Consider the following 72,089-nt stretch of genomic DNA (forward strand, 5'->3'; position numbering starts at 1 on the left):
TCTTGTCATTTTTCACCTTTATTGCAAGTGCATAAGGAGAGTGCATAGCTTATGCAACTCTGCATAGCCTAATTTTGTCAAATTTCACATCTTTAGAAACTTGCATAAGCAGAGTGCATGACCTATGCACTTCTGCATAACTTCAAATTCTTCATTTTCTCTCTCTGCCGAAGTTTGCATAAGGGGAGTGCATAACTTATGCACTCCCGCATGACCAAAAACTCTGAATCTCCAAAGTTGTCGAGGGGTGCATAAGCAATGTGCATGACTTATGCACTTCTGCATAACCAAAAACCCAAAAATTCCAAACTTGCCGAGGGTTGCATAAGCAATGTGCATGACTTATGCACCTCTGCATGACCAGAAACCCAGAAAAACCAAACTTGCCGAGGGGTGCATAAGCAGAGTGCATGACTTATGCACTCCTGCATAACCAAAGACTCTGAATTCCAAAAGCTGCCGAGACATGCATAAGCAGAGTGCATAGCTTATGCACTTCTGCATGACCTCATACTCTGAATCTCAAAACCCACCGAAGAGTGCATAAGCAGAGTGCATAGCTTATGCACATCTGCATGACCACCAACCAAAAATCAAAAAAAAATTGCCGAAGAGTGCATGAGCAGAGTGCATGACCTATGCACTTCTGCATGACCCGATTTCCTGAAAAATCAATTCTGTCGAGAGGTGCATAAGGGGAGTGCATAACTTATGCACTCCCGCATGACTTTGCTTCCCAAATTTCAAAAGTTGCCGAGACCTGCATAAGCAGCATGCATGGCCTATGCACTTCTGCATGACATATTTTTCTGACCTTCAAAACCGAGGAACACTTGCATAAGCTGGTGCATAAGCTATGCACATGCACTTTCCCCTTATGCAGTCTTTTACAAAACCCATTTAAATCAAATTTTTTTTTTCCCTTTTCTTTCCCACCTTCACCCCGATAAACCCTGTTCACTGTACTTCTTCTCTCAAAATCCTCATTCCGGCATAACTCCTCCTCATAACTTCTTCTTCTCCATTTCGATTCTCACTACATTTGCCCTAATTCTCATTCTTCTTCGATTCTCTTCTTTCACCCTTATCTCTCCCATCTTCTCCATCGGCAATGGAGTCCCCTCCACATTCCCGCCCCGCTTCCCCTCTCGAAGTCTCTCCATTGTCATCGATACCCCCTAATCCCAATTCTCCTCTACAAGCGACACCCCCACCACCTCCCCCAACCACATACAAACGTAAAATCCGGTCCAAATCTGTGCGACCCATGTCCTCTGCCCCTCCTCTGTCCAAACGCAAAGACCCACCCACCCCAGTGTCGGAACTGCCACCCAAAAAGCTAAAAGCTCCAGCCTCTACACCCTCTTCCACCAAAAAGACAATTTCGGCAGCCTCTCATGTATCAAAGCTACCCTGGCCTCTTCCGGATACGATTCAAAAAGCAGCTTTTAAGCGACTTAAGGATAGGAAGGTACAACCCACTAGGTATATATCTGCTGATGCTTTACAATCTCTTGGTTTATTTAACAATGTAGTTACATATCTTGATGGTATGGGTTGGACAGAATTTGTGCATAAGCAGGAGATAGTTTATCCAATTCTAGTTTTGGAGTTTATTTCTTCATTCTCTGCTACCCTCAACTTGTATGATGTAGACCATAAGCCAATTATGAAATTTAGATGCTTGGGGCAAAATAGAAAACTGTCATTGGACCAATTTCATAGCATTTTTGGCTTTGCAATTGATGGGTTATTTAGAGTACCACATACTGGAGTAGAGGTAGCCAACAGGGGCATTTGGAATGCTGCCCAATTTTGGAGAATCATCACAAACCAACCTCAAACTTTCTCTGCTGGAAGATAAAAAACATCCCAAATACTTGACCCTGCACTTAGGTTTATTCATAGGCTGATAGCTAGCACCATATTGGGCAGAGGGACTAGTTCTGGTGCTGTAGGAAAATCTGAACTTTTTATGTTATGGTGTGCATTTCACAAAGTTAAAGTTTCTCCTGGTTATTTCTTTTGTGAGCATGTGCTGCATATTGCCACCAAATCCATAGGTGACATTGTTTTGGGTGGGCTTATCACTGTCATAGCCAAGCATTTTGGTTTTAATCCTGCAGAGCACTCAATACCAGCACTTGAGGACACTTCATATTTTGATACTGCACACTTAACCAAAACAGGGTTCAATTTGTCATATTTTGATACTGCCCACCCTGCAGCAGAAACTGAGCCCCTTGCACAACCAGAAACCCAAGCTTTCCCATCCGTCCCACAGCATCCTACTACACCTCCCCCACCCCCTCAGCCTGCTCAGGACATCCCAGCAGCCTCTGCTCAACCCATACCTCCTACAGCTGAACCTTCCTCTTCCACAGCCCCTCCTGCATTCAACACTAAAGCCTTATTCACCTATCTTGAAAGGCTTAGTGATGATATATACTTTGTGGATAGGAAGCTTGACACTGGTCTTGATACACTGAAGGATCGTCATGATCAGCTATTTGACCTTGTCATGGAAACCAGGGACAAGCAGAAAGAATTGAAGGAGATGGTGAAACAACTCATGATCTTTTTGGGTATGCCACCCCCACCTCCATCACCTCCTCCAGCACCATCCTTTCGACAGCCAGCAGCAGCCACCAGCCCCTTAGCAACATCCTTGGACAAGGGCAAGACAATAGAACTAGATTAGTGTTTGTTTTACTTTTGTTCCAACTTGTAGGACTTTTCCTTTGTAAATATGTTCAAACATTTATAGTTTGTTTTGAATTATGTTTGTTTGTTTTGAATTAGTTTGTTTTAAATTCTGTTTTTCTTGAAGTTTTATTGAATAGCTATTACATTAGTCTTCTTTAATTTTCATTGCACTTATTGCCCTTTTGTACATATTTGTCCATACTCTGCATATACTTTAATGCTTTTACTGCTGGTTATACATTTCCCCTTGCCAATTCCCATGCAACAGCTTTTGTATACACTGCACAGGCTATGAATTTCCTCATGCAACTGTTTTGCATAGCCTGTGCAACCCTTTCTGCCTCTTATGTAGCACTGCACAGGTTGTATTCCCCTTATGCAACTGTCCTGCATAGCCTATGCAACATAAATTGCCTCTTATGCAGCACCGCACGGCTTATGCACCTTACTTATGCACATGCTCTGGACAGCACTTAACTCTGCATACCCTGTGCAGTGTCTTATGCATCCCTTTATCTTGAATTCTCATCTACTATATACCAGGTAACTCTTTCTTTTTGCTCTTAATCTTTACAATTCCTGGTAATTACCATTTACTTTGATTTTTGATAACACATTGCATGAGACATTCAGGACAATGTCCAATTTTGAGTTTGGGGGTGCACATTCTGATTTTTGCTTAATTTTTGCTTCATTTTTCACATTTTGAGTATAGGAACATCTCATCCCATTTCATTTTCATATATTGTAAATATTTTACATATACATCCATACATACATATACATAACACATTTACACACACATTATACATCACTTAGAAATTGTACACATTGCATACAAATAGACTTCCTCCATTTAGTTAATGCATTACTCATTTTTAGGAATCATGCATCATGCATTAAATTCTTTTGCCAAATCCCTTGAGTATTGAAAATGTGCCTATGAGAGTGATTTGACTCACCTTTTAGTTGGGTTTGTGGATTGAAAGTTTCCTAAAAGGTGCAAGGTTTTGAAGTGTCTATCCCTTGCCTATATCTTCTTAGCCAAAAAGCCACCCAACTAGTCATTTGGAGGTGGAAGTGTTTAGAGGGAGTTACTGGATATAAGGTAGTCAAATGATGTCTCACCAATCCTAGAACAAATTTTCTAAACCTTTCAAGGCGAAATACCAGCTTGTACTTGAAAAAGAGAGATGATTAGGCATTCTTTGATTTAAACTTTCTCATTTTAAACCTTTGGCCTTTTTCCTAATTAAAATTAACCCTTGCAAACCCCTTTGAGCCTTTTTATCCCTAATTTTTCATGAAACCCTTATTACTACCTAGCCAATGAACCAAACACTCCAATCCTTTTCATGAGAATAATATTGAATATTAGGTACACTTTCTAAAAATAATAAAAAAATAAAATAAAATAAAATAAAAAAAAAGAAAAAAAAATATATATATACAATAAAAGGGAGAAGAAATACTTGTCATCTTGTAAAAAGTGCTAGTATATGTGCTTTTCACCATTGTCATTCAAAATGAAAGAGATCCACCCAAAATATTAAAAGAAATGAGTTTGGGGGTGGCAAAATTTTAGGGACAAGCATCAAAAGAAAATGCCAAATACGAGTCTAAAGTATCAAAATGTCCCTCCATTTTATGTGTTTTGTAAAATATGCTAGCACTTGACAATCCTCATTGTGTATTTCTTTCTCCTATATAAAAAAGAGAAAAAGATATAATAAAGTGTACCTTATGTTTCAAAATTGAAAATATTCTCATGCTTTGAATACTTTTTACCCATCTTTCTTCTTAGCCTCATTTTGAACCCCAGAGCCCCATTATATCCCTAAAAAGACCTTTGATCTCTTGATAGTACTTGCTACATTAGTGGAGATAGGAGTAGGGAATTTGCCTATGGGATTGGAAAACTATCCATTCATTCATTCAATTCCATCACTCTATATAGAGACACTTTGACTATTGATTGTTCTAGAATTCCTTTTGAGCATGACTCTCTCTCTTTTGATTGGTTGGTTTGGGGATTTTGAATGATAATTGACTTGATGGCTAAGCGGTGGAAGCTTGGATAAGCATTAAGTTCTTTGCATTTCGAAGGATGGGTATATGGATTGTTGGTATGGCTAAAGGTGTGTTTAGTTACTTTAATAGGTAATTTTCATAGCTCTTTGGATAAGGCACCCCTAAAAATTTTGCATTACATTTTAAAGTTTGCTTGAGGACAAGCAAAAGCTTGAGTTTGGGGGTATTTGATGCATACATTTTGCATAGTCATTTAGGTCTAATTTTATAACCCTTTTTATTTGATTATTAGTCATTTTTTAGCTAATTTCATTAGTTAATTAGTTAGTTTTTCATAGTTGTCAATTTTGCATTAATTTGTAATTTTTACTTTGTTTTGTAGGAAAAATGGTGTTTTTGAAGGACTGAAGAGAATTTTGCCATTGAGGAGTGTCTTCTACAGCCAAAGATGCCAAAAACAAGTTTTCAAGCTGAAATATGCATTAACCAAACTGTGCATAACTTGCCACATAAGCTATGCAGATCTGCATAAGGAGAAAGATCACTGTTCCAGAACCAGCCGAAATGTGCATAAGGAGACTACATAGCTTATGCACATTCTCGCCTCCCTTATGCACATTCACGAAATTGTGCATAACCTATGCACTAAGTCATGCAGCTTCGCATAAGTGACCCAGAATCAGTAAAATCGCATAAGGGACTGCATAACTTATGCAGTCCACTTATGCAGTCCCATGAATAGTTCATTAATGAGCTGGCAGGAGATTCCCTCAAATAATTCTTCCTAGAACATACCATTTTAGGGCTCCATGTCAGAAAAATGTTATATATAGTCCCATTTTCCCATTTTAAAAAGGGGAGACAAGGAGCAGAAAAGGAAAGGAGGGGCTGAGCAGAATTTGAAGAGTCACCTTCACCTTCCACACCATTTTCAACCAAGATTTGCAGATTTCTTTCTTTCCTTACACTTTTCTACATTTCTAGTGTTTAATTTCTTACTTCTTAGCTTGGATTAAAGCTTTATTTCCATTTAAACTCATCATATCTTGTAAGCATTATGGATAGTGAGTAGTTTACTTTTGATTCTGGAGTAATGGTTGTAATATTTGAGATATTTTGTGGATTTTGATTGGGTAATACATATTTTGTGGTCTTAATGAGTTTTATTCATTTCTTGTATGCTTAATGACATGCTTAGTGTAGGATCCCATTAAGTGATATTCTTAATCCATGGTTGAAGCACCGAAAGGAGAAGGCCTTGTGATAGATAATCAATAAATTGGACTTAATTAACTTAGACCTAGAAATAGGCTAAGGATTAAGAGGATTAACAGATTAATTAAAGAACTTAATGGGTCTTAATTAATTCTAACTCCACGAAAGTAGGATTAGTTTGATTAAGGCACTCTTTGTCTCACTCGAAAGGGAATTCAAAGGATTTAAGAATTAATCTCCTTAAAACCCATAAGTTTCATAAAATTGGATAACCGATTTAAATCCCAAAATAGCTCGAATATGAAATCCCGAACTCCGGAATCACCTTTTTACCATTGTTAATTTTCAATTAAATTTAATTGTTTGCCATTTTCAATATCGCCATATTTGAACTTGCTTATTTCAATTTGATGCAATTTTAGCTTAATGCAATACAATGTTGAATAGAATATTGATTTTGCACATATAGATTTCACGCTCCATTACTCATCAATTCACTTCTTTAATTTCATAGATACTTCAATTTAGTCAACTTTTATATCAAAAATTCAATCATTAACACAACTCCTCGTGGGATCGATATCTTTTCTATACTACTTGTACGACCCGTGCACTTGCGGTTGGGACGCATCAAATGTCCTATAAAAATAGATGACTATAAGATTTAGAAAATTACACAGATGCTAATTATCTGCTATTGTCAGCAATTACATGGGATATATATACAATTAATTATGCACTAAATAATAAGTTGACCGTCCATTAATTGAACTTTTTATATGTGAAGTTAAATGCATAAATATAAAAGATAATAAAATTTCTAAACTTCTTATATATATATAAAATAAAATGCCCAAATATGTGCAAACGATTGCCGATAAGGTGCTATTATATGTGTAATTATCACCCTGAGCTCAAAATCGTCATCAAGAAAAAATTTGTCCTTCCAATGCGCTGACATATGCCACGACAGAAAATTTTCTGAAAATACATAAATCAGGAATCAGATACAAACACCTTAAATCTGGAAACAGGTAAGGATTAGTAGCCAATGCCTAAATTACTTACCTTTCGCAAGTTCATTTTCACCTTTCGCAAGTTTATTTTCCAAATCATCCAATGTTCTTGCCAATCGTATTAAATCGTCACTTACTCTCCGGCAACCGTCCTTACCTGTATTTTGTGCATACATTTAATTGTTAGGACGACAAATCGCAAACTGAAATGTCCAAGTAAATATTCCAAAGGCCCAAAAGGAATAGAATATGGGCTTTGTATTCAGATTTTGGATTAATAATATAGACCTACAGCTAGAAACCTAATAGCTTACAGATTGTTTTTGGATTAGTAATATGGGCTATTGTCTTCAGATTTTGGGATAGACATGGTCTTTGGATATGACACCACAAGCATAGTTTCCCGCAAAGCCATAGTACAAGTTCGTTAGGGGCATACCATCAAAATAATTTCTCAAGGATTTGCCCAGTGGAACAAACTCATAAACAAGCAGTCTATTGGCTCCTTCTTCGCAGTATCCAATAAGGTTAACAAGACCTCTGAGACGGAAACCACTGGCAACAGCTTTCATCTTCGTGTATTCTTCTTCTTGCTTCTTAGGATTATTAAATTTCTTAACTTTCACCTTTTCACCATTTAGGTCTCCCTTATAGACTTGACCCCAAGGACCTTCGTCAAGACGGTTGTCCTCGGAGAAACCTCCAGTTGCCATTGTTAGTTCTTGATAAGTAAATCTTCTCGGCTGATAATCTTCTTGAAAATTAATTTTCCTCTGCCGATAATCTTGAAACCTCTCAGTGACATTAGTGGCATTAGAGGAACCATTAATTGCCACCAAGGGTTCTCGATGAGTAAATTCCTTCTGTTCAATGCCATTATTAGCTTCTGAACTGACCAGAGACTTCAGTTTCTGAGATCCATTGAACTCAATATTATGAGATCCATTAGCTTCTGAACTGATAAGAGGTTTCGATTTATGAGATCCATTGGGCTCAACATTATGAGATCCATTAGACTTAGGATTATCTGGTCAAGGAAGAGAATAGTAAATTAGAGTAGTGATATAATTAAAGATAGGACTATGGTAAAGGAAAATCACTAATAAGTTTATCAAAAGAAAAGAGGAAATTTAATATATGAATTTTTTTTATGGCAATCGTGAGTTTAGCATATTAAATTTCCCTAAGAAATGGAAATTAACATGTAGTACCTTTCAGGAATATGTTGTCATTCTTCTCGTTCCATATTTCCTCTATACACATATATCCTTCAAGTGCTCGAACTATCTGCATGGCATAGCAATAGTGAAAAGGTTATACATGAATATAATAATTTTATTTTTTATTTGTTATTTTTTAAATTTTTAATGTTGATCTAATGGTATCTCTTCACTTTTTACCTCTTTTAAAGGTGAAAAAAGACCAATCAATCTATCTTCTTACATATTTTTTGAATACTCTAATAGATAATTAATAATGAAAATAAATGAAATATGTCTATGCCAAATAATTATGCAATCGAATTTTAACCTGATTCATTTTTGGACGAGAATTTGAAGGTTTATACATGCAAGCCGCAGCACAAGAAATCATTGCTTTCATTTCCTTTTCGTTGTAGTTCATTTGCAATATTTTGGAATCAACAAGATTTGTATAGTCTCCACTGCGCAAAGCATATTGAATCTGAGGTTTTGCCTGAAAATCAATAAATACAAGTAGTTATTATTTTTTTTATCAAAATTTAATTTTCTAACCATCATTTCCCCTTTATTTGATAGTACAACAGAAAAGCAGTATTTAGTTTGGGAAATTTGAAAGAATCCATAAATTTCTAAAGACATTAACTATTATAGATGAGTGTCATACCCAAGCAACAATATTAGTGTCTTCAAACTTAGTTTTTTTTCCAGATATTAGCTCTAGAAGAACCACACCATAGGAATAAACATCTGACTTTTCAGAAACCTTTTGAGGATAATGCTCTGGATCTGCATAACTGCATTGAACAAGCAACCATATTAGCACCTTCAAGCTAAGTTTGCCCCCCCAATTGTTAGTTCTAAATGAACCACATCATAGGAATAAACATCCGACATTTTAGAGACGTTTTCAAAAGGATAATGTTCTATTTCTGCAAACAAACGGTATTGAATAACCAAATTAAAAACTTTTATCCAAAAAAAAGAAAATATTTGATGGAGATTTCAACATTCTTATTTTATTTTAAGTATTCTAAATCAAACTATAATATTAATGTATTCAACCACTTAAATAGAGAGAGAGAGAGAGAGAGAAATCATCTTACACTTGAGTTCCCTTGTTTGATCTAGTGATGTGAGTGAGGTTACCAGTTTCCGGAAAAAGAAGAGCAAGTCCAAAATCTGCGACCTGAACAAAAATAATCTAAGCAGATTTAACAGATTTATTGTGGTAATTTTTTTTTTCTTACAATTGTGGCATGTAATTTATTAAAATGACTAAAAAGCATTAAATTATTTGTTAAAATTATAAATTATATTAATTTAATATTTTATTATAATATTATTAAAATATATTTCAATCATATTAAAATATAATTTAATTTTTAATTAAATAAAAATATTTTATAGACAAATATTTATTAAAATTAATATAAACAATTTATTTAATTATTACAGGAAAATATATGTTTTTAATATGAATATAACAATAAATAAAATAAGGATATGTAGTGAGATTATGAAATTAAATGTGTTATAAGTATTAAAATGAAAAATTTCTCACCCCAACTTATTTTTTTAGGCTCAAAAAATATTTTAAACAAATAAGTCAACTTTAAATTATGGCTTATAATTGATTTAACCAACTTATGAGCTCCATGGAATATCATCTTAATATGAAAAATAATCAAATATAATAAACAAATTTATATCCAAATATGAAATTAATATCTTCTAAGAAAAATCTTGGCACGTATACTCTACCTTTGGCTCATACTTTTCGTCAATAAGTGTATTATCGGCCTTAACATCACGATGAATGATTTTGGGTGTACCTATATGGACACAATAAATACTTTTAGCTATAATTAACAACACAAAATCAATTAAAAAAAAAAAGAATAAGCCTACTCACAGTTTTCATGTAAATATTCTAACCCTTTAGCTGTTCCTACGGCGATTTTCATTCTTTTTGTCCACTCCAAAATCATCTCTCCTGCGATGTCATTTCATGTGAGCAAGATCGATCTTAACATCATATTATTATTTGTATATGTCTCAGAGCACAAAAGGACTTACCGTGTAAATGATGTCTCAAAGATTTTTTTGGAACGTACTCTAAAACAAGCAATATATCGTCTCCTTCAATGCAGTATCCAAACAGCTTAACCAGATTTTTGTGACTCACTTGGCTAACAACCTTAATCTCCTTCTCCGATTCTTCTTTCGACTGCGACCGTTCATCCCGACCAATTTTAAGTTTCTTAATGGCAACTATTTTGCCACCTAGTGTTGCCTCATAGACTAGACCAAAACCACCCTCGCCCAGGAGTTTGCTGTTGGAAAACTTATCAGTTGCTTCTGCTAGTTCATTATAGCTATATTGCTTCAGCCCAAATCCTTCTCGTGAGGTAGATCCAACATTAGACCAAACTATAACACGCCTCAAAGTGGAAGGAAACAAAACGCTAGAATTAGAACATAAGAGTATATATTTTCCCTATCCATCAAGCATCTAGGCAACTTCTAAGAACTAAGAAATGGAACCCATAAAAGTAAAATAAAATAAAGGAGTGGATTTGTTTTGTCATGATCTCGTAAATAAAAGCATGGTTCAAGAACGGAACCATACCTCTAGTTTCAGATCGGCGATCTGCCTCGGTGATTCTGAAACAATTCCTCACGAAAGCCATCAAGATCACAAGTCGATACAGTAGTATGATATGGTTGTATGGTTATAAACTTCAGGGCTGAGGACTTCAGAGAAAAAGAGAGGGTAAGGTTCAGATTTTATAGAGAAAGATCAAGAGAGAGAGCGAGAGAGAACAAGCGGAGAAATTATGATCGTGTGAAGCCTTGATAATGTATCTTCCTACATTTTTCTCGGTCATTACATGGACAAATGTGTTAGGTTAAATTTGTTGGTTAATTAGGTGAGGCAGTCTCCTTATCAAGATTTCATTTGTTTAATAGAAATTATTTTTTTTAGAAAATATTTTTTTCAAAAGAGAAAATTATTTTTTATTTTTTAGATTTTGATAATTTTATTAAAATATGAAAATATTTATACATACATGATATAAACACATCAATTATTTAGCATCACAAGCAAATAACAGAAAATATTATCATGAAAATAAAAAATATTTTCTATATATAAACTATTTTCCATAAAATAAATGTAGTCCTAATATTGGATACAATATCATTTATAATGATAAAATTAGCAAAATGAAAGGCTATTGAATCATGAATATTCTACATCTGCTTGATTAAATTTATTCCAACTACTTCTTTATACTCAATATTATAATAACAAACAAATAATTAATTAAACGAGTTTTCTTCGACCACTTCCAAGACAAATTCAGAGATGATACTGCCAATTCAGCATTCCTTGGTTCTTTGTCTTTAATTAACAACTCTGGATGAAGAAGATGCTATGAAGCTTGAATTGTCATTTTCGACTGAGGAGATCAGAACTGTAGTATAAAGCTGTGATAACCTTAAGGCCCCAGGTCCGGAGGATTTAATTTTTATTTCTACAACGTCGTCTAGAGGACATTTTCTCTGTGAATGGCTTGCTACCTCTTGGTTATGATGGATTTCTTCTGTTTCTATCTTTCCAGGTTTTCCCACTTAATATGTCACATATTAGATAGAATGTACTGAAGAGGCCTATTGACCAGATTTAATTCATGTGTTCATATTAAGTTTTTCTTGATTTATTTAAAAATATTTTAATAATATTATCTTACATTGTTGATTAAAAAAAAACAAATAAATAATGACAACGTATGATAAGTATTTTATATTTAATAAATAAATAAATAATATATATATTTAAATGTTTTATACTTATGACACGCAACACTTATTCATTTAATATGATAACTAAAGGGAACAAAATTTCTCCTTAATAATTACATATCTTAGATTAATATTTAATTGACCGTGTCCAAGCTATGCAGCTGTGTAAAATTTACTTCAAATGTTCCTAGAGTTGAGATTTCAAAAGGACAGATATATATATATATATATATATATATATATATAATCATGCAAAATTTTATCGGAAGAAGTAAAACTTAGGTAGATGCACAAAACAATTATTTTTTCAGCTAGAAGTTTTCTATGCACAAATTGGCATTCCATCAAGCTTAACTCAGTAATATAACAAGTTCATTTTCTTTTCATGATAAGGTTTATTACCCTTACTTACCTAAGGTTGCATTTGAATTTTAGAATTTGGATTTAAAATGCTTGATTTAAATTTTAGAATTTTTGATACTACCTCTGTTCACAAATAAGTGTGCTTTAGGAAGAAAATTTTGTTCATTTTTAGAAAAACAAGATAACATTTTAACTTTTGTTCTAACTCTATCATTGCTTCAATAAATGACTTTTTCTAATGTTGTGTGGGAGATTAATTTTGTGTGACAAAGAATTAATGGATTTATTAATGAATTAAATATTCTTATAAATTTAGACTATTAAATATTTTCCTTAATTCTAGTATCAAAACCTTAAACGACACTTATTACACTTATTTGCGAACTAAGGGAGTATTATATAGAGCTTACCCATTTAATAAGATAAAAGTAGTTATTTTTAATTTTTAATTTTTTATTGTGAATATATGGGATTTAGACTAAATTCAAATTCATTTTCATTTAAAATATCTAAACAATATATTTAGTCCAAATTCTAATTCAACTAGGTCAAATCCTTCAATCCAAATATAACATAAAGTTATTTGATTTCCGAATGATAGAATCTTATAGTTACATATGGTTACATTTAAATTATCCTATCATTTAGATTAATTGATATTTTTTTTAATTATGTCAACCATCAATTAATAGTGAATATACTTGTCAAATTTTTGTTAATAATTTGGGAGTCTTTAGTTTTTATATTAAATATATTAGATTATGTTATTTATCATGTTTATTGATTTACATTTGTAATGATATTTAGCACTGACGGAGCTAGAATGATAGAGGTTGCTATGACCCCTAAATTTATTAAAAAAAAAATACACATAATTTTTTGAAAATTTGGAATATGTAATAAATATAGTTTTTATTCATATTAATTATATCTTATATGTATTATCTATAAAATATATTATTAATTTCTTTTTAAAAATACATAATTCTTAAATTTTAATATATATATATATATATATATATATAAACAGAAATTACATTTATATTAAATATTTCCCTTTCATTTTATGTTATTTTTCAAATTTAAATAATTATACTTTTTAATATAAAATTATTAAGTTAAGCATTATCTAATACCAATAATTAAATTTATAGTTTAGAAAAGTAAATTAAAATAATTTTTTAAAAAATATTATTTTTAATTGTGTCAAGTGTTTTGATTAATAGTTTTTGAATATTTAGCTTTTATATTTATTTATTTATTTAATATTATGTTAACTCGTATTTTATACGTATTTATATATATTAAAAAATAAAAATTGAAATCTTTTGAAAAATGTAGCATATATTAGGTTTTGTAAATTCTATACACTAATAAAATAAGATGATAAACTAAATTGAAATTTTTAAATATTTTAAAATTTGTAAATTTTAAGTAAATTGTCACCTTTTCACCATTTAGGTCACCCTTGTCAATTAGACCGCAAAGGACCCTCGTCAAGACTGTAGTCGTCGGAGAAATCTCGAGTTGCCATTGTTAGTTCTTGATAAGTAAATCTTCTCTGCTGTAATATTCTTGATGAGTAAATTCCCTTTGTTCAAAGTCATTATTAACTTTTAAACTGACAAAAGACTTCAGTTTTTAAGATCTGTTGGACTCAACATTACGCAATCCATTAAGCTTAGGATTATCTAATCAAGAAAGAGAATGGTAAATTAGAGTAGTTAACTGATAATATTCAGTTTTTTGATATATGAATTTTAATAAATTAAATAAATGTTAACTTTCAATTAATGCTCTACACTCCAAGGCCAGCTTCATACGTTTTGCGTACCAGTGATTCTTGGAAAATGCTTGGGGACAACTAAATGAAACTGTGAAAAGAGCCGCATCTGAACTGCCCAGCCCCAGGAAGAAAAGTCTATCCCTTGCACTCAACCGAAAAGGAAAATTGCACTGTAGGGAACATGCATGTGGGGAAAGGTGGGAAATTTGAGAAGTGAGGGGGGTGGGAAACCAAAGAACAAAACCTTTCTTGCTCGAATTATCTCACAATTAATATACGTACACTACGATAAAAACAGATTTCCTGAAGGGCAGATATCCAAGAAATTAAATGGAAGAAAGAAAATAAATTATGGAGGGAAGGGTGAGAACATCAAACCGAAAAACAGATGTTAGTTCAGATTCATTTTGCTTAACCTTAAAAACCCAGTGGTCGAAGTTCCAAAATGTGTTGAGATAGGAACTTCCCATCCTCCCATTGTTGCTAAGATTGGGAGGAGGATGACATGGCTCCCTTGGATCTGCAAGAATGTTGTACTTTTCATACATCTTTTCACAATTCTTACACCACCAAGTTTATGTTTGTTGCTCACTAAATCTTCTCCTGCTGAAACGCACTCGTTTAAGATCTCTAGTTCCATCACGCAAGGCCACTACAGTTAGATACACACCAGGTTCATACTTTTCAATACTCAACCTCAACTTCATTACTACTGGCAACTAATGTTGAATCCCTTGATGTCACACCATTACTGCTGGCAACTAATGTTGAATCCCTTGATGTCACACCATTCTCACCATCATTAAGAGATCTAGATACCTTCCCATCAACAGACTCTGATTCAGTACTAATCGACTGAACCTGTCCACCACCATTGGGCAGTCTTGAATCCGGGGGGTCATCTCTTCCATTGGTTGGGGTTGAATCCCGGAATGAAGGATCTGGACCCTGAGCTCCATTTGACAAAGTAGAGTCAATTCCCGTGGGGAAGGCCAAGGAAGTTCCACTGATGGGGGAGATCACTAAAAAGTTGATCAAAAGAAAAGAGTAAATTTAATATACGAATTTCGTATAGCAATCGTGTGTATAACATACTAAATTTCCATAAGAAAAGGAAATTCACATGTAGTACCTTTCAGGAATATGTTGTCATTCTTCTCATTCCATATTTCTTCTATACACATATATCCTTCAAGAGCTCGAACTATCTGCATGGCTAGCTGTATGTGAATGTAACTATCTCTATTTTCTTTTTATTTTTTTAATATTTAATTTAGGTCTAATGGTATCTCTTCACTTTTTGCATCTTTCAAAAGTAGAGATAAACTAATTAAGCTATCCTCTTACAAATTTTTTTGAATACTTTAATAGATAGTTAATAGTGAAAATGAATAAAATATGCCAATTAATAATGCAATTGAATTTTGACCTGATTCATTTTTGGACGAGAGCTTGAAGGTTTATATACACAAGCCGCAGCACAAGAAATCATTGTTTTCATTTCTTTTTCGTTATACTTCGTTTGCAATAATTTAGAATCGACAAGATTTGTGTGGTCTCCACTGTGCAAAGCAGATTCAATTTGAGGTTTTGCCTGAAATCGATAAATACAAGTAGTTATTTTTTTGCCGAGGTTTAATTTTCTACCATCATTTTCCCCTTTATTTTGATAGTACAATAGAAAAGCAGTATTTGATTTGAGAGATTTGAAAGAATCCATAAATTTCAAAAGATATTAGCTATTATAGATGAGTATCGTACCCAAGCAACAATATCAGTGCCTTCTAATATAGTTTTTCTCCCAGATATTAGCTCTAAAAGAACCACACCATAGGAATAAACATCTGACTTTTCAGAGACTTTTTGAGGATAATACTCTGGATCTGCATAACTACATTGAACAATTAATAATATAAGAGCCTTAAAGCTTAGCTTTTCTCCAAATTTTTAGCTCTAGATGAACCACACCATAACAATAAACATTTGACTTTTTAGATAAGTTTTGAGAAGGATAATATTCTACTTCTACATAACTGCAATTTTTTTTTTGTTAACATCTGCATAATTGCATTGACTAACCAAATTGAAAATCTTTGATGGAGAAGCCTAAAAAGGGGTTCTTTTTTTATTCTTATTTTATTATAAGCATTCCAAATCAGACTGTAATATTAATGTATTCAACCACTCAAATAAAAGGCTTATTGGCTAAATAAATGCAAACCTTGCTCATTTTATCCAAATTTATTAATTTTGGACAATTTTATCAAAAGTTTTGATATTGGAAAAAATTTATCCAATTAGCAAAATCTAACTGGGGATTTTGAATTTTACCACATGGGATGCAAAGTGGCTTGACAAGTCAAAAGTTTTAATTTTTTTAATTTGATTCATCTCTCTTCCCCCCTTTCTCATCCTCTCTCTCTCTCACCACACACACACGCAGAGAGAGAATTTTGTAGTAAATTTATGTGACCGTAGTATAATACGTAAGCACTTGTTTTTTTTTTTTTTTTCTTTTTCTTTATAAGCAACAAGAATTTTATTAATAAAAGGGGTGAACGACAGAATGATGAGGAAGGCCCAAGCAAAGGATGCTGCAAAATTTGAAAAAAAAAAAAAACAAAACCCAATAACAACTGCAAACTAAAAGAAAAAGCACAAGAAGAAGTTGAATCAGCAGACCCAAAATGATGAAGACTAGCGATAGAACCAAAAAAGATAACAGCAGCAAGATGGAGCCCCATGCAAAAGAAAACTAACAAGCTTTACACTCCCTCCAAAAGATGAGCCCCTACTACAATCTCTTTAAGAATGACTATGGGCAGAAGCAAAGCGACTTTTCAAGATATGAACACCCACCAGAAAATGATAAACTAATAATAAAAAATTTACTAGCAGATGCACACCCTATTCTAAAAATCTATGATGACTGTTATTCCGACAAAGAGCCCAAGCGGATCCATAACTTCAAACACACTTTTATTGATTGATTTATGGCACTCAACACTTGATCAATATTAAATCCACACTGGATGAAAATTTCAAAAACTCAATAAGAGAAATAAGCTAGGACTTTACAACATGCCATCTCCAGCTACCCCAAAACTAGACTCAATTTGCAACAACTTAGGGAAAAATAGTAGCACTCTGAGTCAACAAATTATGGAAGCACTCCATAATTACAAAATTTTGAAGGTTAGAAAAAAATGGAGAGCATAACACCCTTGAAATTAAGGGATCCAACTTCAAAAGAGTCCTGATATGTAAAAGTGAAGATATGCAACTAGATTGGCTAGGTATGTGATCTCAAACAAATGGAAGATTGACTAACACACACCACATAGGCTACTGGTATTACTAGCGATACCGATAATCTACTAGAACCCCAACAAATCAAAAGCTTTAAAATCAATAGAATTCAAATAATCAAAAACAGAGGGAAGATTAACACCTTAGCAATAACTATTAAAACCGATTGAAAATTATTCTAAAAGATTTGAACTCAACAGGCAATGCATGAGACATAGGCAAACTCTAATTTTTATATGAAGATCCCCATAAAGCAAAAACCATCTGGAGAAAATCAAGAACTGAGCAATAACAACTAAATCTCTATTCCATACAATATAATATCTTTGGAATATCCAACAGCATCAGAGGAAACCCATTACAGAACACCGAAGGCCCAAACACTCTTAATCATCGGGAAAGCAGCATTGGGACATTTAAATCCATAATGGAAGCAACAACCTAAACAAAATAGCAGGTACCCTAGCAACTATAAACCAAAAATGGATAAGAAACGGAGTTATAGAGTAGTAACATACTTCTTTCGATCCTCAATAATTTGTTGTGCTAGTTGATTCAAGATAATTGATTCATCTGCTTTGAAAGTTAGGCCAAGATTCTTGCCTAGCTAGAGCATTAGTGTCGCTTCTTTATGGGGAGAAAGTGGCAAAGGATCTGGCAAAGCTTATCGGTGATGAGTTCATCCACCTAATCATACTGTTAGTCATTATAGAGGCCTTCTTGGATCTACATTTGAAGGTTGTTTTTTCCCATCCTTTGATAACTAAGGGTATAACCCTAATAGGTTAGCAATAGCTTTAGTTCTTCTCTATCGTTTAAGAACTCTGTTTACTTTGAGTTTGAGGTGTGACAAAGGGACATCATTTGCTAGGCTTGAGCAAGGTAGGGGTAGTTTACTGATGGGCACCATATTGAGGATAGTTGGGCTTCCAATTTCTTATTGCATGAAATCACCTGCACAAGCCCATGAAGTGGGCTTAAAGGAAACTAACTAAAGCTTATTGATAGATCCATTCTCATTCACAGGTTCAACTCATGCTCTTCCTTCAAGGACATCTAGGTCAAGAGAAAGTGAGGAATGTAGTGAATCTTGCCTATCTAGCAATTGAAGTACAAAAAAAGGATCCATTGTAACCTGGACTGTAACGCCCTAACCAAAAGTAATCCGTACATTTTTCTGTTCTAATGACTAATGTCTGTTCGGATAGTTAAAATGTCTGAAACTACACCTAGACTATAGTGAGGAGGCATAAATTGAAGAAATAAATATTAAGAAAATATAGGAAAAATGTAGAGAAAAAAATAAATTAAAGTTTAGAGAATTTATAAATTGATATAAAAATAATAAAAATAACCCAATATGCACTACTAAGGGCATTTTGATCATTTCACCCCCAAAGGTAAATTTTGACCTAAATGTCAAAATAAAAAAAAATTTAGAGAATAAAATAATTAACATTAATTAAAATTTATGAAATAGATTAGGAAAATGAGAAGAGAAAAGAAAAGAAAAGAAAGGAAAAGAAAAGAAAAGAAAAGAAAAAGCTTAGGAAAATTCAAACAAAAAAATTATAAATAGGCACTAGAGGACAAACTCCCACCCACTTCCATCTTCTTCCTCCATTTCTTCTCTCTCTCTTTCCCTCATTTCCTCCATTGTTGTCAAGCTTCCAAGCTTGATTTCCCAAGCTTCTACACACCAAAACCCATAGCCCACTTCACAAAAAATACTCCCCACACCCTAAGGAAGCTATAGACACCCATTGGAAGCAAGAAATTTGAAGTTAGGGAAGCTCAAGTAAGGTTAGTGCACTAATCCCTCTTCTTCTCTTTATTAAACATGAAAAGCATGTTTAGCCAAGTATAAATACCATGGAAATAAAAAGAAAATCTTGAGCAAAGAACCCTTGAATTTTTTGCAGCCATGAAACTTGAGGTTTATTGCTTTTAAGTGATGAAAAATGATTCCATGAGAATGTGTGATGAGTTAAAATGGTTGGGAGTTTGATTGTGTAGTGTTTGTGTAAATTTGAAACTTTGAAAACTAGGGTTTGTGTAAATATTGAGGACTTTGTGTAAAATGTTGAAATTGACCTATTGAGTTGAGATTGTTGCTTATAGAAGTGTATTGCATACAAATTGAAGTAAGAAAGTTGGAGGAATTGAGATATTGAGAGTGTTCAATTTTCTGTAGGTTTGGACTCAATGAGTCCAATGGGTTTATTGACCCATAACTGAAAATGTGTGACTCCAATTGGTATGAGGCCAATTGGAGGTGAAATTAGACTCAACATAGCCCATTTTCCATGAAGAAACCATGCCCAAATACTGTCCAAAACTTTACCTAAATACTATCCAAATCCGGATTACCCTGCACCAAACCCAGAAAATGACCAAATGAACAGTACGTGTTCATTTGGTCATAACACTCTCTATACTGGTCCAAATGACCTAAAATTTACATCAATGGAAAGCTTAGACATAGGGCTACACTTTTCATGAAGACCACTTGACCCAGTTTTGCCTTTAATTAATTCAAATTGTTAGCACAAATTGGGTCACTAAAACTGCCAACCCAGAAATTGTCCAAAATACTGTTCCGTTGGTATGCTTGACTAGTTTTGGCAAAAATGCCATAACTTGGTCTCTAAAGCTTCAAATTGAGTGAAACTAGTGCCAAAAGTTTTATAATACATAGCACAACAATTTTTATGTTTTGACCAAGATCTAGAAACCATTGCATCCTAGGGAAAATATTAGCCAAAGTTAGGAATTGAAATCTAAAAAATGTTAAGTTGAACCCAGAATGCCATTTGATACCTGTGTGTTCATTTAGCCATAACTCCCACTAGGAAATTCCATTTGAGATGTGCCAATATGATATGGAAACATGATACTTAGGGCTACAATATTGATTTAGACACCTTTGCTAAATTCTAAGTGTACAGACCCTAAAAAGAGGGTCAAACATACTGCCCTGAAGTTGGTTATTGCCCTTATAGGACTGAGAGTCCAGGTTAACACACTGACTATAACTCACTATACCAAGCTTGAAAAATTATGAAATTGTACCTGAGAGTCCCTAAGACATAAAGGAACATATCTTGTGAAGGAACCTAAGTCTAAAAATGACCATAAAATGATCAAATGACTGGTCAAAGTTTATTGACCATAAATTGTAAATTCTGGACAGCTTAGAGGCAAATGGACCAGTTATGGTATTTTAACCATAACTTGAGCTCTATGACTCCAAATTCAGTGATTCAAAAACTGAAATTTAAGTTTAAACATAGAGGAGCATTTTTTATGAAGGAAGTATGACCAAATAGACATCCTAACCTAGTCAAATTCCTAGATAAAGATAACACATCAAAATGAACCTAAAGAAAGGTTCATGGGAAAAATGCTATATATGATAATTAAAATACTCATAAGGATAACTAAATATTAAAAATGATATGAATATGTAAATTGGGACTAATGTCCTATTAATATGAAATTAATGGTACCAATAAACAGTACCAAAAAATAGTAACAGTGAATAGTGCTAAAATAATTAAAAATGTTTAATTGCCTATAGTATACCTAGACTTATTTATTTAGTTTGGATAAATTGGTATACCAATTAGGGACTACAGATAGCAGTACTGCCTATTGAAAAAATCATGAACTGATAATATATGTCTGGTATGATTGGTCTATAGGCTATATGCCTACTTACTGGCCATTGTGCCTACTTTATTTCTCGCTTTACAAGCCTGACAGCGGGTCTCATGCTCGACAGCTAGCCTCATGCCTGACAGACGTATATTGGTTAGACAGACATACGGCTGTCTAACCAGTATACACCTATGCACCTAGCTTTTATAATTTGTTATAGGTTTCTTGGGCACTGATAAAAATTAATTAAGACTTAAAATACAATAAGTAATCATAAAAGATCCCGATAATGTTAATTGCTTCCAAAGAGCAATAAAAAAGTAAAAGACCAAAAAATTATGATTTGCAGATATTATTTCAATTGTTAAATTATTGTTATTATAAATTATGCACCACTAAGCGTTATGCTTAGCGCGTTGGCTTTCCATCGCGTAGGTACTGGAGATCAGTCCCAGCAGCCGTAGCAGCAGTAGTAGTAGTGCTCACACAGAGACTGATCAGATTTGCCAGTGTTTACTAGTCACCTCTACAGTTGTATTTTGGTAGGGCCCATGTATAGACTAGTATTTTGGTTCATTATGTTTAGTCATGATGTAATTAATAGTTTATAATGTATTTCATTTTGGACTTGAAATTAAACTTGAGATTGAAATGAAAACTTGTAATTTATTATCTATGAATTTCCATATGAATGCAATAGATGATACTTCATTTTGAGATCTCATAAATAGTTGTGAATGATATGATAAAAGAGAATATGATATAGAAATATGTGAGAAGACTATGAATATGTTAACAGGTGATAGTGGAACCCGCCAGATGTTAATAAAACAGGGGAGGCTCTGTCCGGGTCTTCATAGAAATAAGACATAAAAAAAAAAAAAATTCTACACATTGAATACATGTTTTAAATGACATCAAAAGTTTACAATAGATATGATAAAACAAGATAGGGTGCTCCGGCACCGAATGTGGCACTTCTTGCTCTGCTATACAGTAGACGGGTAAGGGGCATCACATGGACAAATTGGGTTCCCAATCGATAACCCAAGTGAAGTCATTAAATGCTACACTTAGATGAGAATTATTATTAACCAGGACATTAGTAGTGTGGGCATCATCTTGGAACTATAAAGGAGAGTCTGCCAAGGAGCCAAAGGACTGACACCTACCTTGCTTATTGTCATCTTCTGAGGCTCGATAAGGCTCAGCAAAATTGTTATCAAAGGGTTTGTCTCCAAGAGTTAAATGACCGGAGCTTGCATAGTTGGCATTTCCATCAGTTGACAGGTCAGGAGTGGATTGAACTGTATCCACATCATCAACAACTTCGAAGAAAGTTTTTGCACATGGAATGGAAGAGCCATGGAAGAGCTCAGTACATGGCTCTTCAGTAACGATGATATTATGACGAACTTTGTTGACATCCATAACCAAGACCTAGTTAATAGGAAATTTGGAATTGGTACTAATAAGAATTCTTGCAAAATCCAACCTTAATTTGACTTGCATACCACTAGCGACAGAGATAAAATCACCAAATTTATTTCCAATCCATTCCAAAAAATCTGAGATCCAAACATTCAATGGTAGCAATCTAAACCAAATTAGTCTTCTTGTTGGCGTATAAACTTACTGCCAAGGATGAATATCTGTAACACACTGATTTAGCCAGGAAAGAATGGTTCCATTACCTCTTTTGAATCAAAAGTTAGCAGCACTAGGTTGCCTCCCATTGGAAGTACCCTAATTGAAAGAATACCATCTGCCATGAGATGCTCCTGAAGGTTAGTGATGGCATGAGTGCTTAAAAGTGAGTCCACTACTGATCCTGAGAGCCATTCTCTATTTTCATTTGTACTCTGATCATTTTTGCCTACATGATAGTTTGTCTCTTGATCCCTTAAACGCGGTTGGCCTTAGCATATGTCAGGGGTATTTTTTTGCATTGTCACCATGTATAGGACAAGTAGAAGGCGCACCAACATCCAAGGGGGATTTCTCCTTATTACTATTAACTTCTTATACTTTGTATTATCTAGTTTGGGGTTGTACCATGATATATACATTTTGCATAGTCATTTAGATTTAATTTCACGGTCATTTTATTTGATTATTAGTCACTTTTAGCTAATTTCATTAGTTATTTAGATAGTTTTTCATAATTACCAATTTTAGATTAATTTGTAATTTTACTTTGTTTTGTAGGAAAATTGGTATTTTTGAGGGACTAAAAAAAGAAATTTTGCCATTGAGGAGTGATTTCTACAGCCAAAGATGTCAAAAACAAGTTTCAAAGTTGAAGTATGCATTGGCCAAATTGCGCATAACTTGCCACATAAGTTGTGCAGTTCTGCACAAGGAGAAGAAACAATGTCCCAAACCTGCCGAAATCTGCATAAGTTGCCGCATATAACTTATGCAGATTCATGCCTTGCTTATGCGACCTCACGGAAAACTGCATAACTTATGCAGTCTTGCAACCTGCTCATGCAGCTTCGCACAGAGAGCCAGAAACCAGCCGAAAACTACAAAAGGGACTGCATAACTTATGCAGTCCACTTACGCAGTCCCATAAAGTCTTCATAATGAGCTGGCATAAGATTCCCTCATAAAAACACACCTCAAACACACCATTTTAGGGCTACTTGTCAGAAAAAAAAGTTATAAATAGACCCTTATCCCATTTTGGTAAGAGCAGGAAAAAGGGAAAGAAAAAAAGGCAGCAGCTGAAGAGTAAAAAAGGGAGCTAAAAATGTCACCTCCTCCATTTCCACACAGATTTGGAGTTTTCTTTCCTTTCTTGCATATTTCCTACCTTTCTTGTATTGTGTTTCTTAGTTCTTAGCTTAGATTAAAGATTTATTTCCATATTAACTCAGAATTTCTTGTAAATATTATGGATAGTGAGTAGTTTTCATTAGATTCTAGAGTTGGGATGTAATATTTGAGATATTTTGTGGATTTTGATTGGGTAATCCATATTTTGTGGTCTTAATGAGTTTTATTCATTTCTTGTATGCTCAATGACATGCTTAGTTTAGGATCCCATTAAGTGTTGTTCTTAATCCATGGTTGAGGCACCGAAAGAAGAAAGCCTTGTGATAGATAATCAAGAAATTGAACTTAATTAACTTAGATCTAGAAATAGACTAAGGATTAAGAGGATTTACAGATTAATTAAGGAACTTAATGGGTCTTGATTAACTTTAACTCCACGAAAGTAGGATTAGATTGATTAAGGCACTCTTTGTCCCACTCGAAAGGGTATTCAAAGGATTTAAGAATTAATCTCCTTAAAACCCGTAAGTTCCACAAGATTGGATAACCAATTTAAAATCCCAAAATAGCTTGAATATGAACCCCCGAACTTCGGAATCGCCTTTTTATCATTGTTAATTTCTAATTGAATTTAATTACTTGCCATTTTAAATCTTACCATATTTCAATTTGCTTGTTTTAATTTGATGCAATTTTAGTTTAATCATTACATTGTTGAATAGATTATTAATTTCACACACATAGAATTCACACTTCAATATCTATCAATTTATTACTCTAATTTCAAAAATAGTTCAAATTAGTTAAAATTTTTACATCAAAAATTCAATCATTAACACAACTCCTCGTGGGAATGATATCTTTTCTATATTATTTGTACGACCCGTGCACTTGCGGTTGGGCCACATCAAGTTTTTGGCGCCGTTGTCAGGGAGTTGTTTGTTTAAGATTGAATTCTTGATTATTTTAATTGTTTATAGTTTTATCTTTGTTATCTTTTCATTTTGTGTTTGTTTGTTTTCTTTTTAGGTACTCTTAATCTTTTATGAGAAGAGCTAGAAGCACAAGTGACACATCCTTATTGTTTAATCCTGAAATTGAGAAATTTTGTAGAGCCAACAAGAAAGAAACCAGAAAAAGAAAAGAAGCCTTGAGAGAAACTGAAATTGAAGCAGATATGGCTGATGAAAGAATTAGAATTGGTGGTGGTAATGCTGGATATGATCGAAACAATGAAAATGCAGCCCAAGGTGAAGAGGTTGTAAATGCTAATGTGCCTAGGGGAAGTATGATGGATCATGCTTTTCCTCGTTTTGATGACTTAAGAGAGAGTATAGCAAGACCAAGAATTGATGTAAATAGTTATAAGATGGATTTTGGGGTTCTTCAAATGATTCAAAATTCCCAATTCGGGGGACATCCTTCTGAAAATCCACACACACATCTAAAGAAGTTTGCTATGATTTGTGATATGCAAAAACAACCTGGAGTATCTGATAATGCAGCAAGATTGAAGCTATTCCCATTCTATTTGAAGGATAGAGCATTGGATTGGCTTGATTCTTTACCTCACAACTCCATTACAAATTGGGAGCAACTCACTAATGCATTTCTTGCACAATATTTTCCACCTGAAAAAACTCAAGAATTGAGGAATCAAATGACAGCTTTTAGACCAAGAGAAGATGAAACTCTCTATGAATCATGGATGAGATGGAAGGAATTAGAGAGACAATGTCCACATCATACCATTCCAAAATGGATGATAAACCAGAATTTTTACACCATTGTTACTCTTGCAATTAGAGGGATAATTGATGCTCAAACAGGAGGAGAATTTATTATGAAGCATGAAGATGAAGCTTATGAGCTACTGGAGAAAATTGCAAAGAATACTCATCTTTGGAGTAGTCCAAGAGGATTAGCTCCAACTCAAAAGAGGCAAGCTGCTGGAATGCATGACCTTGATCCATTCAACATGATTAATGCAAAGTTTGATGCACTTACAAATATTTTGGCTAAGAAGATGGAAGATTTAAGTATGTTGGTTAGTTCATCATCATCATCTGGAAGTTCACAACAAGTTGCTTATGCAGAAGGAACTACCAGCTGTGGAGTAGATTATGGAGAGCAAGCTGCATATGTTGGTAATTATGAAAACAAACAAATGGGGAATCCTTACTCTCAAACTTATAATCCAACTTGGAGGAATCATCCCAACTTTTCATGGGGAAATCAGCAAAGTCAAGTCCCAAATCAGAATCTTCAGCCACAACAGCAATAAGGAATTCCATATCAGCAAAATAGGCAACCATTGCCTAATTTTCAGCAGAGAAATATGAATTCTCCACCAAAACAGCAAGAACAAAGTTCCACCATAGAAGCCTTATTACAACAGATTCTTGCTAACCAAACTAAGCATGATGAAGAGATGAGAGACATGAAAGCAAGGCTAGAACAGATGCAAACACATAACAAAATATTGGAAAATCAGATTGCACAACAAGCATCTTCCTCAGGTACAAAGTCTTTTGGAAAACTTTTAAGTCAACCAGAAAACCCAAGAGAGCAGTGTCAAGCTATTACTTTAAGAAGTGGGAAGGTTGTAAATAATGAGAAAAGTGAAAATAGTGAGAGGAGAGAAAATGAGAAAGAAACTGGTGAGAGTGAAAAACAAGAAAGTGAGAAAGAAAGTGCAAAAAAATGTAAAGACAAAATTGAAGAGAAGGAAGAGAAGTATATACCTCCAGAGCCTTACAAACCACAACTCCCCTTTCCACAAAGATTTCAAAAAGCCAAGCTTAATAAGCAATTTGGAAAGTTCGTAGAGGTTTTGAAGAAGTTATACATAAATGTGCCTTTTATTGATGCTCTTTCACAAATGCCCTCTTATGCAAAATTCTTAAAAGAAATTCTTTCAAACAAGAGGAAACTTGAAGACCATGAAACTGCAGCTTTGACAGAAGAATGCAGTGCTATCCTCCAAAGGAAACTTCCTCCAAAGCTTAAGGATCCAGGGAGTTTTTCAATTCCATGCCATATTGGGGAATCATGTTCTACAAAAGCTTTATGTGATTTAGGGGCTTATGCCCCTCTCCATTTATGAGAAGCTCAATATGGGAGATCTTAAGCCAACCTACATTTCTCTTCAGTTAGCTGACAGATCAATTAAGTATCCTAAAGGGATTTTGGAGAATGTGCCTCTGAAGGTTGGGAAGTTCTATATACCTGTTGACTTTGTCATTTTGGACATGGAAGAGGATTCTAATATCACAATTTTCTTGGGAAGGCCTTTTCTAGCTACAATAGGAGCATTGATTGATGTTATGGGAGAAAAATTGACTCTTAGAGTTGGTGAAGATCAATTGGTTTTCAATATTAATAACACTATGAAGAAGCATCATTCTGAAGCTGATACTTGTTTGAGAATTGATATCATTGATGAGCTGGTTAAAGAACACTTCAGAAAGAGATATCCGGAAGATCCACTTGAAAATTGCTTGGTTCATGGAGGAAGTATAGACTATGACAACCCTCATGTGGCTGCATATGCTCAACATTTAGAGGGTAGTCCACCATTCATTTCTGCTCCAGTTTTTCAACTCACACAAAAGGAAATAGTTGAATCTAAGCAACCATCATTCAAGGAAGAAGATGCACCTAAGGTAGAACTTAAGCAACTTCCTTCTCAGCTCAGGTATGAATTTCTTGGCACCAATAACACTTATCCAGTAATTGTAAATGCAAACTTGAGCACTTTAGAGGTTGATAAGTTGTTAAGAGTGTTGAGACAATTTAGGAAAGTTTTAGGATATACCATAGATGACATTAAGGGAATAAGTCCATACTTTTGCATGCATAGAATTATTTTGGAAGAAAATTGTAAGCCATCTATTGAACATCAGAGGAGGTTGAACCCAAATATGAAAGAAGTTGTTAAAAAGGAAATTTTGAAGTTGCTTGATGCAGAGATCATATATCCTATCTCAGACAGTACTTGAGTGAGTCAAGTACATGTTGTCCCAAAAAAGGGTGGAATGACAGTGGTCAAAAATAAAAATAATGAATTAATTTCCACCAGAACAGTGACTAGTTGGCGAATGTGCATAGATTACAGAAAATTAAATATTGCCACTAGAAAAGATCATTTTCCACTTCCCTTCATTGATCAAATGTTAGAAAGACTGGCTAGGCATTCTTATTTTTGCTATTTAGATGGGTATTCAGGATTTTTTCAAATCCCTATCCATCCAAATGATCAAGAGAAAACCACTTTTACTTGTCCATATGGAACCTTTGCTTATAGGAGGATGCCATTTGGGTTGTGTAATGCACCAGCCACTTTTCAAAGGTGCATGATGGCAATCTTCTCAGATTTCATTGAAGATATAATGGAGGTTTTTATGGATGACTTTTCTGTTTATGGATCTTCATTTGACATATGCTTGGCTAACCTTTCTAAAGTTTTGCAGCGATGTGCAGATACTGACCTTGTGTTAAACTGGGAAAAGTGTCATTTTATGGTTCAGGAAGGGATAGTGCTTGGACATTTGGTGTCTTACAAAGGAATAGAGGTTGATAAAGCCAAGGTTGAAGTGATAGAGAAGATGGCTCCTCCTACCAATGTCAAAGGAATTCAAAGTTTTCTAGGACATGCCAAGTTCTACAGACACTTTATCAAGGATTTTTCTAAAATAGCCAAACCTTTGTCTAATTTGTTAAGTCATGACATGCCATTTGTATTTGACCAAGAGTGTTTGGATGCCTTTTGTAGGTTGAAGCAAGCTCCTATCATTGCACCAATCATGTAATCGCCCGATTGGAGCCTACCTTTTGAAATTATGTGTGATGCTAGCAACTATGCAATTGGAGCTGTTCTTGGTCAAAGAAAGGACAAAAGGGCTTATGCTATTTATTATGCTAGTAGAACACTGGATGAGGCTCAAACAAATTATGCAACAACTGAAAAGGAATTCTTAGCAATTGTCTTTGCATTGGAAAAGTTCAGACCTTACATTATTGACTCAAAGTTGGTTATATTTTCAGATCATGCTGCTATCAGGTATTTACTCCGTAAAAAGGAGGCTAAACCTAGGCTCATTAGGTGGATTCTGATGCTACAAGAGTTTGATTTGGAGATTAGAGATAAGAAGGGAGCTGAAAATGTAGTTGCAGATAATCTTAGTAGGTTGAAATTGGATGATGAAGAAATGGATGAAGTCCCTATTGATGAGTTTTTCTTGGATGAACAACTTTTCTCTCTTGTTGCTAAACTACCTTGGTATGCAGACTTGGTGAATTATCTATCTTGTGGAGTTTTACCTCTAGGAATGACATGGCAACAAAAGAAAAAGTTTTTGCATGAGGCAAAATTTTATAGATGGGATGATCCTTTACTCTTTAGGAGATGTTGTGATGGTTTAATAAGAAGATGTATTCCTGATGAGGAGACACAGAGTGTTATGCATCATTGCCATACTTCTGATTATGGAGGACATTTTGGAATCTCTAAAACAGCTAGTAAAATTCTGCAGGCTGGTTTCTTTTGGCCAAACCTTTTTAAGGATGTGAGGAAATTTGTGTTAGAATGCGATAAATGTCAAATGAGTAGAAATCTGTCAAAAAGAGATCAAATGCCCCTAAATGATATTCTTGAAGTGGAATTATTCGATGTCTGGGGAATAGATTTTATGGGCCCATTTCCTCCTTCATATGGTAATAAATACATTCTAGTTGGAGTTGACTATGTGTCAAAGTGGGTAGAAGCTATTGCAACTCCAACTAATGATGCTAAGGTGGTAGTGAAATTCTTAAAGAAATTTGTCTTGAGTAGATTTGGAGCTCCAAGGGCTGTAATTAGTGATGGGGGTTCACATTTTTGTAATAAGCAATTTGAGAGCTTAATGAGGAAATATGGTGTAGTGCACAAGATAGCTACCCCATACCATCCTCAAACTTCAGGACAAGTTGAAATTTCTAACAGAGAACTCAAACATATCTTGGAGAAAACAGTGAGCAATTCTCGAAAAGACTAGTCTGTCAAACTAGATGATGCTTATGGGCATATAGGATTGCTTACAAAACCCCTATAGGAACTACTCCCTTTAGGTTGGTGTATGGTAAGTCTTGTCATTTACCTGTGGAGTTAGAACACAGAGCATATTGGGCCATTCAAACCTTAAATTTTGATCTCAAGCAAGCTGGTGAGAAGAGGCTATTGCAACTTAATGAGCTTGAAGAATTGAGGATGGATGCCTATGAAAGTGCCCGTATTTATAAAGAAAGAACTAAAGTTTGGCATGATAAGCATCTTAGGAAAAAGGAATTTAAAGAACTAAAGTTTGGCATGATAAGCATCTTAGGAAAAAGGAATTTAAAGAAGGTGATTCAGTTTTGTTATTCAACTCAAGATTGAAATTGTTTCCTGGAAAACTGAAATCAAGGTGGACTGGTCCATATAGAGTTTCTAAGGTTTTCCCTTATGGAGAAATTGAAATTTGGAGTGAAAAATCTGGAAATTTTAAGGTCAATGGGCATAGATTGAAACATTACATAACTGGAGACCCAATAAAGGGAGCAAGCTGCTACAAGCTCTCTGATCCCTCACCTTATTTTAGTGAAATGCATGAAGAGTCCAGCTAAGGACTATAAATTAGCACTCTTGGGAGGCACCCCAAGTTCTTTTATTTTGCTTTTGTTGATTTACTTTTATCTGCATTACTTTTGTTTTTATCTTAAATCTCCCCAAATTCAATTTTTTGACATTGTTGAATCTTGTCCTTTGTAGATGTATTTCAATGGAGGAAGGTTGTTGCACTACTGGGGAGTAACTCTTAATCTGATATTTTACCCATTAACTCTCCCAAGATTAGTTTATTTTCATTGCATAACTTGTGCAGGTCTGCTTCTTGGTTTATGCAGAGAAATGAAACTTTCAGCAAAGAGGGGTCTGCAGCATATGGTATTTGCTTCTTTGTTGAGGTTGGGTGTGTAACTTTTAAGTATTTGTGCTTATCATGTTAATATGATGGTAAGTGGGTCATTTTAGTAGTTTTGAACTTATTTGGGTTGTGTGATTCAATATACACATGCTGCATTTTCTTGGCATAACTTGGAGAGTCTATTTTCTTTAGTGGATAAATGCAACTTTGTGCAGATTTTTATTGAGCTTTAATGTGCTAAATGTTAATTTGCAGAGTTTGAGTTGAAATGGCATAATTCACAAATGCCTCTTATGCAGAACTTACCTCCACAAGCTTGTATGGTGCAACTGTGATGGATTTTGTATATATATTGATGTGTTTTTGGTGATAATTTCTCACTATTTATGCTTCATAGGATTACATTTCTTCATTCTAGTGTGTTTTTCAAACTTGCAAAACATTTTCAATTGTAATCTCAATATTGTTAAAATGTGCATAAGTAACTGCATAGCTTATGCAGCTTCCAGACCACAAATTTTGCCATTTTTTATCTCTGCTAAAACTTGCATAAGCTTTTGCATAACTTATGTAATCCTGCATAACCAAATTTTTGCCATTTTTCATCCCTGCTGCAATCTGCATAAGGATGTGCATAGCTTATGCAATTCTGCACAGCCACATTTTTGCCAAATTTCATTTCTACCTAAACTTACATAAGTGTGTGCATAACTTATGCACTCTTGCATGACTTCAAATCCTGCATTTTCACTTTCTGCCGAAATCTGCATAAGGGAGTGCATAAGTCATGCACTTTTGCACGACCAACTTGCTTACATTCCATTTTCTGCCAAAACCTGCATGACCAAGTGCATAAGTTATGCACTTTTGTATAACCAATTTTTCACACTCCCATTTTCTGCCGAAACTTGCATAAGGGAGGGCATAAGTCATGCACTTTTGCACGACCAACTTGCCTACATTCCATTTTCTGCCGAAACCTGCATGACCAAGTGCATAAGTTATGCACTTTTGCATAACCAATTTTTCAGACCCTTATTTTCTGTCAAAACCTGCATAAGAGAGTGCATAACTTATGCACACCCATTCTCCCCTTATGCAGTTTTTACATGTCCTGTGCAAATCAAAAAAATTTCGGCACCCCATTTTCCCACCTCCCACTTCTCGTCGTTCCTGTTCACAAACCCCCACTCCTGTTCATTTTCTCGGCACATCTCTTTTCACCGACCGACACCCTAACCTCCCTTTCTCTCTTTCATTCTCTTCTTCCCTCCTCCATTCCCACCATCGATGACACCCACCATGGAATCACCTCCCCATTCCCCTCAAGGCTCTCCTCTCCAAGTCACGCCCCTAGCAATGCAGGCCCCCAACCCCGATTCTCCTCCACAACAAACCCCTCCACCTCCTCCTACATCCACCTATAAGAGGAGAATCCGGTCGAAATCAACCCTACCTATGGCCTCTGCACCACCTCTCACAAAATGCAAAGACCCACCTGCCACTCCACCTTCAGAGCCTGCACCCAAAAACCCCAAAACTTCAGCTTCCACACGACAGGGAGTTGGCATTTCTACCTCTACCTCACAAGTCAAATCACCCTCCTCTAGCAAGAAGCAACCTTCAACAGCAACACAGGTATCCAAACTACCTTGGCCCCTTCCTGATGCAACCCACAAGGCAACTTTTAAGAGACTAAAGGACAGGAAAGTGCAACCCACTAGGTACATTTATGCAGATGCCCTCCAATCAGTTGGTTTATTTGATAATGTTGTTGCCTACCTTGATGGTCTAGGTTGGATAGAATTTGTGCATAAACAAGAACTAGTTTATCCATCTCTAGTTTTGGAATTTATTTCCTCATTTTCTGCTACCCTGAAATTGCATGAGATAGATTACAAGCCAACTATGAAATTTAGGTGTTTGGGGCAAAATAGAGAGCTATCATTAGACCAATTTCATAGTATTTTTGGGTTTGCAATTGATGGATTGTTTAGGGTACCATATATAGGCATAGAGGTAGCAAATAAAGGTGTTTGGAATGCTGTTCAGTTTTGGAGGAGTATCACAAACCAACCTCAGAGTTTTTATGCTAGCAGATCTAAGACCTCCCAAATAATAGACCCTGCACTTAGATTTATCCATAGGCTTATTACTAGCACAATCTTAGGCTGAGGGACTAGTTCTGGTGCTGTTGGAAAATCTGACTTGTTCATACTATGGTGTGCTTTTCACAAAGTCAAAATATCTCCTGGTTACTTCTTCTGTGAGCATGTGTTACATATTGCTACCAAATCTGTAGGAGATATAGTAATGGGTGGGCTCATAACTGTTATAGCTAAGCATTTTGGTTTTGATCCGGAAGAGCATCCTCTACCAGCCCTTTTAGACACTCTATATTTTGATGTTACTCACCTATCCAAAACTGGATTCAGTTTGCCACCATCTAACACTGCACAACTAGCAGCAGATATAGGAACCTACTGCACAACCGGAGGCACAATATGTACCACCAATCCAACAGCATTCTACTGAACCTGTACCACTTACTCAGTCTGCACAGGATACCCCAGCAGAATCTGCACAGCCAACACCATCTGCAGCTGGACCCTCTGCATCCACTACACCTCCTCCCTTCAACACTAAAGCCTTATTCACCTATCTTGAAAGGCTTAGTGATAATGTATATTTTGTGGATAGGAAGCTTGAAACTGGTCTTGATACCCTCAAGGATCATCATGATTAACTCTTTGATTTTGTTATGGAAACTAGAGATAAACAGAAAGAGCTAAAAGAGATGATGAAGCAACTCATGGCTTTTCTGGGAATGCCACCTCCACCTCCATCACCTCCTCCAGAACCCCCCCTTTGGCAGCAGCCAGCTCCATCTAGTCCTTTAGCAGCATCTTTGGACAATGGCAAAACCATAGAATTATATTAGTTTTTATTTTGCTTTTGTTCAAGCTTCTAGGAGTTTTTCTTTTTGGATGTGCTGAAACAATTTTAGTTTGTTTTGAATTCTGTTTTCTTGAAGTTCTATTGGATGGCTATTCCATTAGTTTTTCGTTGATTCTCATTGCCTTTACTGCCCTTTTGTGCATACTTGTCAATACACTGTATATATTTACATACCTCTGCTGGTGTTTGCACATTTTTCCTTGCTATATCATTATGCAGCAGCTTTTAAATATACTGCACAGGCTGTGAAACTCCTTATGCAAATGTTCTGCATAGCCTGTGCAGTCCCTTATGCAACTCATGCAGAACTGCACAGCTTATGCACTCTCCTTATGCACCTGTTCTGTACAGCATTTTATTCTGCATAACCTGTGCAGCTTCTTATGCATCACCATCATCTTTTGAATTCACATCTGCTCTATACCAGGTAACTCTTTCTTTTTGCTCTTAAATTTAACTATTCCTGGTTATTCCCTTTTGCTTTGAGTTTTGATGCTGCACTGCTTTAGACATTGAGGACAATGTCCAATTTTGAGTTTGGGGGTGTGCATTTTGATTTTTGCTACATTTTTCACATTTTGAGTGTAGGAACATCTCATCCCATTCCATTTACATATATATTGTAAATATTTTACATAGACATCCATACAAACGTATACATAACACATCTACATACACATTATACATCACTTAGAAGTTGTACACATTGCACACAAATAGATTTCCTCCATTTAGTTAATGCATTGCTCATTTTTAGGAATCATGCATTAAAATCTTTTGCCAAATCCTTTGAGTATTAAAAAGTTGCCTATGAGAGTGATTTGACTTACCTTTAGTTGGGTTTGCGGATTAAAAGTTTCCTAAGAGGTTCAAAGTTTTGAAGTGTTTATCCCTTGCCTATATCTTCTTAGCCAAAAAGCCACCCAACTAGTCCTTTAGAGATTGGAGTGTTTAGAGGGAGTTATTGGATATAAGGTAGTCAAATGATGTCTCACCAATCTTAAAACAAACTTTCTAAACCTTTCAAGGTGAAATACCAGCTTATACTTGAAAAGAGAGATCATTAGGCATTCTTTGATTTAAACCTTCTCATTTTAAACCTTTGGCCTTTTTCCTAATTAAAATTAACCCCTGCAAACCCCTTTGAGCCTTTCTATTCCTAATTTTTCTTGAAACCCTTATTGCTACCTAGCTAATGAACCAAACACTCCAACCCTTTTCATGAGGATAATTGAATATTAGGTACACTTTATACTCTGATTAAAAAAAAAAAAGAAAAAGAGAGAGAAAAAAATATATATATATATATTAATGAAAGGGAGAAGAAATGCTTGTCATCTTGTAAAAGTGCTAGAATATGTGCTTTTCACTATTGTCATTCAAATTGAAAGAAATCCACCCAAAGTAATTAAAGGAAATGAGTTTGGGGGTGGCATTTTTAGGGACAATCATCAAGAGAAAATACAAGATACAAGTTTAAAGTATCAAAGTGTCCCTCCATTTTTATGTGTTTTGTAAAATATGCTAGCACTTGACAATTCTCATTGTGTATTTCTCTCCTCCATATATATATATATAAAAATAAAAAAAAGAAAGAAAAAGAAAAAAAAAATAAAATAAGAAGTGTACCTTATGTTTTCAAGATTGAAAATATTCTCATGCTTTGAATCCTTTTTTCCTTTTTCTTCTTAGCCTCATTTTGAACCCCATGGCCCCATTACATCCCTAAAAAGACCTTTGATCTCTTGATAGTACTTGCTACATTAGTGGAGATAGGAGTAGGGAATTTGACTATGGGATTGGAAAATTATTCATCATTCATTCAATTCCATCATTCTATATAGAGACACTTTGACTATTGATTGTTCTAAAATTTCTTTTGAGCATGACTCTCTCTTTTGATTGGTTGGTTTAGGAATTTTGGATGATATTTGACTTGATGGCTAAGCGGTGAAAGTTTGGATAAGCATTAAATTCTTTGCATTTTTGAAGGATGGGTATATGGATTGTTGGTATGGCTAAATGTATGTTAAGTTACTTTAATAAGTGATTTTCATAGCTCTTTGGACAAGGCACCCCTAAAAATTGTATTATGTTTTAAAGTTTGCTTGAGAACAAGCAAAAGCTTGAGTTTGGGGGTATTTGATACATACATTTTGCATAGTTATTTAGATTTAATTTCATTGTCATTTTATTTGATTATTAGTCACTTTTAGCTAATTTCATTAGTTATTTAGATAGTTTTTCATAATTGCCAATTTTGGATTAATTTGTAATTTTATTTTTTTTTGTAGGAAAAATGGTGTTTTTGAGGGACTAAAAAAAGAAATTTTGCTATTAAGGAGTGATTTCTACAGCCAAAGATGTCAAAAACAAGTTTCAAAGTTAAGTATGCATTGGCCAAATTGCGCATAACTTGCCGCATAAGTTGTGCAGTTCTGCACAAGGAGAAGAAACAATGTCCCAAACCTGCCGAAATCTGCATAAGTTGCCGCATAACTTATGCAGATTCGTGCCTTGTTTATGCGACCTCACGGAAAACTGTATAACTTATGCAGTCTTGCACCCTGCTCATGCAGCTTCGCACAGAGAGCCAGAAACCAGCCGAAAACTGCATAAGGGACTGCATAACTTATGCAGTCCACTTATGTAGTCCCAGAAAGTCTTCATAATGAGCTGGCAGAAGATTCCCTCATAAAAACACACCTCAAATACACCATTTTAGGGCTACTTGTCAGAAAAAAAAAAGTTATAGATAGACCCTTATCCCATTTTGGTAAGAGCAGGAAAAAGGGAAAGAAAAAAAGGCAGCAGCTGAAGAGTAAAAAAGGGAGCTAAAAACGTCACCTCCTCCATTTCCACACAGATTTGGAGTTTTCTTTCCTTTCTTGCATATTTCCTACATTTCTTGTATTGTGTTTCTTAGTTCTTAGCTTAGATTAAAGATTTATTTCCATATTAACTCAGAATTTCTTGTAAATATTATGGATAGTGAGTAGTTTTCATTAGATTCTAGAGTTGGGATGTAATATTTGAGATATTTTATGGATTTTGATTGGGTAATCCATATTTTGTAGTCTTAATGAGTTTTATTCATTTCTTGTGTGCTCAATGACATGCTTAGTTTAGGATCCCATTAAGTGTTATTCTTAATCCATGGTTGAGGCACCGAAAGAAGAAAGCTTTATGATAGATAATCAAGAAATTGAACTTAATTAACTTAGATCTTGAAATAGACTAAGGATTAAGAGGATTTACAGATTAATTAAGGAACTTAATGGGTCTTGATTAACTTTAACTCCACGAAAGTAGGATTAGATTGATTAAGGCACTCTTTGTCCCACTCGAAAGGGTATTCAAAGGATTTAAGAATTAATCCCCTTAAAACCCGTAAGTTCCACAAGATTGGATAACCAATTTAAAATCCCAAAATAGCTTGAATATGAACCCCCGAACTCCGAAATCATCTTTTTATCATTGTTAATTTCTAATTGAATTTAATTACTTGCCATTTTAAATCTTGCCATATTTCAATTTGCTTATTTTAATTTGATGTAATTTTAGTTTAATCATTACATTGTTGAATAGATTATTAATTTCACACACATAGAATTCACACTTCAATATCTATCAATTTATTACTTTAATTTCAAAAATAGTTCAAATTAGTTAAAATTTTTATATCAAAAATTCAATCATTAACACAACTCCTCGTGGGAATGATATCTTTTCTATATTACTTGTACGACCCGTGCACTTGCGGTTGGGCCACATCATACCATTCGCTTGTTGTGATTGGCATGAAGAACCTAATCTTAGGATTGGGAATGTGTCCCTTGTCTATGATTGTGCCTTGATTGAAAAGCTCATAGCTTGTATGTTACTATCCACAAGCTATTTAAATCATTTAGAAAGTTCCTTAAGATGGACTAAGATTGAACACGAATGAAGCCAAATCTCCTTCCCCTTCTATCGAATTTGTTAAGAATAAAGATATCAAGGACTTTACCAAATTTGGATAAAACATTCCAAAGAGATGATGTGTCCCAATGTGGAGGAAGATTTTCACGGTATAGATAGGGAGGTTTTGATATGTGGATCTATTTTGGGAAGCCTGATGGGAATTGAAGGGAAGGTTTTGATTGCTGCTAAGGGTGAAGGGGAGGGGTGGAGGAGGAGGAGCAATCTTTAGGTTGATTAGGCATTTGGTTTCTTGTCAAATAAGTCAAAGTGGTGAAAGAATGGCTACGATATGGATTAGGTGGTTTATGATAGATGTATGAATGTTTAATTCATATTGTCAAACCATAGTATCTTGAATTGGGAGAAGCTCAATTCAAAGGTGCTAGTTTGCACACCAGGAACTGATTATTCATAAATCCTGAAATCAGTCCATTATAAACATCAGTTAATTAGGTGCATCAATTACTACCAATAATTAGACATTTTTCGCTTCGATATCAGGTTCCTTTTGCTGGAACCATATATGTGCTTGTAACATATTGCTGTGTTAATTGTTTATTTTTGATGTTCACCTGTTTATATGTCACCTACATTGCTGTCATTCTAGGTGTTTGCTAGATTTATATTTCTTGAATTTAAGTTTCATAGAAACGTCATTAGCACAAGAAAATAGAAATATTGCCGTCATATAATTTTACTACTCTAGAATTTTTATTTTGTGTGTGTGCATGAAAAAGAGAGAGATGAATCAAATAAAAAATTAAAAATTGTGACTTGTCATACCACTTGGCATTCCATGTAACAAAAGTGAAAATCTCTAAATTAAATTATTGGTTGTGGATAATTTTTTTTCAATTTTGAAAATTATGATTAAAGTGTCCAAAATTATAAATTTTGGATAAAATAAGCAATAAATATAAAAGTTTAAATTTATTCTGCTGATTAACCTAAAAAAAAAAAAAACCAAAAAAAAAAGCATCTTACACTTGAGTTCCCTTGTTTGATCTAGTGATGTGAGTGAGGCTACCAGTTTCCGGAAAAAGAAGGGCAAGTCCAAAATCTGCTATCTGAACAAAAATAATCCAAGCTGATTTAACAATTTATTGTGGCTTTTTTTTTCGCAATTGAGGGATATAATTTAATATGAAAGACAATCAAATATAATAAAATAAATTGATATCCAAATAATAAATTAATATCTCCTAAAAACATCCTGGCACGTAACTCTACCTTTGGCTCATACTTATCGTCAATAAGTATATTATCGGCCTTAACATCACGATGAATGATTTTGGGTGTACCTATATGGACACAATAAATACTTTTAGCTATGAATAAATTAATAACACAAAAACAAGAAAAAAAAAAAAAAAAAGCTTACTCACAATTTTCATGTAAATATTCTAACCCTTTAGCTGTTCCCATGGCGATTTTCATTCTTTTTGTCCACTCCAAAGTGGTCTCTCCTGTGTTGTCATTTCTTGTGAGTAATATCATATTTATTATTTGTATGTCTCAGGGCACAGAAAGGACTCACCATGTAAATGATGTTTCAAGGATTTTTTGGGAACATACTCCAAAATAAGCAATATATCGTCTCCTTCAATGCAGTATCCAAACAGCTTAACGAGATTTTTGTGACTTACTCTGCTAATAACCTTAATCTCCTCCTCCGATTCTTCTTCCGACTGCGACCGTTCATCCGGACGAATTTTAAGTTTCTTAATAGCAACTTTTACCCCATCTATTGTTCCCTCATAGACTAGACTAAAACCGCCTTCGCCGAGCAGTTTTCTGTTGGAAAACTTATCGGTTGCTTCTGCTAGTTCATCATAGCTATATTGCCTCAGCCCAAATCCTTCTCGTGAGCTAGATCCAACTTTGGACCGAACTATAACACGCCTCAAAGTGAAAGGAAACAAAAACGCTAGAATCAGAACATATATATATATATATATATATATATATATATATATATATATATATATATATGTAAGCCAACACTGGAAAATATTATTAAAGACTTAAAATAGAAAAACAAAGGCTGGGATGGAGATATAATTCAGTTTGTCATGATCCCCTAAATAAAAGTATAATTCAAGAACCTTTATGGAACTATACCTGTAGTGTTAGGTTGGCGATCTGCCTTGGTGCTTCTGAAACAATTCCTCAAGGAATCCATCAAGATGGCAGGTTGAGAGAGAGAGAGAGAGAGAGAGCAACCGGAGAAGTTATAGCCAAGAGTGTAAAGCAGCAGGTTCAACTCAAGTTAGGGTTTAGAGAAAGAAAGAAGAAGGGGTGTTGAGGACTACAAAGAAAAAGAGATGGGAAGGTTCTTTCTATTTTCTTGTAGAGTTAGTTAACTTTGTTGGTTAATTAATTAGGTGGCGTAGCTCCTCTCAAATATTGTTTTTATCGTAAAATTATTTTACACAATTATTATATATAATGATAATAAATTTTAATTATTAATTATAATAAAATTCACTACAATTAATTATTTTAAATAAAATCATGTACACATTTTAAAATTTCATGTAGAGTGCAGACAAAACAAGGAATGGAAAAATTGGGTTGGATGAGAATTAGGAAAATCAAAGGCTATTGAATATTCTCATCCAGTAGTGATAGATTAAATTTAGTCGAACCACTTTTTTCATACTCGAAATATTATACTAAACAAATAAATAACGACAACGTATGATAAGTATTTTATATTTTATAAATAAATAAATAATATATATTTTTAAATGTTAAATAATATATATTTTTAAATGTTTTATACTTATGACAGGCAACACTAATTTATTTAAGAATACATTGTCATTATGCTATGATTGATGACTATAACTTGTAATAATTTAAAATAAGAGGAAACCGCGTAATGCTAATCTAAGTAATCATTGCAATAATATAAATTGTAGTATTCATTTTTATTTTACTTTATATATAAATTATTTAATAAAAATTTAAATATTAATTATAGAGGTTTTCTAATATTAGTTTAAAAAAAAAATCAGACATTTCAAGTTAGTTTATATATACCAAAATTAAATTTATTTCTTAAATAATTTTAAAACTGTAATTACTCACATTAATATGTTCTTGATTCTTAAATAATCAGAGTACTTTTCAATGAAGCTAAACTTAATAAAGAAAGAATAATATTTTTATTTTTATTGTTAGATTAACATAATAAAAATAATTGAAATCTGAATTAGTTATCATTACACGAATGAATTGATTACTAATTCATTAAAAATAAATTGCTAATTAATCGATTTAGTAACTAATTTAGTAATTGATTCTGTCGGTTGCTATGAACTTGATTGCAAATAGCAATCGACAACAAAATCGATTGTTAAATTAATTAAATTTAAAAAAAAAACTTTGATAAAAAAAACTATCGATTTCTACTGGAAACCGATTTAGTAACCAAAATAGCAACTGAAACATAATCAGTTATAAAAAATTTGGTGTCTTTAACTTTATAATTTTATATTCATTTTATAGATCGGATGTTATTTATAACTAATTTTGCAAAGGAGGTTGCTAATTTTTAAAAAATTTTAAAAATTATATTTCCAAATAACAAATAAAAAATTCAAACAAATAAGTTTTTCAAAAAATTAACAAAATAATAAATTATTAATGAAAAAATAGAACTAAAAAATTGATATAAAAATTTTATCAAAATACATTACTAATAATAACTATTATCAAAAATATTAATAAGAAATTACATATAAAAAGATATTTATAAGACAAATTACTAAAAAAATTATTATATATATATATTATAATAAAAAAATTACTAAAAATTAATATTACAAATAATTTACTAACAAAAATATATTTGAACAAAAATTTTTATCTTATGACAAAGAAAAATAAATTAAATAAAAAAGATGAGAAAGAAGAAGATGATGAAGAAGAAAAAAGATTAAAAGATGATGAAGAAAATAGATGAGAAAAAAAAAAGATAATGTAGAAGAAAATAAATGAGAAAGAAAAAGATGAAGAAGAAAAAAAATATATGAGAAAAAATGAAAAAGAAAATAGATGAAAAAAAATTATGAAAAAATAGATGAGAAGGAAAAAGATGATAAAAAAATATATTAGAAAGGAAAAGATAACGAACAAAATAGATGAAAATGAAAAAGAATGATGAAAAAAATGAAAGAAAAAAAGAAAGAAATAGAGAGAAAAAATAATAGTGAGAAAAAAAAGAGTAATGATTTATATAATTGAATTAGTAAAAGATTTTAACAATCAAATATCGGTTGCTTAAGAAATTAAGCAAGAATTTTTGAGATAAAATTTTCAAATCGATTGCAAATAAAAAAAAAGAAAATAAAAATTATATGGGAATTTTTTGGGGTAAAAAATTGATTGCTAATAGCAACCGATTTAGCAACCGATTTTAATTAATTATAAAAATCGATTGCTATTAGCAGTCGATTTATAAATCGATTGCAAAAAAAAAAGAAGAAAATAATAAATTGAGTCAAAATTTTTGAAGAAAATTTTTTAGGGGAAAAATTTAGCCACTGATTTGCAAGTTGTTGAAAAAATTAATTGCTATTAATAATTGACAAGAAATCGATTACAAATAACAATCAATTTTAGCAACCGGCAAGTCGGTTGCTAACTTTAGAGTTAATTAAAATAATTTTTAATTTAATAATTAATTCCCTAATTCAGCTACTAATAACAATCAATTTTAGCAATCAATTTCTTAATCAGTTGCTAATCGTATATTTAAGTTTTTTTTTAATATCGATTAGCAATCATTTTAACAAAAAATTATAAATTAATTGCTAATAGCAATCGATTCTTAAATCAGTTGTTAAATTATTAAAAATTAACTATTTATTAAAAAAATCACAAATCAGTTATAAATTTGATTGTTAATAGCAATCGATTTCAATCAATTGCAAGAATCGATTGCAAAACTTTTTTTTTTTTTTTGTGTTACATAATAAATCGACCCAATAATTAAATAATTTTAGCATGAATTTGATTGAATACACTTATTCATTGTAACTTTTGTGAGATTATGATGATCATTTTCATTGATACTACCTGTTTACTTGGGGGAGTTGTATGTGGTGGAGTACATGATTATAGATTAATGTTGGATAAATTATAATCTAAGTTTCTAAGATTTAATAAAACCCACGATTCAATTTCTAATATAAATTTAGATGACAATTTAGTATCTAAAATTTAAATCTGTTAAAAAGTTAGTCTTTCTATTAAAATGACTATCAATTTACTGTTAGTGATAGGTGAAATGTCAAGATTGCCCATTTCATTCAAAATAAAAAATAAATAAAACGTATATAAGATTACCCTACCAGAACCAAATTAGAGAAACCCACCACCAACCCTATCTTTCACTTTGTTTCTCGCTTTCTCCCAAAAGAAATTATAAAATAAAATAGTGATTTCATATAGGATACTTTACATGGAATGACAAAGCAATAAATGTAAAACAAATATATATAAATGATCTCATCAAATAATAGTTGTTTCATAATGGGTCATAGAAGAAATAACTACTCAATCATTCTAAATATTTTAAATCACTAAAATTTTATAGTCTGAATGTTGCAGCCCAAAATTATCTCATCATCCTTATGCAGACTCCCCTTCCCGCCACCTAAAGGGTATTTTTGCCATTATGAAAAATGCTTTTGTCATTTACTAACTTGATTTAACAGTAAGTGGATATAAAACTTAACAGAAGAATCAATTTGTTAACAGACTTGAACTTTAAGATCAAATTGTTATCCAAAATTATATTAGGAATTAACTTGTGAGTATTACTAAACACCAAGTACTTAGTTGTAATTTACTCAATAACATTTGATTGACCTTGTCCAGGCTGTGTAAGTAGTACCAAAGGTATTTTATTAGATAAAAAAAATTTATGAATTAACAAATTGTAATTTGAGAATTTTTTTTATATTTATTTATGTGTATGGATAATTCTCCAAAAAAACTATTATAAACATTTGATTCAGTCGAATGTAGATTTGTGATGCCCCTCACCCGTCTACAGTGTAGCCGAGCGAGGAGTGCCACATTCGGTGCTAGAGCACCCTATCTTATCTTGTCATGTCCATTGTAAATTTTAATATAATTTAAATCAGGTAATTTATGTGTAGAAATTTTTTTTTTTTTATATCTTATTTCTGTGGAGATCCGGACAGAGTCTCCCCTGTTTTATTAGCATCTAGCGGGTTTCCACTAATCACCTGTTAACATGTCCATATTCATTTCACATATTTCTATATCATATTCTCTTTTATCATATCATTCACAACTATTTATGAGATCTCAAAATGAAATATCATCTATTGCATTCATATAGAAATTCGTAGATAATAAATTACAAGTCCAAAATGAAATACATCATCACTAGACATAATGAACCAAAATACTAGTCTATATATGGGCCCTACCAAAATATAAAAGACTGGTGAGGTCACTCTGGTCGGTGGCAGATCTGGTCGGAACTCTGTCCGAACACTACTGTGGCGGCTTCTGCTGTGGCGGCTGCTGATCTTCAGTACCTACACAATAGAAAATCAACGCGCTAAGCATAACGCTTAGTGGTGCATAATTTATAATAATAATAATTAACAATTGAATTAATATCTACGAATCATAATTTTTGGGTCTTTTATATTTTTATTGCTCTTTGAAAACAATTAATATTATCGGGATCTTTTATGATTACTTATTGTATTTTAAGTCTTAATTAATTTTTATCAGTGCCCAAGAAACCTATAACAAATTATAAAAGCTGGATGCACAGGTGTATACTGGTTAGATAGTCATATGTCTGTCCAGTATACATCTGTCAGGCACGAGGCCAGCTGTCGGGTACAAGACCCGCTGTCAAGCTTGTAAAGCCAGAAATAAGGTTAGGCACAATGGCCAATAGGTAGGCATATAGCTTGTAGAACAATCATATCAGACATATATTGTCAGTTCATGATTTGCTCTATAAGCAGTACTGCTATCTGTGGTCCCTAATTGGTATACCAATCGATCCAACTATATACATATAAGCCTAGGCATACTTTGAGCAAATTAGTACTATTAAGAACTTATAGTTTTATTATTTCATGCTATGTACTATCAAGGGTTCATAACATATTTTTATTTCACTTCATATACTGTCACACCCTACTCCTTGTAAGATGCAACATGCTCCCGTAGTACACCTAATGAATTACCGTACTTCGCCTACCGGTAACCCATTAAATATACTACAAGGGATTTTAAAACAATTTTCGTTCATTTTTAAATTGGCGGGTAAAAATTTTTTTCAAATATTAAAAACCTTCATTTAGAGTCCAAACATAAATTAAATTTTTAGATATTTAAAATCTCTGCAATTTTTACAAAAATTTCGGCAGAGTGCTGTTACACTCATTTCATATAGGCATTTTAGGGTAGTTTTGCATCCATTTTGTCCTTATATTTTAGTATATTTTATGTTTTTAGCTTTATTTTATCTTATTTGTTAATTTTAGATACTTTATATTTGATTTTTGTAATTTTGTTGTTTTTGATAGGATTTTGTGGCAAATCGAAGATCAATGAATGCAATAGGAAGTGATTTGAAGAGATTTGGAGTTCTTTAAGCATGGAGGAAAGTTAAAGAAATCAAGCCTTGAAAGAGCAAACCAGCCAAAATTTGCTTAAGACTTTGCTTAAGATCATGCTTAGGGTAAAGCGGTAGTGCTTAAGGTGCAGCACAAGTCAAGCATGAGCAGAAAAGTCCATTTTACTCTAAGTCTGCCGAGATTTGCTGAAGGTCTGCTTAACCTTAAGCGCATAAAGGCGAAGCTGAAATTTGCTAAGAAGCTGCTTAGGGTTAAGCCGAACCCTAAGCAGACTGCCCAGAACGTGAAAGATGCTGCTGACTTGGACAATTTTACACCTCATTTCTTATCTGCTCCTTGGCCCTTATTTACTTTTAGGGCAACTTTTTGGGACGATATAAATTCATCATTTCCTTATTTTTGCCACAAGAGGAAAGAGAGGAAAAACAAAAAGGAAAGAAAATTTAATAGAGAGAGAGAGAAGACACCATTTTCTCTTGGAGGAGGAGCTGCTGCATCAGTTTTGGAGCTCCAGAAACCAAAGATTTTGGTTCTTCCACCTGGGTATTTTCTATTTCAGTCCTCTTATCATGTTTTTCTTTACTCTTCCATCAATATTTCTTGTAAATACCATCATGAGTGAGTAAACTCTTTAGATTTCAGAGTTGGAAAATATGTTTTAGATTAATTTGTGGATTTGGACTGGGTATTTCCTTATTTTACATAAATATGAGTTTTGATTCCTTCCTTGTGTGCTTGATTTACTTGCCTAATGTTGGTACCCATTGGGTATTGTGTTAATCTTTGATTGAAGGACCGAAAGGTGAAAGTCATTGATAGATAATCAAGGATTGGAACTTAAAATAACCTAGATTTAGAAATAAACTAGGATTTTAAGAGGAATTAATTATTGGTTACAAAATTTAATGGGTTTTAAAGTGATCAAATAACATACGAAAGTAGATTTGGTTATTTTAGAACACACTTTGGTTTGCTTGAAAAAGATATCAAAGGAATTTAGAATCAATCTCCTTCAAACTCTATTTTTCCCTAAAATTTGGAATGCCCAAGACAAATCCCAATTAATTTATGCATAAACCTCAACTTTGGAATCACTTTTACCATAATTAGACTTTCATTTAAATTACCCATTGTTAATTTAGTTTAATTGCGAACTAGAATTAGAATTTATTTGTTTGCTCCTTACCCATTTCAATTAGATTAATCAATTTACCTTGCTCATTTACATTTACCATTTATTCATTAATCATTAGCCCAAATAATCGCTTCATTCATAGTTTGGTAATCAAACAGCAAATCCTCGTGGGAACGATACTTGATTCATCACTTTATTACTTGAGATGACCCGTATACTTGCGGATAAGTCACATCAAGTTTTTGGCGCCGTTGCCGGGGATTTGATTTTTGTTTGATATTGAACAATTATTTATTTGGTTAATTTGGGCATTTTATTTTATTTTCTTTTTACCATTTTACTTTGAGAATTTGTTTATTTTGTTTTTTTTTTCAGGTGCTTTATTTTATGAGAAGGACAAAAAGTGAAGAAATCAATTTATTCTTTGATCTAGAAATAGAGAAGATAGCAAAAGCTTTAAGAGCAGAATCTAAGAGGAGAAAAGCTGAAATTAAAGCTCAACAACAACAAGAAAGAGCACAAGAGCAAGAGGAATTACAAGAAGAAATGGCCAACAACAACAATAACAACCGCTCTGTGAGGATCATGCCTATCCTAACATTGGAGATTTCATGCCAAGTATCACAAGACCAAGGGTAGAAGCTAATAATTTTGAACTGAAGCCTGCACTTTGTCAAATGGTACAGCAATCACAATTTGGAGGAAATCCAAGTGAAAGTCCACATGTGCATCTAGCACACTTTCTTGAGATCAGTGATATGTTGAAGATAAATGGAGTTTCTGATGATGCAATTCGACTCAGATTATTTCCTTTTTCTCTGAAGGACCGAGCTAAAGAGTGGTTACATTCTTTGCCATCGGGTTCTATCACAACATGGGATGAACTTTCTCAAGCATTTTTAGCTCAATATTTTCCACCAAGCAAGACAGCTAAGCTAAGAAATGAGCTGACTTCTTTCAAACCTAGAGATGATGAGAGCTTATATGAAGCATGGGAGAGGTACAAGGATTTGCAAAGGAGATGTCCACATCATGGGATTCCTAAGTGGATGCTTGTTCAACACTTTTACAATGGAGTTTCACCAGCTATTAGAAGTACAATTGATGCATCTTCTGGAGGTGATCTTATGGAGAAATCTGAAGATGAAGCTTTTTTTGCTCTGGATAAAATTGCTTATAACAACTACCAATGGAGTTGTGAGAGGAATGAGATCAAGAAACCAGCTGGTATGTTTGAGCTTGATGCCATGAATATGATTAATGCTAAGTTTGATGCTTTGACAAGGGAGATGGACAAGCTAAGCATGAAGGTAGATTCTTCAGCTGGAGGGTCTAGTAATTCAGCAGAAGTTGGAGCTGCAAATGTCAATTGTGCAGCAGATTTTTCTGCACTTAATCAAGATTTTTCAAGTGAGCAAGTGGATTATGTGGGGAACTACAATCAAAGACCAGGTGGTAACCCATTTTCTGCAACTTATGATCCAGTATGGAGAAACCACCCAAATTTCTCCTGGGGAGGTAGACAAGGGCAAAATCAGAATTTTCAGCAGAATAGAGGTCCTCCTCCTGGAATTTATAAACCTTAAAATGCACCCGCTCTACCTCTACCACAACAAGCACAACTAGACAAGACAGCTAGATTGGAAGCTATGATTGAGACTCTACTTGTAAGCCATCAAAGTCAACAAGAAATGATTTCTCAATTAGCATCTAAAGTGGATCAAATGGCAACACACAACAAGATGTTAGAGAATCAAATAGCTTAACAAGCTAGCTCTTTAAGTAACAAAGCATTTGGGAAGCTCCCTAGCCAGCCAGAAAATTCAAGGGAGCATTGCAAGGCTATTACATTGAGAAGTGGAAAAATATTGGAGAATGGAGATAAAAAGATTGAAGAGAAAATTGAAGAAGAGAAAAGCAGAGAAGGAGATGAACAAACTAAAGCTGGAGTTAGAATTGGAGCTGAGAAAGAAAATTCAGTGGAAGAAAAAGGAAGTAAGGAGAGGGAAAGCAAAGAAGAAGAACCTAAATATGTTGCACCTAAAGCCTACATGCCACCTTTACCATTCCCACAAAGGTTTCAGAAAGCAAAATTGGATAAACAATTTGGGAAGTTCTTGGAAGTATTGAAGTCTTTGCATGTGACTATTCCTTTCACTGATGCCTTAGCACAAATGCCTTCATATGCTAAATTTTTGAAGGAGATTTTATCTAACAAGAAGAAGTTGAAGGAATTTGAGACTGTAGCTCTCACGGAAGAAAGCAGTGCTATTTTGCAAAATAAGCTTCCACCCAAACTGAAAGATCCTGGGAGTTTCTCCATACCATGTCACATTGGGGATATCAGTATAGATAAGGCTTTATGTGATCTTGGAGCCAGTGTTAGTCTGATGCCATTGTCTATCTATGAGAAAGTGAAGATTGGAGAAATGAAGCCTACTACCATTTCACTATAGTTAGTAGATAGGTCTATTAAATTTCCAATTGGGGTAATTGAGAATGTTCCTCTGAAAGTTGGAAAATTTTTCATACCAGTAGATTTTGTGGTATTGGAGATGGAGGAAGATGTACACATTCCTATTATTCTTGGTAGACCTTTCCTTGCTACTACTGGAGCTGTGATTGATGTAAAAAATGGGAGGCTTACATTAGAAATTGGGGAAGAGAAAGTTGAATTTAATTTGTTTCAAGCAATGAAAAAGAAAGATGATTCAGATTCATGCTTGAGAATTGATGTGATAGATGAAGAGGTCAGAGAAGTGCTTAAAAAGCAACATCCTAAAGATCCCTTAGAAGCTTGTTTGGTTCATAACATCAAAAAAGGGGATGAGATTGAAGAAGCTGCAGAATATGCTACAATTTTGGAGGGAAATCCACCTTTTCCAATGGCTGATATTGAGAAGATTGGGGACTTGAAGCAAGATACAACTTCATCATCAAAGCTTGAAAAAAGTGAAGTACCTAAGGTAGAGTTGAAACCTCTTCCAACAAATCTCAGGTATGCTTTTCTAGGTCAAAATTCTACATATCCTGTGATTGTTAGTGCTAAATTGACTGATTGTGAGGTTGAAAAATTATTAAGAGTCCTTAGAAAGCATAGAAGGATAATTGGTTATACCATTGATGATATTAAAGGAATACATCCTTCTGTGTGCATGCATAGAATTTTGTTGGAAAATAATCATAAAGCCTCTCGAGAATCACAGAGGAGATTGAATCCAAATATGAAAGAGGTTGTGAAAAAGGAGATCTTGAAATTGCTTGATGCAGGTATCATTTACCCTGTTTCTGACAGCAATTGGGTAAGTCCAGTTCATGTTATACCCAAAAAAGGGGGCATCACAGTAGTGAAAAATGAAAATGATGAACTAATACCTACAAGAACTGTAACTGGATGGAGAATGTGTATAGACTATAGGAAATTGAATAATGCAACTAGAAAGGACCATTTTCCATTACCATTTATAGATCAAATGCTTGAGAGACTAGCTCATCATTCTTATTTTTGCTATTTGGATGGCTACTCAGGATTCTTTCAGATCCCTATTCACCCAGATGATCAGGATAAAACTACCTTCACATGTCCTTACGGTACCTTTGCATATCGAAGGATGCCATTTGGATTATGTAATGCCCCTGCTACATTTCAAAGATGTATGATGTCCATATTTTCTGACATGATTGAGGGTATTATGGAAGTGTTCATGGATGATTTTTCTGTGTATGGTAAATCTTTTGATGAATGCTTATCTAACTTGTCTAAGGTTTTGCAGAGATGTGAAGAGTTCAATTTAGTTTTGAATTGGAAAAAGTGCCATTTTATGGTACAAGAAGGAATTGTTTTGGGACATCTTGTGTTAAACAGGGGTATTGAGGTGGATAAAGCAAAGGTAGAAATTATTGAGAAAATGCCACCCCCAACATCCGTGAAGGGAGTGAGGAGTTTCTTGGGGCATGCTAGATTTTACAGGAGATTCATCAAGGATTTCTCTAAAATTTCTAAGCCTCTTACCAATTTATTGGGTAAAGATGTGGAATTCCATTTTGATACTAATTGTATGAATGCTTTTTGCAGGATAAAGGAAGCTTTGATATCTGCTCCTATTATGCAGCCTCCTGATTGGTCATTACCTTTTGAGTTAATGTGCGATGCTAGTGATTATGCCATTGGGGCTGTTTTGGGACAAAGGATAGATAAGAAGGTGTATGCAATATACTATGCAAGTAGGACCTTAGATAATGCTCAAATAAACTACTCTACTACAGAGAAAGAATTTTTGGTAGTGGTATTTGCAGTAGACAAATTCAGGTCCTATCTTGTGGGGTCAAAGGTAATAGTGTACACGGATCATGCAGCTATCAAGTATCTCCTTCAGAAAAAAGAGGCTAAACCTAGATTGATAAGGTGGGTGCTACTCCTTCAAGAGTTTGACTTGGAAATTAAAGACAATAAAGGAGTAGAAAATGTGGTAGCAGATCATCTATCTAGATTGAGGCAAGAACAAGGAGACAATTTGGGAAAAGAGCCCCCAATAGATGATTATTTTCCTGATGAGAAACTGTTAGTAATCATGAATGCAAAAGCCCCTTGGTATGCAGATTTTGTGAACTATCTAGTGTGTGGAATCCTTCCACCTGATCAAACATGGCAGCAAAAGAAGAGATTTCTTTTTTATGTAAAGGATTATGATTGGGAAGAGCCATTTTTGTTTAAGAGATGTGGAGATGGGTTGATTAGAAGATGTTTAGCTGATGAGGAGATAGGGAATGTTATTAAAGATTGCCATTCTTCACTTTATGGGGGTCATATGAGTGTGACAAAGACTGCAGAAAAAGTTCTTCAAGCAGGGTTCTTTTGGCCACATATGTTTAAGGATGTGAGGAAGTTTGTAAATGCATGTGATAGGTGTCAAAGGATGGGTAATATCTCGAAGAGAGATGAAATGCCCCTCCAAAATATATTGGAAGTTGAACTATTTGATGTGTGGGGCATTGATTTCATGGGACCTTTTCCATCATCCTTGGGACACAAATACATTTTTGTTGGAGTAGATTATGTGAGTAAATGGGTTGAAGCTATACCATCTCCAACTAATGATGTTAGAGTTGTGATTAAATTCCTTAAAAAGTTCATTTTCACAAGATTTGGAACTCCACGTGCCATTATAAGTGATGGAGGTTCTCATTTTTGCAACCATCAATTTGAAAGATTATTACAAAAATATGGAGTGAAGCATAAGGTTGCAACACCCTACCATCCATAAACTAGTGGTCAAGTGGAGATCTCAAATAGAGAGTTGAAAAGAATTCTTGAGAAAACAGTGAATAGTTCAAGGAAAGATTGGTCACTAAAGTTAGATGATGCTCTTTGGGCCTCCAGAACAGCTTTTAAAACTCCTATTAGCACCACCCCATTTAGATTGGTTTATGGGAAAGCTTGTCATCTACCTTTGGAGTTGGAGCATAGAGCATATTGGGCCATAAGGACACTGAATTTTGACTTAAAAACTGCAGAAGAAAAAAGAATGCTGCAACTCAATGAACTTGAGGAACTTAGATTGGATGCTTATGAAAATGCCAAGCTTTACAAGGAAAGAACTAAGAGATGGCATGATAAGCATATTAGGAGGAAAGAATTTCAGGAAGGGGATGTTGTTCTTCTATACAACTCTAGGTTAAGGTTATTTCCCGGAAAATTAAAGTCAAGATGGTCAGGGCCCTACACTATTATAAAGGTATACCCCTATTGAGCTGTTGAGATAGGCAATGAAGCCTCAGGGACTTTCAAAGTTAATGGGCAGAGATTAAAGCATTATATTGTTGGAGAACCCACACAAAAGGTTGTAGAGGTTTCATGGCTTGGTTCTCCAATCAGGGATACTTAGGTGATTTGGAGTGGAAGGTCAAGCTTAAGACCTTAAACAAGCGCTTCTTGGGAGGCAACCCAAGCGTATCCTTTTATAGATTATTAATTTTCCATTTCATTTCATTTCATTTTTAGTTTTTACCCTCATAAACTCAAAAGTGACATTTGTTTATCTTTTGTAGGTCATTCATGAAAATTGGGCAAATTAACACTTGTAGCAAAAAGAAAGAATAGAAAAAGAGCAAGTATACAGCAAAATTCTGCATTTTATCCAGTACCTGTGAACAGTAACACCTTTAATCTTGTGCTAAATTACTGATATTGCAATCTACTTGATAGCACATGTTTAATTTTGTGTCTTGTGTAAATTTTGTGAAATGCAACTTGAATAAGGATCAATTTTGATATTTAGGACTGATGTGAGCTTTATTGAAGTGCAAAAATAGTGTTTGTTAAGTTTTACCTTTTAGTGTATATATAATTTTGTAGTCTGATAGGAATTTACATGCTTTTGTTTAAATTGCTGCTAGTTTTTGCAGTCTGCAGATTTTTGTTACTGTTCATGCTACTGTTCATACTGCTTAAAAGGTCAATTTCTATGTCTTTTCTGCAATTTTTGAATGTTTAGAACTTGTCTCAAATGCTGCTGAAAATGTGCTTTTGGTATAAGTTTAGAAAGGAGACAGTTTCATTAAGTGTGCAAAAAGGTAGTCACAATTGGTGCCTCAATTGAATAATGCTTGCATAAGCTAAATGAACATATACAATGTTTGATGAGTTCTAAAAGATGATGAGCTTAAATTCCTCAATTTTATGGTGTTTGTGTGTATTTGGTAATTGCTGAGGGTCATGATAGCATTTCATAGCTTTTGGACTGTTTTTGGTAAGTAAAATCACAATTTTTCCCAAAACCTGCCGAAACTTGCTGACGATGTTGCTTGTCAAGCAGAGTCCTAAGCAAATTCTGCTGAACCTTATGCTTACCCCAAGCATTGCCCAAATTACCAGATGTCTGCCCCACATTTTAAAAAGCCCAAAACTTCCGCCATTTTTACAAAAGCCTCGCCCACACTCCCGATAAGCCTCGCCGACTCCCTTCCCACACCATTTTTTTCGGCAATTTTTTTTACGGGGAGCTAAAAAGTTTCTTTCTTTTCATTAAATGGTGCGAACTAAAATGTGGTCTACCCACAAACCCAAACCCAGCAGATTTCGACATTCTGTCAAATCAAAAATGGGTATCCCATCCTCTCTACCCACAAACCCTAACCCCAGTCCTAGTCCGCCGTTACCTTAGTTACCACCACCGCAAACGCCGCCGTTACCTCAGTCGCCACCACCTCAATCACCGCCACTACCCCCAAGCCAAACACCACCTCTCATTCCGCCGACTCCCCTTTCGCCACAAACTGAGCTACAAAATGAGACACCCATTTTCGACACTCAGTTCCCAGAACCAATGCCTGAACCTGAGCCTACTCAAACGAAGTCTAAAGGTAAAACTAAAAAGGCTGCAGGTAGACCCAAGAAAACCCCTGTCGGAAAACGGAAAAGAGTACCCTCTGTTCCTTTCGACCTAAACTCTCCACCTCAACCTTCCTCTGAACCAGTCAGCAAAAGGACTAGGTCCTCCTCGCAACTTCCACCACCAGCGGTCCAAACACCTGTATCTCAGTCGCCCTTAAACTCTCCAGCAGCACCTGCGTCATCTGCTAATGACATAGAGGAGGTAATTTCTCCATTACCTTGGGCTTTTAAGGATATGGATATGAAAAATGCTTATGAGAAATTAGCTTCTAAACCTATTTTGGCAAACAAGTATATGGATGAGCAGATTTTGAAAGAATTAGGCATTTATGACTCTGTATTTGCCTATTTGGATGCTATCAGCTGGACTAATTTTGCTAGGATTAGGGAACCAGTGTACAAGGATTTGACCCTGGAATTTTTGAGTTCCTTAAGACTGAATTTCAAACCAACAGTACCTGAGCATAAGGATGTGATATATTTTCGATGTGCTGGAATTGATAGGGAGTTAGACATGGATGCTATGAATGCAATTTTTGGTTTTCAGGATTCGGGGTATAAAAATATTGATTGGCGATGAATCGCTTATGACCTGTTCAATTCGGAAAGATATTGCACCTTTTGGGGTTATTATAGACAGAGGACTACAAAAGCCTCTAGGATAGTTGATCATGTGTTGAAATACCTCCATAGGTTCATTTCTTACCTTTGTTTTAGGAAGGGGACACGATAAGATATTGTGGGTCTTTGGAGACTTATTTTTCTTGTGGTGCATAAAGGAGAGAAAACAAGTAAGTACAGCCCATTTCATAACTACTCATTGGCACCAAATTGTCACAAAGCATACCAAAGGTAGTATAGTTTTTGGGAGGTATATAACTGCTATAGCAAACTCATTTAGCTTTGATGCTAGTCTATATAAGTTGCTGCCAGTTTCTGGTGAATCATATATAGACAGCACAATGTTGCTGCACATGGATGTTTGTGAGAAAGTAGGCCATACCTATATTCTGTTACAGCAGCATCCTGAAGCCACTGGTACTGCAGACCCCACTACCTTTGCAACAGTAGAACCCCAACCAACCACTACCCCACAGTTTTCAGCAGACATTTTATCCCTCTTAAGATCCTTGGAATCCAGAATAGCAAGTTTCACTGTCCAACCATCTGTTCCCTCACCTGACACCACAGAAATCCTTGCTACCTTGAAGAGCTTAGAAATCAAAATTGACACCATGGGTCAGCAGCAGGTTAACCAAAAGAAGAAGTTAGAAAAGAAACTTAAGAAGAGATTTTTATCTCTTAAAAAGAAACAGAAGCAGCATCAACTTCAAATGTTGGAGCTCTACAACAAATTGGCCCAATCTTATAACAATTTATATCATTGGGGCCAAGACATGTTTCAAGAAATGAAAGACCTCACAGAAAATTTGGAAACTGCTTCTGAAGCTTCAGATCACAATGAACCTACTGCAGGACCTGAAGCAGACCCTGGTGCAGCAACAAAGCCTTGACAGCAGAGCTTGATCAGTAGCAATAGTTTTAATTTCTGTTTTAGGTTTATTTTGTAATCTGTTTATTTTAATTTTCAAACTTTAGTAATAGTTGTAATACTTTGGTAATTAGTTTTTATGATTATACTTGCACTTCTTTCCTTTAGTTTACTTTATTTTATTTTATTTTATTTTCTGCTATGGACATAGTTGCTCTGTGAATGCTTTTTGGTTCAATTTTTGATTTAACTGTTAGATTTTATTTCTTTACACTTTTTCATTTTCTTGCACATTATTTTTGCACTTTTTTTTTTCTTCAATCCTAATTTTGTTGACATTGATGAGTTGCACAATTTACTTTGAGCCGCATCTGTTTCACATCATTTGGAGGTAACAGCTTACCCTTTTACCATTTATGCTTATGGTATGTTGCCAATGCTTATGCTTTCGCTTTACCCTATGCAGCAGGTTAAGCAACATCTTAAGCAGTGTAAATTCATACATTTGGGATACCTTTTCACATTTTTCTCTCTAAAGCTTCATTGTTAATATCATTTTGAGCTAATTTTCAAATACTTGAGCTTATGTTGATTTAATCCCCAATTGTATATATCTCATTAATTGATTGGTTCAAACAATTTTGCCCATCTTTGCATTCATTTTAGACATTGAGGACAATGTTTCATTTGAGTTTGGGGGTGAGGGCAAAATTTCTGCAAAATTTTTAAAATTTTCATTCATTCATTTATTGCATTTCATTCATCCATATATAGATAATCCATATACTTATACATATACCACACACACGTCTATACTCATATACATACATTTGCATATAGTTTTCATATAGATTACACTTAGTTTTAATTCGATTTATGCATTCATTTTAGGATCATGCATATCATAAAAAATAAATTTTTACCTTATCCTTAAAAGATTGAGAGTTGCTTTGAAGAGCAATTAAACTTACTTTTAGAAGGGTTTGATGGATTGAAAGTTTTAGATAGGTGCAAAGTTATTAGATTCTTGCTTTAGTTTATATCTTCTTAGCCAAGGGCCACCCAAGCAATTGCATTGACTTTGAGTGCCTAGAGAAAACTTTAAGGTGAGAAGTAGCTAATTGATGTCTCACCAATCCTAGAACAATCTTTCTAAACCTTTCAAGGTGAAATCATAGCATACACTTGAAAAAGAAATTATCTAGGCATTCTTTAAATTTTAAACCCATATTTTAGCCTTAGCCAATCTCACTTTAAAATTTCCCTTTGGAACCAATTTGAGCCTACATTTATCTCTCTTACTCCTTTGGAACCCACATCAATGCCTAGCCATAAACCCAAACACTTACCTACCCTCCATGAGAATAATCCTTTGAGTGATAGATACACATAAAAAAAAAAAAATATATATATATATATATATATATATATATATATATATATATATATATATATATATATATATATATAACAATTAGTTGGGAGAAGTGATTAAAATAAAAAAAGCTAGAAAATTCAATTATGGTATGTAAAGTAATTCACCACTCAAGTACACAAAGAAATGAGTTTGGGGGTGAATTGAAAGGGACAATTATAATTCAAAGTCAATGTTTTTATGTAGTCCCTCTAAAAGCTTCAAAATTATATGCTAGCATTAGTGAATAGTTGTAAAGTTCCTTCTCCCATTTGATTTTAAAAAAAAAAATTGTGTGTCTTGATCTTTTAATAATTTGATTATTCTCATATCTTGTTACCTTTATCCTTTTCTTGTTAGCCACATTATCACCCATTTGGCCCCATTACAATCCTTGGAAGTCCTTTTGATCTTTTGATGGTGTTTTGCTACATTAGTGGAGATTGAAATAGGAGAATTGCCTATGGGATTAGGATATCATTAATCCATTCATTTACTTCCATCATTATTTGAGACACTTTAATTTATGGATTACCCTATAGTCTATTTAGGCATGATTATTCCTTGCGATTGATTGGTTTGGGATTGATGATATGGATAATTGACCCAAGGCTAAGCGGTGATAACTTTGGTAAGGATTGAATTCTTTGCACCTTGAAAGTGGGTATATGGTTTGTTGGTGGCTAAAGGTAAGCTTGAGAGTTTGGATAAGTAATTTTCATAAATTTAAGGTAAGGTACCCCAAATTGTATTAATTGTTTTAATTTGCTTGAGGACAAGCAAAGGTTTGAGTTTGGGGGAATTTGTTACAATCATTTCATATAGGCATTTTAGGATAGTTTTGCATCCATTTTGTCCTTATATTTTAGTATATTTTATGTTTTTTGCTTTATTTTATCTTATTTGTTAATTTTAGATACTTTATATTTGATTTTTATAATTTTGTTATTTTTGATAGGATTTTGTGGCAAATCGAAGATCAATGAATGCAATAGGAAGTGATTTGAAGAGATTTGGAGTTCTTTAAGCATAGAGGAAAGTTAAAGAAATCAAGCCTTGAAAGAGCAAACCAGCCGAAATTTGCTTGAGACTTTGCTTAAGATCATGCTTAGGGTAAAGCGGTAGTGCTTAAGGTGCAGCACAAGTCAAGCATGAGCAGAAAAGTCCATTTTACTCTAAGTCTGCCGAGATTTGCTGAAGGTCTGCTTAACCTTAAGCAGACAGTGCGACCAGAAGCTGAAATTTGCTAAGAAGCTGCTTAGGGTTAAGCCGAACCCTAAGCAGACTGCCCAGAACGTGAAAGATGCTGCTGACTTGGACAATTTTACACCTCATTTCCTATCTGCTCCTTGGCCCTTATTTACTTTTAGGGCAACTTTTTGGGACGATATAAATTCATCATTTCCTTATTTTTGCCACAAGAGGAAAGAGAGGAAAAACAAAAAGGAAAGAAAATTTAATAGAGAGAGAGAGAAGACGCCATTTTCTCTTGGAGGAGGAGCTGCTGCATCAGCTTTGGAGCTCCAGAAACCAAAGATTTTGGTTCTTCCACCTGGGTTTTTTCTATTTCAGTCCTCTTATCATGTTTTTCTTTACTCTTCCATCAATATTTCTTGTAAATACCATCATGAGTGAGTAAACTCTTTAGATTTCAGAGTTGGGAAATATGTTTTAGATTAATTTGTGGATTTGGACTGGGTATTTCCTTATTTTACATAAATATGAGTTTTGATTCCTTCCTTGTGTGCTTGATTTACTTGCCTAATGTTGGTACCCATTGGGTATTGTGTTAATCTTTGATTGAAGGACCGAAAGGTGAAAGTCATTGATAGATAATCAAGGATTGGAACTTAAAATAACCTAGATTTAGAAATAAACTAGGATTTTAAGAGGAATTAATTATTGGTTACAAAATTTAATGGGTTTTAAAGTGATCAAATAACATACGAAAGTAGATTTTGTTATTTTAGAACACACTTTGGTTTGCTTGAAAAAGATATCAAAGGAATTTAGAATCAATCTCCTTTAAACTCTATTTTTCCCTAAAATTTGGAATGCCCAAGACAAATCCCAATTAATTTATGCATAAACCTCAACTCTGGAATCACTTTTACCATAATTAGACTTTCATTTAAATTACCCATTGTTAATTTAGTTTAATTGCGAACTAGAATTAGAATTTATTTGTTTGCTCCTTACCCATTTCAATTAGATTAATCAATTTACCTTGCTCATTTACATTTACCATTTATTCATTAATCATTAGCCCAAATAATCGCTTCATTCATAGTTTGGTAATCAAACAGCAAATCCTCGTGGGAACGATACTTGATTCATCACTTTATTACTTGAGACGACCCGTATACTTGCGGATAAGTCACATCAAGTGCCGTCTATATTTTGAGAAAACAGTTCTTCAAAACCTGAAAATAGAAACACTCCAAATATATTTCTTAATCACAACTCCATTTGCAACCACCAAACTTCAAATCAACAGCAATAGTAACACTTCAATTCAAAATCCCAATTTCAAATCAAGAAGTAATATCTCAAAACATCTCATAACTCATGTACATTGCATTTTAAATCATTAATTTATAATCATAAGTTAATTTACAGATACAAAATCTTAAAAATAATATTATTACAATTTTATCTGTACAACTGCTCAAATTACAGAGATACATATGCATACTATCATATTTACATAAAACTAAACTACCAGGTATATACAAATACCCGTACAAAAATTCTTCAATTGTGCTCTTCTCTAACTGTAGCAGCTTGCTCTGCTGCTATGCTCTTTTCTCTATCTGCGACAGCAAGTTAAAGCTATCGCTGAGTATATAAATACTCAGTGGTGCACAATAAAGCATAAAATACATATTATAAAATATTCATGAACAAATCATCATTCAAAAATCTCATAATCACCTTTCACAAATTTTTTTCTCAAATCACATTTGTAACTAATCATAATTTTCAAAGCTTAATATAGCACAACTTAATCAAACAATTTAATAAACATAGTGTTGCCAAACAATAACACAACTTAGGACATGACACAAAATTTCCGAACATGTCGTGTGTACATCACGACAAGGCATACTCACCCCACTAATTGAAATCAATGAGAGAGGTGGCTAGCTAGCTAATGAGTACTCATCCAAACTCGCCTCTCAGACTGTAAAGCCAGAGAGGGAGGAATATAATCAAATATCAAACTCACCCCACAAGTGGAGGAGGAACATATTAATATTGTCATGCCAAGTGTGAATTAAAAACAATTTAAATCAAGTTATTCAAATATTTTATACAATTCATAAATCATATTTCATTTTAGACTTTTCATTTATAAAGTAGGCAAAACACTATTTTTCAAATAATATTTTCAAAGCCATAACAATCAAAATTATTCACAACATTTATTTTAAGAATTGTCAAGTAGAAACAAAAAATTTTAAGTTTATTGTGCACAAACCTGACGTGAGTCGCCTCTAGGCCTTGACTCAGTCCCTTATACCTTTTGGGTCTTTTTCAGCTGAAACACAAAATTTATAGTGTTTCAGTATCTTATTTCACCGTAAATCCAATAATTAATTCATAAATACTTAATTCTAGTCCAAATATGCTTAAACTAACATTCTTGAAAATTTTCATTTTGGAGTTACTATTCATGGTACTATTCAAGTCAATTTGTTGACTTTTTAAGGCTTAATAGGTATGGGAATTCCAACTTCACCCACATACCACATTTTGGTCACTAAATTTGTTGGTTTTGGTTGTTTACTCAAATTCTAAGTCTTTTAGGCAAATTTGCAAATTTTCAGTTTTGGTGTCTTGAGTTGCACTACTCCATCGGTCATTTTAATGTTAGAATTTGGCAAAACTTTCTTCATAGAAAATGTTCCCTATTGTCTTAAGTTTATTCTCCTTTTTGAATCACTCCAATTAGAGTTTTGTAGCTCAAGTTATAGCTATTTGAACCATGGCTGTTGGATTGGACTTAACCCAGATTTTCTGGGCAATTTTTGGTTCTGGCAGTTTTAGGTCACCAACTTTGGGTGGCCAAATGACTTGGTTAATGGCATAATTTGGGTTTGTGTTCTTCATGAAAGTTTTAGTCTATATCTCATCTGTCCACTGGTAAAATTTCAGGTCATTTAGACCTGCCTAGCTCAAGTTATGGCCAAATGAACAAACACTGTTCATTTGGTCATTTTGTACAGGGCAGACTGAGATTTTCCAAGTTTGGTCAATTTGTTCACTAGGTTTTGGTCACTTTTTGGGCATAGTTCCTAAATGAAAATTGTGTCATTTAGTGTCTATTTTCATTCCCAATTGGTCTCATACCAATTGGACTTGTAAATTTTTATTTTTGGTCCCTCAAAGGGATCTTGATCATGCTGCCAGTAGCATGACCACACTCAATCCGAATTTGATCTCAACTCCAACACTTCCAACACACTTCATTTGGTCACCATTGACCATTTCCCACTTTAAACTAGGTCAAATATATCATTTACCAATTTCTCACATTTTTGTCTCTAAACCCTAAGTTTCCAAACCCTAACCACACTAAATTATTGCATTTAACCAAATCTAAGTATCTTAACCTCACTACCTCATTCATACAAGCTTGCCTAACATATCAAATTTAAGCAAAACACAAACATATGTATAGTAACCCTAGTTGGCTGAATTTTTAGTTTGGTCCTTCAACAATTGATTTCATTTCATTTCTTTAACTTCTAAGTTACTTTAAGCTACAAACACAACTAATAATCTAAAATTTTCAAATTAGAGTTCTCACCTCCCCTTGGATTTGAATTCTCCAATTTCCTTCTTCTTTCTTCTTTCTTCTTTCTTTTTTTGTCAAGTCCTCTATCAAGGCTTGAAATCAAGGTTTAATGTTGGAGGTTTAACTTTCTATGGTAGAATTGTGAGTTTGATCAAGCTCAAAATGAGCTTTAATGGAGGATGAAGTGAGGGAGAGGGTGAGGGAGAGTGAGGCGGCACAATGGGAAGAAGAAGAAGACTTTTGCTATTTTTTTTTCTTTTCTTTTATGACTTTTATCCTTATGGAAGACCCAAAAATCAAATTAATTAAATTTATTAATTCTAATATTTATGGCATCATGCATGATGTCATGCATGATGTCATCTCCCTTCACTTTTTCATTTTCTTTTTTTTTTTCATTTATTTTTCTTTTAGTTCTCTAATTTAATTCCCGACTCCGAAATTTTCTTTTCTCCAATTTTATTTTACAGTTAGGTCAGAAGTCAGCTCTCGGGGTCAATTGACCAAATTACCCCTCGCCGGTTCAACCCGGTTTACAAATAATTTAATATTTCTTCCGGCTCCCTAACCTAATTATTTGACTAGCTTAACAATTCTTTTTCGTGATTTTCTCTTTTCCACTGTGTTCGTAATGGTCCTAAGGACCACAGCGTCACATTTTACGGTCCGAAATTTGAGTTTAAATTGACTTCGCAGTCGTTCCCGAGAAGGTCACTCATCGCTGTAACTCTCGGCTCGTTTAACTTCTTATGTTCTGTTCTTCTTATTTATACTTAACTAATTGGCAATTACTAATTATTTGTGTTTACAGCTTATCTAGTTGTCTTAAGTGTGGTTCTAATCCCCTTAATTGTTCGGATCGATACCGGTCACCGGCACAGTGAAATATACCAGGCTATACAAGTAGGGGTGTTACATATACTACCTATGCTTTATACAATTTCCATATTATTATAATGGAAACATAGGTCCCAAGCACTTATTCGTATAACTTATGTATTTATCACTCTCATTATTTTATGTCATGTACTATACATATTTATAGTATTATTATTTCATATATGATGAAAACATAGTTTCCAAGTGTATTTTCCTATGACTTATGTGTTTAGCAAACCATTTAGGTAAATTTATATTTTATGTATCAACTAATTTCATGTCACCTTGTAGTGAAAAAGTAGGTCCCACATACCTACTTCGTGTAATTTAATATGTAGTGACTTATTAGGGATAAGTCCTTACTAAAAACAATGTAATTCAATAACCTTTCTTTAGGTTCAGTTTCACTGTTTTGACTTTACATATCACGTTGAGTAATTACACATTATTACTTATTTCTTTGAAATGTACATATCACTTTATAGTGGGAAAATAGGTCCCACATATCCTTTCATGTGGTTTAATGTTTAATGGCTTATTAGGGTTAAATTCCTACCATAAGATAATTTATCTCATGGACCTTTCTTTGGTTTCAGTTTTTGTGTCTTACTTTTACCTATCCATATGATCAGTTTGTAGCCACTGTTTGGCCACACTTCCTTCATGGAAGTTGTTCCTCTATGTCTTATCTTTATTTTTCCTTTTTAATCATATCAATTTGATTTTTAGAACTCAAGTTATGGTCGGATAACCATAACTGACTCATTCCCAGATTCTGGTTCCTTAATTAAGCAGCTTTTGGACTTAAATTTTACCTAATTAATGGAACAGGTTGCAGTCACTTTTAGGCATGGTGATCTTCATAAAAATTGTTGCCCTATTTCTTATGATCATTGAGAAATTTGTATCACAATTTTTTAAGTTTTGTGAAATTATTTATGGCTAATTAACTGACCTAGGTTCATGTACCCTGTGCCAACAGGGGTTCAGTTCAGGATAGTGACTGCAGGTCACTTTTTGAGATTCCTAAATTCATAATTTGAGGACGGTTCCTAAAACAAAGTTGTAGCTCTATTTCTTAGGTTTCTAGAAAGGTATGGCTCATCTAAATTGGATTTTTCTAGTGGGAGTTATGACTAAAAAACTGTTCTGGAGTCAAGTGAAGTTTGGTCAGATTGTAGGTTTTAATGTAGTGACTTATTCTAACTGTTTGACCTAGTTCTCTTATTTTCTGAGTTTTGGTCAAAACACCAATTTTGTAGGTCTGTGTCTTATGGACATTTTGCCACTAGTTTCATTACATTTGAGTTCTTGTAGACTAAGTTATGGTCATTTTTCCAAAACTGGTCGGGTGAGGTTAGGTCCAGCAATTTCTGGGTAACCTAATTCTGGGCAGTTTGTGACCCAATTTGGGCCAGCAATTTGGTTTGGTTTTTGGCATTTCTAGGTTCAGTGGTCTTCATGAAAATTGTAGCCCTATATCTAAGCTTTCCAATGGTATTAAATTCAGGTCATTTGGACTAGTGTAAAGGGAGTTATGATTATTTTCTGGGTTTGGTGCAGGGTAATCCGGATTTGGGCAGTATTTAGGTCAAGTTTTGGACAGAATTTAGGCATGGTTTCTTCATAAAAAATGGGCTATTTTGGGTTTAGTTTCACCTTCAATTAGCCTCATACCAATTAGAGTTACATATTTTCAGTTATGGTTCAAAACTCATGCTGGACTCATTGAGTCCCAAAACCTGCAGAAAACAAGCACTCCCAATTTCAATTTCCTCTATCTTCCTTACTTCAATTGGCATGCGTAGCACTTCTATAAGCAACAATCTCAACTCAACCAATTCAATTTTAAGCATTTACATAAAGTCCCACATCATATACATAAACCCTAATTCCAATCACCCAATTTACACAAACTCAACTCTTTTACACTTCTTATCATATCAACTATTCAAACATCCTTATGGAACCATTTTTCATCATTTAAAAACAGCAAACCTACAAAGATTCATGGCTGCCAAAATTAGAGTTCTTCAATTCCTTTTTATTTGTTTTCATTTTCATGGAATACTCACTCATCTCAACATTCTTACAAGATTTAAAGAAGAGAGACCTTGTGACCCAACTTGCAAACTTCAATTTCTCTTCTTCAAATGGGTATCTAAAGCTTCCTTATGAAGTGGGGAGAATTATTTGTGAAGAGAGCTATGGGTTTTGATGGGTAAATGAAGAAGAAATCAAGCTTTAAGCTTGATAACAATGGTGGGGAGGGAGAGACCAAGGCAGACGGCAAGGAGAGAGAGAGAAGAGGAAGAAGAAGATGGTTGGTGGGGTTTTGTCTCTTGTGGGTATTTATATATTTTCTATAATTATTGTACTTTATTATTTTTAAATTTCATAAGTCTATTTCCTTTATTTTCTTTTCTTTCCTTTTCTATTTTTTTTTCTTTTCTTCTTCTTTCTCTTCTCATTTTCCAAATTCAAATTCATAAATTTAATTTATGTTAATTATTTTATTTCCTAATTTTAATTTGATATTTAGGTCAAAATTCACTTCTGGGAGTGAAATGACCAAAATGCCCTTCATGGTGCTCATCGGATTATTTTTATTATTTTATAACAATTAATAAATTCTCTAAATTTTTATTTTATTTCTTAAAATTTTTTCTATATTTTTTTAATATTTATTTCATTAATTTATGCCTCCTCACTATAGTTTAAGTGTAGTTTCAGACATCCTCACTGTCCGAACAGACATTAGTCGTCAGAACAGTAAAATGTATGGACTATCTACGATGAGGGCGTTACAAAATTTGACTTTGTTTATTAATATATCTAAACTTTTGAAAGAAAATTATAAATATTGAATATCAATTTTAATATTCTATATTATGGAACAAAAATTCGATTACTGGGTCATTATTATATTTTTATTAATAATTATGTTAGTTATTTATTTCACTTAACATGTCCCATGATTAATGCAAAATTATTGATATATGTTAATAATTGATATTTGGCAATGATTATAGTAAATAAAACAATGCTACATTGAGTTAAATAACATTTTCCTTATGCAATGAACAGGGCGAAGTTGCGTGTAATAGAAGTAGGGGTGTGGAGTTTCGATTCGATTTGGGGTCTATCTAATAATCAAAATAAATCGAAATTTTGGTATGATTTTTCATTATTTTTATTCTGGTTTGATACGATTTTTGATTTTTCAATTTTAATTCGATTCAGTACCGTTTTCTATTCGGTTTTCGATTCTTGAAATAATTTTATATAATTATTTCTTTAAAAAAAATTATATTTGAATTAGCATTTAGGTTTTGAATTGAGTTATTAATACATAATATATTATATAATATATCTTTTAGCTATTTTAAAATTATAATTGCAAGAAATTGAAACAAATAGCTACGAAAATTACTGACTAAATATGCCTATATTTTGTTAGTAATTAGGATTACTAATAAAGTACCGATGAAATTTTTTCGTTCACAAAATCTAGTGAAAGTAATTTTTACCGACAAAAAAAAATAATGTTACTAAATTTACTGATGAATTATTTTGTAGGTAAATAAAGATTTTTTTTTAGGTAATTTCATGGGGGATTATGTGCTTATAAATTATCGACTATTTACGGACAACACTTTTCATTAGTATTTGCCGACGATAATAAATTATCATAAATAATTACGAACGACAATAAGTTATCGCAGGTAATTACTAATAATAACTTTTCGTAGCTAATTTTTATTTCACATTTTAAATTTAATTTTTTTTTTACTTTTTAATTTAATTTAATTTATTTTTTTAATTTAATTTAACTTTTAAATTTGATTTAATTTTATTTTAAATTTAATTTAATTTAAAATTTTAATTTAATTTAATTTTTAATTTATTTTTAATATTTAATATTTTTTATTTTTAAATTAAATATTAATTATTAATTATTTTAATTTATGTGTAAAATTATTTTTTAATTTTTAAGATTTAAATGACTTAAAAAAAACATAACCAGTGGGGCTCAAAGTAGGCCCCGTATGTTGAGGAGTGACTTTTCTTTTTATAGAAAAACTAACTGCTCTCTTATTTATTTATAAACGATACGAGAATTTTATAGTTTTTATGATTTACTGACAGATTACCAATGAAATCAATATTTGTTGATAATTACTTATAAAAATTTTTTGCAAGTAAAGTTTTTAAAATTTTTAAAATTCTTTTTTATTTTCTTCTTAGCATTGCTAACGAAATATAATTCGTTGGTAATTACCGATAAAAAATTTTCATAGGTAAAATTTTTAAGCTCTTAATTTTTTTATATATATTTTCTTCTTAGTATTAACGACTAAATACGATTAATTAGTAATTACCGATGAAAAACATTTATAGATAAAATTTTTTAATCTTTTTAAATTTTTTTTCTTATTTTCTTTTTAGTATTATTGACTAAATACAGTTGATAATTATTAACGAAAAAATTTCGTAGGTAAACTTTTTAATTTTTTTCTATTTTCTTCTTAATATACTAATTAAATACTATTCATTGGTAATTACCGATAATAAAGTTTTATAGATAATTTATTTTAAAAAATTTATTTTTTTATTTTTTCTTAATATTACCTACAAAAAATAAATTTGTTAATTACTAACGAAAAATTTTCGCATGTAATTTATTTTAATTTTTTTATTTTTTTTAATATTACCAACTGAATATAATTTGTTAGTAATTACCGATGAAAAATTTTTATAGGTAAAAGTTTTTAAAATTTTTTTTTCTATTTTTTTCTTATATTACTGACTAAATATAATTTATTGATAATTATCGATAAAAAATTTTTGTAGGTATTTATTTTAAATTTTATTTTTTATTTTCTTCTTAATATTACCTACAAAAAATGAGTTCATTGGTAATTACCGATGAAAAATTTTCGTAGGTAAAACTTTTTAAAATTTTTTAATTTTTTTAATATTACTGACTAAATGTGAGTTAGTCATTAATTACTAACGAATTTTTCGTCGGTATTTTTTTATTTAATCGCTAATTTTATTGTCAATATTAGGTATTATTGTTACCTACGAAATTGCTTCATCGGTAAAAGGTCCGTTGATAATCAGTCGATAAGTTCATCGATACAAATTACTTTAAATTTAATTCATTTTTTTCGTTGGTAAAACTTCAGTAAATAGTTGGTAAATTACCGACGAAATTTTATGGTCGGTAATTTTTATAGTTATTTTTAAAATTTCTTATACTATATAAAGTGCATACTTAATTTAAGACCGATGAAGTATATTATATAATATAATAGTATAAGTATATCATGTAATATACATTTTAAATATTTATTAATTATGTGATATTTAACTATATGATACAAATATAATTATAAACTAAAATATATAATAGTACATTTATAATTAAGAATTACAAGGTGATTTAATGAATTTATAACTAAAATTATTAAGAAAATATAAAGAAATGAAATATAATATTATGTTGTATTTAATTTATAATTAAATATACATATATAGATATATATAATTATATTAAAAGTATATAATACATTTAAAAAAATACATTTAAAAAAATATAAGAAAACATATATATAAATTTGGTTCTCCATTTGGTTTTAATTTCGGTTCGATTCTTAGTGAAGAACCAAAATCAAACTAAAGTATTCAAATAATTTTGATTTGGTATGGTTCTCATCGGTTCGATATAATTTTTTGATTCGGTTTAAAATCCCAAGAACTGTGCACAATCCTAATTAGAAGGGGGTAATTTTCCCCTTACTTTTTGTAAAAATAACATTCTATTAAAAAAAAAATACTAAAGCTCAAATTTGCCCCTAAGCATTGACTTTAAAAAATAACAAATGAATAATTTAATTTTTATTCTCAGTTTTTTCTATTCTTAAAATATAAAAAGAAATATTGATAATTTGTGCCTTAACTTTAAAGTTCTATTAACTCTAATGATTGGGTAATTTATTATAGTTATCATTGATTCTTAGAATTATTAAAGCCTACATTATTAAATCATATTAATATGATAATTATAGATAGTTTTTTTTTTAGATTTTATTTTTAATTGCAATTAGATAAATTATTGTTGCTATATTTAATTCTTAGAATTATTAAAAATCATGACATTATAATTTTTATATTTAAGTTTTTTTAGCTAAATTTTCCTTTGTTATATTGGTAATTATATTATTTACAATTCCGCCCTATCCTCTTGTCAATCAATTTTAATTTTATAGTGGAAATCAAACAACTTGACAAAAAATGTTGTGGTCTCAAGTCCTTAGTTTGATAACCAAATCAATTGTTTAATAGTTGAATAATTTAATAGAAGACATTATTATTTTACTGTTGGGAATATTTTAGGAAGTAATGATAAATGAATATCTAAATATAAATTTTTATCAAGTATGAATGATTTATAGTTCAATTAAATTTTATTTTTTAATATTAATTCTGATTCTATTACGCAATGAGAATTCATAAGTTGAAAGGATTTTATTAAACCAAACACCTTGACAAAAAAAATTCATTTCATTATCATTTTTTTTATTTTAATTCAGATTTTAATTCTAATTTTAATGTCTGAGTTCAAACAAAATATATTTATATAAACAATTTTTTTTTTTCTGTGAGAGATTGCCTCCTTTATCTCAAATCCCCCATTGGCAATGGATCAATGTTTTATGGAAGATAAAAATTTAATTAATAGTATTCGTTTTCTGTTCATAAAAGAAAAGATGCATAAGTTTAATTATTATGATAATTAGGATATATATATGTATATATTGCTGAAGAAGAAATTAAAAGGATGATTGCAGAAACAAGAGACAGGTTTGTCACACATGGATTGGAGACAAGCTTGTGCAGGGTAGGAAAATAATTAATTTCTTCTGGGGTGAGCCTGTTCAGCCTGTGTTTGTTTCGGATTTAAGGATGAGCAGCAGTGTTTCTTTTATGGTTCTTAACCAGTTCAGCCTATGTTTAATCCCAATTTAAGGATGTAGTTATTATGCATTTTTGGGATGCATAGCTTTTACTTGATCTTTGCCTAGGGACAAGCATGTGGAGGGCCATATAAGTAGAAAAGTGCAGGTTTAATACAAGCCCATTGGCTTCGTGTTACAAGAGACCGTCTCTTTTCTCCTATAAGCCCACAATTGAGCCATAAGAGTTATATTTAAGAGTTACAAAGTTAAAGCGTCATAAAAAAAAAAATAAATTAAATTTAAGTTTTAAAAATTTAAATGTATATTGAGATATTTTTAAATTAATTAATATTTGATAATAATAATTTACAATTTTTATTATAATAAATAATAACTAAAAATTTTAACTATATAAGAATAAAATAAATGTGTAAATTTCTATGCCAGCAAAAAAATTAGATTTTCTTAGCTTTAATATTTAATCTGTTTTTATAAATGTTGAAAATATTAAAATTTAAATATTAAATTTGATAAAGTTATTATTCCTAAATTTGGAAGAAAAATTTTTAAAACAAATTAATAAGATTAATCATTAAAATTAAGATTATTAATAATTTAAATAAATATAAAATTATTGAAATTTTATATCTATTTTTTTAAAATAAATGTTTGAGATTATATTTTAAACAGCTAAATTATTTTTTTAACATTTTGATTGCCTAAACTCAAAAAATCATAGCAATTAAGTGCAAATTCGCCATGTAACAGTGACTTATCAAAAAATAATTAGAAATAGTCTCACATGTTGTTGAATGAAAATCACTAAACTCCCCCTTCTCTACCCTCTTATGCTCTCGTCAATATAATCCCTAAAACCAACTATTTCAATAAATCTTCCTCTATACAAGTACTGATTTTTGAAATATAAAAGCTAATTAATTAATTTTATTAAAATAAAAGAATTAAATAATTTTTCAATTGACATTAAAGTCTATTAACTAATAAAACAAATTGATAGTGTGACTAAATAATTTAACGGACTAAATAATATATTTTTAAAATATAAAAATTAAATAATTAATTTTGTTAAAATGTATGAACTAAATAGTAATTTTTTTTTTTTAAAATTTTGTGTATTTTGCCTGCTTATTCAAGTTTGCATTTTTTGGAACAATTTCCTTTTGTTGTTTAGTTTTGGAACTAAATAGTAATTTTCTTTTAAGATGGATGTAAAGGGAGAGGCCTATTGACATGAGTTTAACCGAACGTGCTCATGCCGAGTTTTTCATGGATTCTTATTTCAATAAAATTGTTGCTTTAAAAAAAAAAAAAAACTTTTAATACAACTCTCCTCATTTACGTTGTTAAAAGAACTCATGAATAAGACTAGAGATTAATTTCCATTATCATGCATAATTTTAAAAAGAGGGAGAGGGAGATCATCGTTGTTAACTAAAACACAAGTCCCATATTTTATTAACCAAATTGGTTTAGATCCCACATTTTATACATCAGGATCACCAATTCTTCATAGACAACACTGGCTTGGGATAGACAGCAAACTCATAACACACAAGCACTCACAATCACAGCTACACATAAACAACCGAGCAAATCAACTGCAGAATTAACTAAGAGGCCTTGGAAGCAGGTGACTGAACCCAAACAAGATGACCTGCAGGTAAGAAATGGCAGACCGGAGAGCCTGGCTTTACCTGGAGCAAGCGAAAGACAATATGATCTTGCTCCCACCTTGACGAGTCCGTATGGCAAATGGCAATAGCTTCCACTTTATCTCCACTTTCACCTCTGAGTGAGACCTTAACAAGCTTTACAGCTTCAACGTTATAATGACAAAATAAAGCCTCAGACACGGGATGACAAACTACCATTCCCTGACCTTCAATCTCTTGGGGATCTTCCAACACAATATAGTCTTGTAACAGTGCAGCTGAGATTGTGGGGTATTTGGTTTCCACAATTTTAAGTTCCCCTTCTGATCCAAATGACCGGTGGATAAAATTATTCAATGATTCCATGTCTCTTGCACAAACTTTTGTCCCTGCTTGAGCTGGCTGGATTTCACATTTTTCAAGTTCTACTGAGATTTTGGCTTGTGGATAATGTTTGAAAATCTTTGGAAGGTCAGGGAATGGATAAGAAATGAAATTTTTAGTGAAGAAGCGAGGGTAAGTAGAAGGGTCCTGAATTGGGAAGTAGATAGGCATGACCTTTCCCAAATATACATCACCTGGAGTGAAGACGCCTATATATGAAGCCTCTACAAAATCAGCCACAAAATTATCAAATCCCTTGCCTAATTTTGGTACTTCGATTATAAAACGTGGCCTTTTGTAAAGTTCATTCAAGATTTTGTAATATAGTTGAAGTGAAGTATTCTTGATTACATCGTTTGTACTTATGTGGAAGTGGTCTTGCATAGGCACATCTCTAGCAGCTCCATTAGAATGGCCACACTGCACATGAAATCACACAAAATAAATAAATTCAATTATCAACTAATGGAAGTAATAATATTAAAAAAAACCTTACTTGCATATGATGAAGTGGATCAAGAGTCGATTACTATTGATACAAAGTTGATAAATTTAGCCAAAAGTGATGAAAA

The 72,089-nt window shown here is 33.0% G+C and overlaps 4 protein-coding genes and 2 non-coding genes across 6 annotated transcripts in view; all 6 read right to left on the minus strand.

The window, feature by feature from the left end:
• Positions 1 to 6,750: 6,750 nt before the first annotated feature.
• Positions 6,751 to 9,837, minus strand: LOC131182072 (proline-rich receptor-like protein kinase PERK13). The gene is made up of 8 exons (XM_058150705.1): positions 9,811 to 9,837; positions 9,274 to 9,356; positions 8,835 to 8,964; positions 8,499 to 8,663; positions 8,180 to 8,255; positions 7,408 to 7,995; positions 7,021 to 7,125; positions 6,751 to 6,933 (listed from the first exon to the last, which is right to left on the minus strand). Exons 1-8 carry the CDS (start codon positions 9,835 to 9,837, stop codon positions 6,782 to 6,784), a joined length of 1,326 nt encoding a protein of 441 aa, XP_058006688.1. The 3' UTR covers positions 6,751 to 6,781.
• A 222-nt stretch (positions 9,838 to 10,059) lies between these two features.
• LOC131182492 (proline-rich receptor-like protein kinase PERK3) lies at positions 10,060 to 10,994 on the minus strand. The gene is made up of 3 exons (XM_058152051.1): positions 10,800 to 10,994; positions 10,247 to 10,600; positions 10,060 to 10,163 (listed from the first exon to the last, which is right to left on the minus strand). Exons 1-3 carry the CDS (start codon positions 10,858 to 10,860, stop codon positions 10,075 to 10,077), a joined length of 504 nt encoding a protein of 167 aa, XP_058008034.1. The 5' UTR covers positions 10,861 to 10,994; the 3' UTR covers positions 10,060 to 10,074.
• A 3,816-nt stretch (positions 10,995 to 14,810) lies between these two features.
• On the minus strand, positions 14,811 to 40,072 carry LOC110647201 (proline-rich receptor-like protein kinase PERK3). The gene is made up of 9 exons (XM_058150706.1): positions 39,860 to 40,072; positions 39,276 to 39,629; positions 39,124 to 39,204; positions 38,969 to 39,039; positions 38,723 to 38,805; positions 15,888 to 16,017; positions 15,556 to 15,720; positions 15,259 to 15,334; positions 14,811 to 15,148 (listed from the first exon to the last, which is right to left on the minus strand). The coding sequence occupies exons 1-9, from the start codon at positions 39,918 to 39,920 to the stop codon at positions 14,811 to 14,813; spliced, it is 1,359 nt and encodes a 452-aa protein (XP_058006689.1). The 5' UTR covers positions 39,921 to 40,072.
• LOC131182583 (small nucleolar RNA R71) lies at positions 25,521 to 25,628 on the minus strand. The gene has a single exon (XR_009150847.1). It is a non-coding gene; the product is annotated as a small nucleolar RNA R71 (small nucleolar RNA).
• A 7,376-nt stretch (positions 40,073 to 47,448) lies between the features above and the next one.
• Positions 47,449 to 47,555, minus strand: LOC131182676 (small nucleolar RNA R71). Its single transcript, XR_009150937.1, has one exon. It is a non-coding gene; the product is annotated as a small nucleolar RNA R71 (small nucleolar RNA).
• A 23,350-nt stretch (positions 47,556 to 70,905) lies between these two features.
• LOC110633346 (BURP domain-containing protein BNM2A-like) overlaps positions 70,906 to 72,089 on the minus strand; it is a 1,416-nt gene continuing 232 nt past the window's right edge. Inside the window, exon 2 of the mRNA XM_058151378.1 lies at positions 70,906 to 71,937. Within this exon, the coding sequence (XP_058007361.1) occupies positions 71,092 to 71,937 (846 nt within the window). The 3' untranslated portion in view covers positions 70,906 to 71,091. The remainder of the gene's footprint in view (positions 71,938 to 72,089) is intronic.

Source organism: Hevea brasiliensis, chromosome 8 (assembly GCF_030052815.1).
Source record: "Hevea brasiliensis isolate MT/VB/25A 57/8 chromosome 8, ASM3005281v1, whole genome shotgun sequence".
In the NCBI taxonomy this organism is placed as follows: Eukaryota; Viridiplantae; Streptophyta; class Magnoliopsida; order Malpighiales; family Euphorbiaceae; genus Hevea; species Hevea brasiliensis.

Bases quoted from the DNA above. Each gene is read 5' to 3' on its own strand.
- LOC131182072 (XM_058150705.1), bottom strand. From the start codon at position 9,837: ATGATATTCCATGGAGCTCATAAGTTG. The intron at 9,357-9,810 runs GTTAAATCAATT...ATTTTTGTTCAG, and splicing joins TCCATGGAGCTCATAAGTTG to GTCGCAGATTTTGGACTTGC. The intron at 7,126-7,407 runs GTATGCCCCTAA...CACAAAATACAG, and splicing joins CTTGAGAAATTATTTTGATG to GTAAGGACGGTTGCCGGAGA.
- LOC110647201 (XM_058150706.1), bottom strand. From the start codon at position 39,920: ATGGATTCCTTGAGGAATTGTTTCAGAAGCACCAAGGCAGATCGCCAA. The intron at 39,040-39,123 runs GTGAGTAAGCTT...GTGTCCATATAG, and splicing joins AGAATATTTACATGAAAATT to GTACACCCAAAATCATTCAT. The intron at 38,806-38,968 runs GTAGAGTTACGT...ATTTTTGTTCAG, and splicing joins ACGATAAGTATGAGCCAAAG to ATAGCAGATTTTGGACTTGC.
- LOC131182492 (XM_058152051.1), bottom strand. From the start codon at position 10,860: ATGGCTTTCGTGAGGAATTGTTTCAGAATCACCGAGGCAGATCGCCGA. The intron at 10,601-10,799 runs GTATGGTTCCGT...GGCGTGTTATAG, and splicing joins TCGCCGATCTGAAACTAGAG to TTTGGTCTAATGTTGGATCT. The intron at 10,164-10,246 runs GTAAGTCCTTTT...ATGACATCGCAG, and splicing joins TTTGAGACATCATTTACACG to GAGAGATGATTTTGGAGTGG.